The sequence below is a fragment of the Thamnophis sirtalis genome, unplaced genomic scaffold, assembly GCF_051295495.1.
Source record: "Thamnophis sirtalis isolate CommonGarterSnake01/CBP01778 unplaced genomic scaffold, rThaSir2_p1.2 scaffold_4, whole genome shotgun sequence".
Lineage (NCBI taxonomy): Eukaryota > Metazoa > Chordata > Lepidosauria > Squamata > Natricidae > Thamnophis > Thamnophis sirtalis.
Window position 1 is genome coordinate 15299119 of NW_028261384.1, and position 72089 is coordinate 15371207.

Here is a 72089-nt window from a genome sequence, read left to right on the forward strand (position 1 = left end):
CCTGGAGGCCATCTTTTACTTTGGATGTTCAGGGCTGCCACTCTTAGTGGATGGGCATGCTGTGGGAAACTGGAGGGAGGTTTAATGGAGACAGGGTGAAATGTATAGCCATAACAACATTCTTTTACCTGGGAGTCAAGGATGTTCAGTCTGCACATGGAGAGGCATGACTGGAAAGAAACTCAGTTGGGACAGGGATATGAATGGACCATGTGATGGACATGTAGGTACATGGGAAGGAATTTTGATCCTGATCTGGATGGGGAAAACCCAGACACCTTTCATATTTGGGTTTTCCCATATGTACCAATATGAGATCTCTAATAAGATGGAACTTTGAGGAGAATGGCTGCCTTGGAGTTTTACTTCTGCTGGGGCTGTTACTTGGAACCCTGACAATTCCATTGGTTGATTGTAAAACCTTGAGCCCCATCAGGATCAAACTCCAGGCTGTGGGCAGAGTTTGTTTGCAAATACTGCACTTTAACCACTGTTAAAGCCACCAGGGCTCCAGGTAAAACAGAAACTAAGAGAATAGAATGAAAGGAGAATTTACTTTCAGTTGAACAATTTCTGTAAAATTAATCAGCAGGATTCTGCACCACTTATTGGTTAAATTTTCTGAAGACAAAAATTATGGTCTTGCTAAAAGACCAAGACTAACCAAATGAATATAGATGGAAACCTTATTGAAAGGTCAAATATCTTTTAATACTGAGGTGTGGCATTTCAGGTTTCAGGAAGAAATGAAGTTTGGATCAGTAATACCATATTATCAGTCAAAATAATTCAGCAGGTCTTTGGGACTATTTTTGTCACTCAAAAGAGGTTTTTAAGAAGCGATTGGACAACAATTTATCTGAGATGGTATAGAGCGAGGGTGTCAAACTCGATTTCATTGAGGGCCTCATCAGGGTTGTGTTTGACCTTAGGAGGCTGGAGTGGGTGCGGCCAGGATGGGTGTGGCCAGATTGACATCACTTGTGTTGTGGGCACCTATGGTGGCCCAAGTGTTCTGCCAGTGAAAATGGGCTCCGAGCATCGTTTTCAGCTGCAACAGTTTCCTGCACCCCGCTGTCAATGAAAACAAAGCTTGGGGAACTGCACACGGCCCTCCCAAGATCAGTTTTCACTGGCAGAGGCACTGTGGGTGAGTCCTTTGTTGTTTTCATGGTGGCCCTGCAGCTCAGATCTAACCAACCATGAGCCGGATCCAGCCCGGAGGCCTTCAGTTTGACACCCTGCTTGACTTCCAAAGTGCCTTCCAATTCTTTTACTCTTTTCCTTGGTATGAAGTCATGGCTTTTGACAGATACTCTTGTCCCCATGTCTTGCAATAAATAAGTTTTTCTTATTCTGCAATGGAAATTTCCTGAAATGATTAAACAGGAACAGTTTTTCTAAAAGTTACGAGCGCAACAATAATGGTCTTTGTAAAAAAAAGAAACACTGGCCCAAATCAACTTTTTTGTTTTTTTTATCATGGCTTCAAGAATGACACCGACATTTTTCAGACATCTCTTTCAAATTGCTAGGAAGCCACACTTTTGATTGGAGAGGATGGACTGAACTTCTGCTACTCAAAGTTACCTATTGATTAAAATTTAAATATTTTCTTTTGGTTTGGCTCTGGGCCATTGGACAGAAGCTGCTATCAATTGGATTTTGACAAATGTTCACATAATGCTTATATGCAATAAATAGGCTAAATATCTTTTTTTTAAAAATAAAATGCAAATAGAAAAAAGCACCAAGAAAGATAGAAAAGAAAAGGTTCAATGACTTAAAAAGCAGTGACCTCCATTCCCCCCCCCCCAGAATTACAGAATAAAATAAAAGTTACAAGCTCAACTTTTTGTTTTACATTTCTAGTTTAAGTACATGGGACTAGACTGCTTGTCCCATAACAAAACCATTTCAACCATTTTTATAACAACAAAGTCAACCTAAAAGTTTCATTTCTTTTTCTGTTTCAAGGATAAAGACCACAAAGGATTTCCAAATGAAAACATGACTAAATAAATTCTTCTCTTTAAATTAAACAGTCAATATTAACATTTTCGCCAATTCCATCTCCTTCACCATCCATTCTTCCATTGTAGAATTGATGTGTCTTTCCATCTTTGTGCTTATAAAATTCTCATCACTATTAACATATATAAAAGTTCCGTTATATTAACAGTAGCCAAGGACCAGAAGACACTACCCAGGGCTTGTTTTAATACAGGTAATCCTCAATTTACAACAGTTCATTTAGTGACTGAGATTACAGCAGTACTGAAAATGTGATTTACAACCATTTTTCACACTTACAACCATTGCAGCATTCCCATGGCCATGTAATCAAAATTCAGATACTTGGCAACTGACTCATATTTTGATGGTTTAATGTCTTATACATGTTTCATGTATAATCCCTTCCTGCAGCCTTCTGAGATCAAAGTCAATGGGGAAGCCAGATTCACTTAACAACTGTGTTGCTAATTTAATAACTGCAGTGATTCATTTAACAATTGTGGCTAGAAAGATTGATAAGTCGGACAAAACCCACTTGAAAACTGTCTCACTTAGCAACAGGATTTTTTGGCTCAGTTGTAGTTATAAGTTGAGGACTACCTGTGCACAATTGTAAAATGATTGGTCATGTTGTGAGGGGTGGTTGGTGTTTTCTGAGTTTGCTTGTTTTCTTGCAGATGTTTCATTACCCTAACTAAGTAACATCATTGGTGCTAGTAAGAAGTGCTTTTTGCTCTCAGTTTATATTCTGGTGTCTTTCCTGTTTGTGTGGGTGGGGGCGATCATGCTGTCTTTTCTGTGATTTTTTACAGAGAGATACATGGTGAGTTATTTTTCCACTTGACTGCCATTCCTACTTCTTCAGAATTTTTCTTTTCTTTTTGTTATTGGACAAGCAGCCGGATAGCATTTTCACGATATCTAGAATTGTGGGTTACGTTACAAAAACTATGCAGACATTATCATAGATTCGGATTTACAAACCAAATATATGTGCCAAAGCCCCTTTTTATTCATTTTCTATATTTATAATTGTGTTCCTGCTCTGATGCTGAAAGCCAATGGGATTGTATGAAAGGGAATCTTTAATGTAAGCTCTCCTTTGATTCATAATACAGTAATTGCTTTTCTATGCACAAGTTGCTGTTGTATTTAGTCTTAATGACATTATAATAAAAGAGCTAAGGAAAAGGACTTGTGTTTGTAAATAAGCCATGATACATCATCTTAAGTGGAACTTCTATTCTTCTGAAAGATCTGTCATCCAAGAGACAGAATCAAAGATTTTAAGGCTGAGATGTAAGTTTTGTTGACAAATCAAATTGTGCTGTAAACACTTGGGTCACCCAAAATAACTCTGTATTTTGATTTTCACCATAAACTTTATCCTCATTGCTGTAAGTAGGACCAACTGAATCCCAGCTATGTTTTCTCTAACTTCAGTCATTGTTATTGTTACTTATGGCCTTGTTACTTGAAGTTGAATTGTTTGCTACACCCATGCGGTTTGTTTAAAAGATTTTCTGGGTCACATCATTAAATGAGCTTTCATCCTTTAGAACAATTTTTCAATACTCTTTACATGAGGGACTTCCTTGTACAAATCCTCTTTACACAAGACAGATACAACTTGGGAAAAATGATTTCTTCTCTGATCTCTGCAAAATAGGAGAGCCATCCAGAGTTTGCTGGGGACTTTTTCTGAATTAAACTAACCAAGAAGGGATTAATCACCAAGATCTGAACTGTATGATATACAGTCAACTTGAGAATGACAATGGATTTCTCCCAATCAATGGAGACTAGAACAGAATCACAGTCACAATGTTTTGAAGGGAAAAGAACATGTATAGTTTCCTTCACCCCAAACTTGCCAAATAAACTGAGTGATGTCACTCAGGAAAGGAAGGGAGAGTCCAGCTATTGAATACCATGGTTAGATTCAGGGGTGAGTTTCTGCCAATTTTACTAGCGGTTCACTGCATGCACCTGTGCTGTTCAACATTTTTGCGCATGCACAGAACAATTTACAGTGAACTGCGCATACACAGTTACTAAAATTCAAAATGGTGGCAGCCCAATGGCAGCGAGGGAAACGGTTCGGGGGCATGGCAGGCTTAGGTCGCTGCTGGTTCTGCGACCCAAACCTGAATTTCATTACCAGTTCGGCTGAATTGGGCCAAACTGGGAGCAACCCACCTCTGGTAAGATCTGAACATAGTCAGTGCAAGGTGATGTTTCCATGAGTGTCCAGTAAAAAGCAACAGAAGGCAAGACAAGAAACAATGGTTGGAATTAACCAAGGAAAGAAGCAACCTAGAACTAAGGAGAAATTTCCTAATGGTGAGAGCAATCAACCAATGGTATAGTTTGTCTTCAGAAGTTAAGGATGCTCCATCTCCGAAGGTTTCAAAAAAAGACTGGATGGTCATTTGTCTGAAGAGGTATAGGGTCTCCTGCTTGAGCAGAGGTTGGACTGAAAGTCCTTCAAGGCCCCTTCCAACTCTATTATTCTAAAAGTCACAATGACATCAACATTGCAGCACATAGATTATGATTTCGTTTTACAAATGATAAGAACTGCATCCTTGTCTCTTTTTGTGTCATCGTACAAGTACCTACATGATGTTATTTGTGATATGATGTTATGATACAAAATGACACCCTCCGTCCTAATTTGTGGATCAAGAAAAGGAGAACCTAACCTCTTTGGTCACAATCCATACACCTGGACGACTAGGCAATCAAATTTACATTGCTTCCAATGCTCAGTGTTTTCCAAGGAAATTATAGGTAAGAAACTAAATCAAATCAGAAACATATATACTATTTGAGAATAAACTCATGTGTACAACAAGCATTTTGTAAGTATTAGTGACACAAAAATGTTTCTGTTGGAAGGTACTTTGCCAGATATACTTTGGATCACATCAGACTGATGTGGGGATGATTTCTCAATGGCAATTCAACAAATTCTAGAAATAAAAGCCAGTTTTGCCTGCTACTTTTTTATTTACTATAAAAAGGTAAAGGTAAACATTTCCCTATACAGTCATGTATAACTCGAGTGTTCATCTCTTTTTCTTAGCTGACCCGTGTTGTCCAAAGATGCTTCCATAGTCATGTGGCCAGTATGACTATGTGCAGGGAACACTGTTACCTTCCCAATGAAGTGGTACCTATTTATCTACTCACATTTGCATGCTTTAGAAGTGCTGGGTGGGCAGGAGCAGGAGCACGTAATGGAAACTCACTGTCAGCTTTCCAGCTGACAGGCTCAGCATGTCAGCCCTGAAGCTGTGTTGGGAGCATCTTCAGGGCTGCCACAGCAAGGCTGTTTGGGGCTGTGGGAACGTGAGGGGGGAAGATAGAGATAGCTGGGGGATGCGTAGCCAAAATAATATTCTTTCCCATGGAAGCCAAGAACGCTGTACCAGGTGGAGGGGCGTGGACAAAAGCCAGCCTGAGTTGGGACTGAGACCTGATTGGACCATGTAATGGACATGTGACCTGGGGGCAAGAACTTTGGGTTTTGATTTGGGTGAGGAAAACCTTGAGTCTTTCAGAGTCCGGTTTTCATCACTGTGCCAATATGACATTCCTAATAAATTCATGCTTTGAGGAAACTCTAGCCCTCAGAGTTTTGATTGCTTTTGTTCTATTACTTGGAACCCTGACACAGCATCTTTAAACGCTGAGCCATCATACCCCACTTATTATTTACTATAACCGTAGTAAATAAAATTTTACTATCCAGAACTTGTAAGAGACATGGCCTGAATAGAAAAAAAGGCTCCTAACAGAAAGTACAAGTTGACTATTGATTGAACATTAAGTATTCCTGATTCTAGCTGGATGTTTCTTTGAGAATTGTGCTGCAATTGTTCACAAATGAAGAGAGTCAGTCTTCTCTAGTTGCCATGGCAAACGAAGCGATTTTTATATATTTCTGAACCATATATAGCAACAGAAATTCCTGCAAGTCCAAATTCTTGAAGAAGGCATACGCAACTATTGCAACATCACATTTTTTCCTCTCAAGGATAGACATCTGAATATGAAATTTTAGTAAGAGGAAAACACTCAATTACCTCATGAATGGGAGAAATTTTAACTCTATGATTCTAAATAAGTATTTTTTAAAAAACTTTGCAATTGGCCTTAGTTCCAAATTTTTGAAACAGCCTGTTGTGATTTTTCAGCAAAGATGTTGAGACACTCACTCATCTATTGTGTGTGTGTGTGTGTGTGTGTGTGTGTGTGTGTGTGTGTGTGTGTGTGTATGTGTGTGTGTGTGTGTGTGTGTGTGTGTGTGTGTTTATTTGTGCTGATAAATAAATAAAGGGAGACTAGTATAGATCTATTTCAAGCTATTTAGCTCTCATCAGCTAGCCATACCCTTACTGGGATTTGAACCTGGGCTATATTACATCCTAGGCAAACTTCTTAGCCATTAGGCCACAGGCTCTTATCCGTTATCAGCAAAGCCAGGGTGAAAGGTATCTATTAGATTTTTTACAACCCCTGGTAAGCCCCAATTATGGGAGGAAGCTAACTGCTTCCATCATCTGTCTATCGGCTCGTCACAAGAGTCCATCACGACAGAAACCCAATATGTGTGTGTGTGTGTGTGTGTGTGTGTGTGTGTGTGTGTGTGCACGCACATGTATTGTGCTCCCATGAAATGGATTTTACTTGCCTTTTGGTGGTATTTTTTTGTATTGTATCTTTCTAACCATTTTAGCTTTCTATACATTTTTACAGTAAACAATAAAAATAAATGGATTCAAATGCTTGAAAGACATCTTTGGTGAATACAATAAAAAGGACTTCGAGATAATACAGCCAATACTTGACTTACAACCACAGTTGGGATCAGAATTTCTTTTTCTACGCAAGGTGGTTGTTAAATGAGTTGCACCCAAATTTATGTTGTTAAGCGAATCACTCAGTTGTTCAGTGAATCACAAGGTTGTTAATCAAATCTGTCTTATCCCATTGATTTTTTTTTGTTGGAAACTGGCTGGGAAGATTGCAATTGGTGACCACATGACTCAGGTCTTGTGATCAACTTTTGTTAATATATGCTGGTTGTCAACTGCCTGAAACATGATTCTATGTCTATGGAGATGCTACGATGGTCAAAATGTGAGGACTGATTGTAAGTAATTTTTTTCAGTGCTATCGTAACTTTGAATGGTTGCGAAATGAATGGCTGTTTCAAGTAACCATTAAAGGGTTACCTATAATAATTTATGAAAGTTGTATGCCACCCAACACTTATAGGTGGATAACTGGTATGCCCCGGTATGGGCATATGTTGCCTGCTGGGAGCACCAGGTACCGTTCCGGTACACTGCTCCAGAGGGCCCACCCACCTGCCAGCACTCCTTACCTGTATTTGAGCTGTTCGGGGCTTCTGCACACGGAGCGTACAATGCCTGCGCGACACTCCGCCAAGAAGCTGGCACATCACAGAGGTGTTGCGGAGCATCGTGGGCAGTAAATACGCATATGCATGCTCTGTGGGTGTGCACGTGTGCTGCACACATTCATGTTGTGCATGTCTGGCCCCGTTGCACCGTACCAGTTTCACGGGGATCCGGAACCCACCACTGTTGGATAGCAATAACACCTAGACTTATATACCACTTCATAGGGTTTTACAGCCCTCTCTAAGCAGGTTACCCAGTCAGCATATTGCCTCTAACAATCTGGGTCCTTAGTTTATCAAGTTTGGAAAGATGGAAGGCTGAGTCAACCTTCAGCCAGTCACATTCAAACTGCTGGCAGTCAGCAGAATTAACCTGCACTACTGCATTGTAACCATAGGGCCATAGGACACCTCACCACAGAGTCACCTCCCATTTACAGCAGGAGACTTTTTTAAAAAAAATTCTGATGTCTGTTATCACTTCTATAGACCATCCTTGGAGGTTCAGAAATGTTCACCATTGTTAATCTTCCCCATATCTGTGTTTAGACCACAACTGCCAGCATTTCCAACTTTTGGGGCATGCTATATAGGAGTTCTAGATATTATAACCCCAATCAATTTGGATTTTATCAGTATAGGAAAGTTACACTATATTCCATACTATAACCTAAAATTAATCTAGGTCAATATTGTTATCTTCTGTGGTAAATTATGATGATAATCAAAGCTAAGGGATTGTGGCCTAGCTGGATTCCAAAATTCTAACAAAAATAAAACCCACATCCCATAATTTTGCAAATAAATCTGTGGAAAATGTGACCTGGTTTGACCTACGGTGTTCCATATCTCCTAGTTGGCTTAGATTGCAATTACCATATTTTTGCTGTATAAGACGCACCAGAGTATAAGATGCACCAAGGTTTTGAAGAGGCAAATTTTAAAAAATGTTTTTGCACTCTACCAAAAATGGCCCGTTTTTCACATTTTTTCTCAAAAAAAGGCATGAATAGTCTTTAGGGGGCTTGCAGATTGCTCCTGGTGAGTGCCCCCTCCAAAACAAGCAAAAAATGGTCCTTTTTTGTGAAAACAACCCCATTTTTTGTCAAACAAATTGCACGCATAGCCTTAAGGAGGCTTATAGAGTACTCCTGGGGGCTGGGAGAGGCAAAATTGAGGGGGGAAACCCTGTTTTTCATTTATTTCTGCCTCCCCCAGCCCCCAGCAGCTCTCTGAAAGCCTTCTACAGGCTCTGCACAGCCATTTTAGCAATAGAAGTAGCAGCAATAGCAGTTAGACATATACCGCTTCATAGGGCTTTCAGCCCTCTCTAAGCGGTTTACAGAGTCAGCATATTGCCCCCAACAACAATCTGGGTCCTCATTTTACCCACCTCGGAAGGATGGAAGGCTGAGTCAACCCTGAGCCGGTGAGATTTGAACAGCCGAACTGCAGTCAGCTGAAGTAGCCTGCAGTGCTGCATTTAACCACTGCGCCACCTTGGCTCATTTTGGTGAAGGGGCGGGGTTTCAGGAGGCAAAAAATGCTATATTCAGTGTATAAAACACACCCAGATTATAAGCTTCTTTTTTGAGGGAAAAAGGTTTGTCTTATATTCCAAAAAACATGGTACATTTCCTGTCTCACGCTGTTCCTGTTCTATCCAGCATTCCTTAATCACTATTTTTTTCCTTTTTTTGCTCATCAACAAAGACACCAGCCACTGTTGTATATATCCAGATCTTTGGGGCTTGATGGGGGCAACTTAGAGTTTGTCACATTGTCTTGTTTGGGGATAGGAGAAGAATTCATTAGTGGACATAATGATTCAGTGGTGATGTGGAGATCTTCTGCAACAATGAAATTCTTGAGGGAAGAAACAGAAGACGGAGTTTTTGTTAATCTGGAAAAAATAGCAGATAAAGATTGCTTAAGCATCATACTCACATTCATGTAGTCATATACTTGCTTTTCTTCACTAGAAATTGGTCAAGTTTATAAAGACTACAAGGAGAGACAAGATGCAAAAAAAAGTCAATTGGTAATATATTCAAATATTAACCCTTTGCTAGCATATAATCCTTCCTATTTCAACTTTGATGGAACATTACGTCACCTGCTTTCATTCTTGACCTTGTCTGGTTTTGATGCATTGTTTCCCTCTGACCTGTGGCAAGACCTTTTTAAATCTCTGATAGATAGATCAGATCTGGTATAGATCAAGGATCCCCAATTCCTGGTCCCTGGACTGGCATTGGGCCATGGCATTCCAGAAACAAGCCCATGCAAACAAGTGAAACCCTTTCTGTGGGATGCAAACAGCATGTGAAACAACCCTCCAGTCCATGGAAAAAATCTCTCTCCACAGAACCAGTCCCTGGTACCCAAAAGGCTGGATGCCATTGGCATAGATGTTTCTTTTACTTTTCAACCTAGTTTAAAGTTTTAAGTTTCTAAAAGAGGACCTGATCTGAGGCACTTACATTGCAGCACTGATCAAAAGATTATACTACCCGAGACTTCTCAGGAAACAACAACTGAATGAAAAATTGCTGGTGACCTTCTACCACTGCACCATAGAGAGTATTTTAACTAACTGCACCTGTGTATGGTTTGCCAATTGCACAGTGGCAGATAGGACAGCATTCCAGAGAGTTAAAGTCATTGCCCAGAGGACAGCGGTGGGATTCAAATATTTGAGTATTTGAGTATTTGAGTAATTTATTTATATGCCGCCCTTTTCCCTGGGGGGACTCAGGGCGGCTTACAACTCGAAAAGGGAGGGAAACAAACAATTAACACATAAGACATGTACATCATTAAAAGCACAACATTCATACCATTCGGGTGGGTTACAGTCTTTAAAATAATTAAATAATTGTTAAAATAATTTAACAACAGGTTCTCTGCCCTAATGATTTCTTCCAACAACCGGTTCACCAAACTGCTCAGAAAATTAACAACTGGTTCTCCCAAAGTGGTGCAAATTAGCTGAATTCCACCACTGCCAGAGGATCATTGGTTGCCCTCTCCCCTCTTTGGAAGAGCTTTATAGCTCCCATTGCCTTAAGAAAGTTCAAAACATTCTTAAAGATCCATCTCATCCTGGGAACTCTTTTTTTTAACTATTACCATCTGGCAGATGGTACAGAATAATACAAAGAAGGACAAATAGGCTGAAAAACAGCTACTATCCAAGGGCAGGAACTATATTGAATTCTGTGGTATAGTCCAATATTAATTTCAATTTCAATTATATAGTATGTGAAGGATGTGTGTTTATTTTTATAGTTATAATGTACACTAAAGATGGCATTTAATTTCATTGTACAATGTGCAATGATAATAAAGTAAACTAAACTAAAACTCTGCATATCTAGATTGTTCCTAGGATATACGGTAGATCTTATTCATCTATTTTTCTTAAATTATAGGTAGTCCTGAATCTACAACCATTCCTTTAGTTACCATTCAAAGTCACAATGTGACTAAATGAAGTCACTTGCAGCTGGTCTCCTTGCTTAACAACCATTGCAGTAGCTCTATGGTCATATGATCAACATTTGGGTGCCTGTTGAATGTATTGACAACAATTGCAGCATCCTGGATCTTGTGATCACAAGTGTGATCTTCCCAGTTTAAAATAGAATAGAATAACAGTGTTTGAAGGGACCTTGGAGGTCTTTTAGTCCAACCCCCTGACTAGGCAGGGAACCCTATACCATTTCAGACAAATGGCTATTCAACATCTTCTTAAAGAGTTCCAGTGTTGGGGCATTCACAACTTCTGGAGGCAAGCTCTTGTTCTACCCTCAGGTGCCTTGGAGAATAGTTTGACTCCCTCTTCTTTGTGGCAACCCCTGAGATATTGGAACACTACTATCATGTCTCCCCTAGTCCTTCTTTCCATTAAACTAGACATATCTAGTTCCTGCAACCGTTCTTCATATGTTTTAGTCTCCAGCCCCCTAATCATCTTTGATGCTCTTCTCTGCACTCTTTCCAGAGTCTCCACATCTTTTCTACATCATGGCGACCAAAACTGGATGCAGTATTCCAAGTGTGGCCTTGCCAAGGCATTATAAAGTGGTGATCTTGATTCTATCCCTCTGTTTATATAGCCTAGAACTGTGTTGGCTTTTTTACACACTGCTGGCTCATATTTAAATGGTTGTCCAGTAGGATTCCAAGATCCCCCTCACAGTTACTACTATTGAGCAAGGTACCATCTATTCTGTACTTGTGCCTTTTGTTTTTGTTGCCTAAATGTAGAACCTTACATTTTTCACTATTGAATTTCATTTTGTTAGATAACACCCAATGTTCAAGTCTGTCAAGATGCTTCTGTATCTTAAGCCTGTCTTCTGGAATGTTGGCTATTCCTGCCATCTTGGTGTCATCTGCAAATTTGATGAGTTCCCCATTTATCCCCTCATCCAGATCATTGATGAAAATGTTGAAGAGAACTGGAGAATTCTCTTGAAGAGAACTGGTCCTAAAACAGAACCTTGGGGTACTCTATTGCATAGTTCCCTCCATGTAGTTGCAGTTCCATGGAGGACTACACATTGAGTGCAGTTGGTCAGCCAGTTTCAAATCCATCTGGTGGTGGTGCTTCTGCCAACCCATGGCAGGCAAAGTCAATAGTAGAATCTGGATTTGCTTAATTACTTAATTGATTAAGTGAATTACTTAATTCACTTATCAATTGCAATGATTTGCTTAACAATCTGTAGTAAAAAGGTTGTAGATGGTTTGTGACTTCCTCAACGACCTTGCTTAATAATAGAAATTCTGATCTCAATCATGGTCTTAAGTTGAGGATTACCTGCATTTTATTTCTGTTAACATGTACATATCCCTGCTGCTTGGTTGAAAAGCACACCTTTGGTAAATTAACACTTTCTAAAAAATTAATTGAAGTAAGTTTTAGATGCATTTTTAAAGATATGCAGGTCTAAAAGAAAGCAATTAAACCTTGCTCCAATTATAAAAGTTTTCTGTCACATAATTTTGAAATTCACAAGGTTTTTTTTCTCCTCCTGGAGGTAGCAATTATTATTTGAATTCTTCTTCATTTCCTGCTTTATCCTATTGTATCACCCTCTTTAGCTTTCTAAAGTTTGAAAAAGTTTTTTCCCCCTTTGCTGTGGTTTTGTTTAGGTAGCTTTTCATAAGTTAGGGCAACCTTGCTGACTGAGGTCATCACAAAACTTTTTCTATAATGGTAATAAAGCATATTTCCCACAACTGACAGCAGATCAAATCAGGAACATTTAGTATGCCCCATTCTGAATCTGCTGTCGTATTTTCTGGAGTCAAAGGTCCCATTAAAAAAAGGAAAAAATAGAAAAGAAATAACGTGTGATTATCTGAGCATAATATTCCACTGAGTCTGATTCACTGGAGCTGTATATTATTAAAGAGTAGCAGCCAAAACATATAAAAAATAGTGTTGATTAGATCTAATCAACAGAAAAAAATTCTATTTCACTCTTTAATATTAATTTATTTCCATTCTCGTCTTCACTCTCTTACAAGTCTAAACCAAATGATACTAATTTTACTGAGATTTAAGTTTCAGTTCAATATTTCATTCAAAATTGGCTTGATTGAGATTTAATCATATTTAAGGGAAACCTATGAAACCTTTCTCACTGTAACTATGGCCGGTTCCACCAACTTGGTGAAGTCCCTCCCGTCCATCCATCCATCCATCCATCCATCCATCCATCCATCCATCCATCCATCCATCCATCCATCCATCCATCCATCCATCCATCCATCTATCTATCTATCTATCTATCTATCTATCTATCTATCTATCTATCTGTTAGATGCCAGCTTCAGTTATAGTGGTTTCCACCAAGGTCCTCTGTTCCAGCGGGAATAGAGGTTTAATCTCATTGGTCAAAGGGTCTGACAGCTCCCTATAAAAGGGCTGCTGTCAGACTCAACCTTTGCTGGATTGTACATACTTGTTCTGTTACAATAAAGAACTGTTGTTGCCTTTAGCCTTGTGTGCCTCTCCATTACCTGATCTAACACTGTCTGTCTGTCTGTCATCTCTCTCTCTCTCTCTCTCTCTCTCTCTATCTAGATAGATAGATAGATAGATAGATAGATAGATAGATAGATAGATAGATAGATAGATAGATAGATATAGATAGATATAGATAAATATAGATAAATATAGATATATAGATCTCTAGTTGTTCGGGTTTTCTCCCACGTAGAATTGGAGATGTCTTGGCGACGTTTCAACGTTTCGACGAAGTCTCATTCGTCATCTTCAGGCTGCTTCAGACTACTTCAGGCTTGGTGTTTCCAGGAGTAGTGTGAGATCTCGGCTGTTTATTCCTTTTAACTGCCAGTAGGGGATTAAATTTAACTGCCAGTAGGGGATTAAACTGATTGGGTGGGGGTTTGGCTGTGTCTTGATTGGGTGGAGGTGTGTCATTATTTGGTGGAGGAGTGTTCTGTTCTGATTGTTTGGGGGGTTGTGTTTCATGTGAGGGTAGGTTTTTTTTTAAAGAGGCTAATTGTGCTTTTGCAGTCTGGCTTCTTGTTCTGGGTCGTGCCTCCTCATCAGTTTGTGTTTTTGTCTGTTTTCTTTGTGGATGTTTTTGGGTGATATTCTGTGTGGCTATTGTGGGTGTGGGCCTGGTCTCATTCATCATGTTTGGGACTCTTTTGTTAATAAGGGCAGGTTTCCAAAAGGCTGGCAGGCGGGAGGTATCGTCCCGCCTGTTCATGCTGTGTGGGCGTTTTTCTATTTCAATTGCTTCTCTGATTATACGGTTGTTGAAATGTTCGGCCTTGGCGATAGTTCTAGTCTTATTGAAATCAATTTTATGTCCTGTGGCTTTAAGGTGTTGGACCAGGGAAGAAGTTGGTTCCTCTTTTTTGATTGCATTTTTGTGTTCTTCAATGCGTGCACTTATTCTTCTGTTGGTTTGTCCGATGTATGTGGCGGGGCAAGTAGTGCATGGGATTTCATATACTCCTTGATTTTCTAATTCAATTTTGTCTTTGGGGTTTCTTAGGATGGTGGATATTTTCCGGTCTGTGCAGAATGCTGTCTTGATGTTGTGTTTGCGGAGGATTTTGCTGATTCTGTCTGTGGTGCCTTTTATGTATGGGAGGAGGGCTTTTCCATTTTCTTGTTCTCTGTCCTGGACTTTAGTGGGGGTTTCTTTTTGGATTAGGTTGGTGATCTTATTTCTTTGGAATCCATTGGATGTCAGTACGTTAGTGAGAGTGTGTAGTTCGGTTTTTAGGTGTTGTTCATCAGCTAGGCGTTTTGTTCTGGAGATGAGTGTCTTGGCTACGGAATTGATCTGGGCTGGGTGGTGGTGTGAGAGTGTCTGCAGATAGCGGTTAGTGTGTGTTTTCTTTTGGTAGATGGTGTGTCCTAGGGAGCCGTTAGATTTCTTGTAGACTAAGACGTCCAGGAAGGGGAGTTGGTATATATATATATATACCAACTATATAGAGATAAAGGCTCTTATCTGTTATCAGTGAAGCCAGGGTGAAAGGTATCTATTAGATTTTTACAACCCCTGGTAAGCCCTAATTACCGGATAAGAGCCTGTGGCCTAATGGCTAAGATCTCTGTCTAGTGTGCCTAGTATGCCATATAGCCCAGGTTCAAATCCCAGTAAGGGTATGGCTAGCTGATGAGAGCTAAATAGCTTGAAATAGATCTATACTAGTCTCCCTTTATTTATTTATCAGCACAAATTAAAAAAAATACAAATATAACAAAGGCAATAGTAAAAATATTGGGTTTCTCTCGTGATGGATTCTTGTGACGAGCCGAAGGACAGATGATGGAAGCAGTTAGCTTCCTCCCATAATTGGGGCTTACCAGGGGTTGTAAAAATCTAATATATATATATATATATATATATATATATATATATATATATATATATATATATATATGTGTGTGTGTGTGTGTGTGTGTGTGTGTGTGTGTGTGTGTGTGTGTGTGTGTGTGTGTGTGTGTGTGTGTGTGTGTGTGTGTGTGTGTATGTATATGTGTGTGTGTGTGTGTATATATATATATACATACATACATACATACATACATACATACATACATACATACATACATACATACATACATATATATATATATATATATATATATATATATATACTTAAAGTCACAACCGCTGGTATGCCCAAGTGTGGGAGGAAGGTCACACTATCAGCACAAATAAAAAAAAAACATATATATACATATACATACATACACACACACACACACACATACACACCTACCTACCTACCTACCTACCTACCTACCTACCTACCTACCTACCTACCTACCTGGGTAGATATTACTGAACATGTTTTTCAATCAATGCAATTTACATATAGTACTTCTTTTCATATTTTCATAACCATTAAATCTGGAAGTGACTGAGCCCATACATTGATCACTTATCACTTACACTTATCACTTATTAATATTATTATTATTTCACCCTGACTGCTGTTTTTTGTTCAGGTATGTTATTTTATGTATGTATGTATGTATGTATGTATGTATGTATGTATGTATATGAGAGGACAGAAGTCCTCTCCAGAGCAGGCCTGCCATCAGTTCACACCCTGCTGATGAAAGCTCAGGCATGCTGGGCAGGCCATGTTGCAAGGATGCCAGACCATCACATCCCTAAACAGCTCCTCTATGGTGAGCTGTCTCAAGGAAAGCGATCGCATGGGGGACAAAGGAAGCGATACAAAGACATGTTGAAAGCCTCCTTCAAGTCCCTGGATATCGACACTACCTCCTGGGAAACCCTGGTACAAAATCAATCAACATGGTACACACTGATCCAACAAGGCTGCCAGACATCTGAGGACAGAAGAACAAACATAGCAGAAGAGGAGCGAGCACTCCGCAAAGCCAGAGCTGCAAATGCTGCAACAGTGGTGCCCACACATGTCTGCCCATCATGTAGACTTACTAACCACTTACGGATACATGTCAAGGTCCTCTTTGAACATGATGGATGAACATCATGCATGTACAATAGGCTGTCCATTTAACTGGGCTTGAAAAAAAAAGACTTACAATGATGGTCATAACTTTGTCCTCAAAGTTATGACTATCATACTATCCCCAGGATCACATGATCACCATATGGATCCTAGGCAATCACCTCACATTTATGATGGTTCTTCATATTAGGGTCATGTGATCAGAGTTGCAACCTTCCTAGCCAGCTTCTAACAAGCAAAGTTGGAAGCTGGATTTGCTTAATGACTGGCAATTCATTTAACAACTGTGTGATTTGCTTAATGACTATGATAAAAATAGTTATATAATTGGGTCTAGTCATTGATTTGCTTAATGACTGCATTACTTAGTGATTGAAATTCTTGTTCCAGCTGTGGTTATAAATCAAGGACCATTTGTAAACAAAGCTAATTTCTTATTTGAGCAAGGTACTGGTACTGTACACATTAGTCAAATAATTGGTAAGCATATATTTTAGCAGAAAAGAAGTGGATTTCTTTATTCTTGCCTGCCAGGCACTTGATAATCCTCTTATGGTGATTGGTTCTTTTTTTTTACAGGTTTTTTTAAAAAAATCCCATTTCTTTTTTATTAGTTTATAATATAAAATATAAAAATACAAAAACAAATAGTAGGAAAAATAGGAGAGGGAAAAGGGAAGGGAAAAGTGCAGAAAAGAAGAGAGGAAAAGAAAGAAAAAGCATTGACTTCTGACTCTCTTTGGTGCAGTTAAATAAGATACCGGTAGTAGCATCAAACCTCAACTTTTTACTTTTACATAATAGTATAAACTATTCATTTCTATATCAAAAATCTATCTAATCAGTAAAATCCAAAATCAAAGATATATTTTTCCCACCTCAAGCACAAAGTTCAGTAGTTGTTTTCAAGTAAAAAACAGAAGTACTTATATATTTTTGTCTTTTAGAACAGTCTTTTAAAACAGTCAATTTAGCCATCTCTGCTAACTCCATTAACTTGCGGTGAGTGATTCTAAACTACCGCATGATTTCCAAAGACTAATGTATTTTCATTTTTAGTCTTCCCACACCACACCAGTTTTTAAAATCTCAGGATTTAAAGATTTTTAAAAAGTGTACTAAATTGTTGTTGTCTGGATTGTATATTCACCCATCTGCACCAGTCGAATGCTTATGATAACGAGGAGAATGTTGCTTAAGTCTAATGTAAAACAAAAAAGGGAAAAAAAGTACTTCCCAAAAAAATCCAGAATTTTAAATATCTTCAGCACAATATTCAGTTGTACATTATGATGGTGTGAATCATAAACTCCAGCTCTGATCAACCCTAGTTTTATCAAGTTGAACTGAAGTATTTGGGAGAACCAAACACGTACTTACTACAATGCAAGTCAAACTCTTCTGTTATATGTTTGCATTTAGTGCTTGTGTTCGGGTTAAAAGAGCAGAATCCCCTTAACATGGGAAGTGGGAGGGATGATTCCATCCCTGTTTAAATATTCAGGGATTCAAACTCGAATTTTGAAGTCCTAATTGCTCAGGGAATATTCTATTATGCTTCTTCCTATTTTCAATGTTTTAATCTTTCAGTTTCTTTAAATCTTGCTTATCAAGCAGTTCACAAACTTTGTCAGGTTCATTAAAATCAAACCAACAAAAAAATCTGCACAACGTTCCCAGCCATCTTTATGTGCATCTACAGATATTGCCGATGTGTAATAGAAGTGGAATATACATGAGTTCAAGTCCCACCGTAGACCTGAATGATTTAAACCAGGGGCATCAAACTCACAGCCCCTGGGCCAGATGCCAGGTGCTAGCCCCCCCCTCCCCAGCCTGGTTTAGCGGAGGGGGAAAAAGTCCTGATAGGTGACGACACCATGACGATGCAAGTTTGAAACCCGTGATTTAGACCAATTTATCTGTCTCAAAAAAAGATTTGTTTTTATGTGGAAAATAGGAGCCAAGAAATTTTACATCTGTTGCATTTCTGTTGCATTACATCAAAACTAATTGGTCCAACTTCTGCTAATTTCACAAAAAAAATCTAATGCTATAAAATAATTAGTAAATAACAACATAAAAACTTAAACAGTGTTCTTATGCTCAATTTTCCATTTCATAGAATGCAAGTTTGATTTGGCTCTATTTTGGAAAAAGAAATTGCTGCTAGAGTTGTTCAGCACACCAGATTTGAAGGCAAAAGAGGCCTTCAGAGTGCTTTTGGGTAGCTACAACTCTTTAAACCAAACACATCTTTTATTATTTCAGATCCTATAAGCAAAAGACAATGTCAATATAATCTAGACAGAGCTGCCAGTCATCAGTGACCTTCATTTAAAAAAAGAAAAGAAAAAAGAATGGCAATGAGCATCCATAGAGACTGGAAGACTTGCATTCAATTTCTCATTTCCTGTTTTTCAGGCTAGTATATGATCATGCAGGGTATCGAGTTCATCTCAAGGCTAACACTACAGCTTTGCTGAGTTACCCAGGGAAACATATGGCCAATTGCCCTTAATACCAGACATTTCAAAGGATGCTGAATGCACATTTGTGTAGCACAGTCCATTCCAATGATCTTTACAAAGTGATTTCCACATTGGAAAAGGACATTGGTCATAGTGAAACAGTGGCAGTGGGACTAAGGAGACCAGAAAGCAAATAATTTTAGCTACAGAGGTAGCTAAAATATCTTGTAGGGTAAAAGGAATTGTATCCCAAAAGCACAGTATGGAATTTAATCAAGCCCAATTGTCTTAATTTACCCCAGCAATAGTTTGATAGTATCAAACTGCTATATGGCTATTGGTTAATCTCATCCTCTGCAGATATCTATAAAATCTTTTTTTTATATAACTCTTCCTTTAAAATGGATGCTTATTTAGAGATGCACAATTCAATACTAGTTTTTTTCACTTGCTGGATGTATATGCCTGCATGACTTTCACATGTCCAATGCATGTTTAAAATTAATATATCACATTAAATGCTAGAGGAAGCCTCAGTGTGTCTTTCATGACTTCATACAAAAAGCTGAGATTAAAAAAAAAGATGAAAACGACAACCATCAGGAAATTATTGAAAGCTTTGATTTCCCTGCCTCCTCTACCCCAAAATGCTGTAATTTCCAAATAGCTAATGTTGCTCGACACTCTGGAAGTGAACCTTGCTTTCAATGGCAAGGGAATTAGAGCTCTGTAGTTCATCTGTACTGTATAAACTACTGGAAGGATATTAGTAGTCCTTGACTTACAGCCATTCATTTAAAGATGTTTCAAAGCTATGACAGTATTGGGGGAAAAAGTGATCACGTGATCACAATCACGGTCCAGTTTCCAACAATGAAAGTGTCAGGCACTCCTAACAAAACAAAAAAAGACCTGTAATAGTTTCAGGAATCCAAAGTGGCCTGCTAGCTTAGAGTCATGGGTGTGTTATAACACTTCCAGTCTCAAGCTTGCCGGGACTAAGGGTGGGTTGCTGCCGGCATTACTGTCGGTTCGGTACACGCACAATTTTGCAGATGTGCCAGATGCATGTTCCACACACATATGCACTTGCCCAAAAATAAAGGTGGAGGGGAAACCTTGCCTCCCCGACCAGACAACTGGTTTGGAGGTATGGCAGGCCTGGGTTGCTGCTGGTTCCAGCAACCCAGGCCAGAAAACCACTACTGGTTTGGCAAAACCGGGCCGAACTGGTAGGAACCCAACTCTGTCTGGGACATATAGTTTGGACCCCTTTCATGCTAGCCCATCCCTGATGGTCAGGACATTCTTTAACAACCATGGTAAAAATGATTGTAAAATTGGGTCCAGTCAAAGTGATGATTTACTCAACAAGCACATCATTTAGTAACCAAAATTCTAGTCCAAAATGTGGTCATAAGTTGAGGACTATCAGTACTATATGCTTCCTACTGGAAAGGCAGTTTTATCTCTTCAGTGAACAATGCCTAACCGTTGCAGCTCTTATTTGGTATCTACGTTGTATGCCCAGGTATATAGACTAATTTCATATCATAAATGGAAATCTGACACCAATTAAAAATAGACATTATTCTTAAATTAATACTTTTGTACCACATTCACATTTGAGGATTATTTGTGTAAAGACTATGCTTCAATTTTATAAGGTACTTAAATCAGAAATTAAGAATATGAACTGTACTTGCTATAGTGTGTAATTCCATTTGGCAATTTATGTAGTGATGAAGACAGTTTTTGATATTCAGTTTTAGCTTAATTTTAATAGTGTTTTTAGTCTTTTAACATAATACAATACTATATCTAACTATTTACAATTGAGTCAGTTTGGTTTAATAGTGTCGGCATCAGCATAGAAACTAGAAGCCTATGAATTCTAGTCCTGCCTTGGGCATAAAATCAATTGGGTGACATTTATTTATTTTATTAGAAAATTAATTTACAAAAAAAATTACACCAACTTATAACTTGAAGGAAAATTGGGTACAAAATATCTTTTACACAACATCATCAGTATTATCTAAGACATACAGCCAATACATGTTAGAAAAGGAATGTTTTATCACATATGGTGGCATGCAAAAAATAGAAGTAAAATGGAAAGAAAAAAAGAAAGAAAAAAGTACAAAGACCTGCATAGTGTAATGCAGAATTTCTTGGAATTTTAATGTGAAATGAACTACAACTTCTCCTATTAGATATGATTTCAAAAATAATTTCAAAGAACATGAGCAAAATGTTGACTCCAAACTTGATTGCAGAAAATATGAGTTCAGTTACAGAGTTATCAATGCCTTGAATACTCTACCTGACAATGTGGTTTCTTCCCCAAACCCCCCAAACTTTAACTTACTGTCAATCTCACACCATTCCTAAGAGGTCTTTAAGGGGCGTGCATAAGTGCACCAGAATGCCTACCATCCCTGTCCTAATATTCCCTTGTATTTGTATATAGGAATATATTTCATATATTCATAATCATGTTTACACATATATCTGTTATCTAATTCATGCTTGATGAAATAAATAAATAAAAAATTCTTCTGTATTCTTAATTTGAAGAATTAATTTGAAACTTAATTTGAAGAATTCAGCAATAACTAAACTTAATTTGAAAAACGAAGCAATAGCTAAACTATGCACAATTGAATTTTAAGTAAATTTAAAGAAGAATGAAGGAATAAAGGACAATAATTGCAGCTCAGGTTGAAATGATGGGTCCCTGATGCCCTCTGAGCTTGATTGTTTTCTTACAGACATTTCATTACCAGTGACTAGCACTGATGATGTTACCTAGTTTTGGCAATGAAATGTTAGTTACTAACACGAATGATGTTACCTAGTTAGGATAATGAAAAATCTGCAAGGAAACAACCAAGCTCAGATAGCACCAAGGGCCCCTAATTTCAATCTTGAGCTACAAATATTCTCTTTTATAGGAACTTGTTGTGGTCCGGCAGGAGCCGTTGGAGCTGCCACCAGACTCCAACAGCGAGGGGCCTTATGAGTCAGCCCTGGAGGATGTGGAGGATCCTGGACAGGGTTCCGACTCTAAGCAGGGTGCAGAGAGACTGGTTGGATACCAGGTGGCGCCTGAGCCTTGGATCAGTGGGGAGGAGACAAGAGAGAGTGATCCAGAAACCACCTGTGAGTTGTACTGGGATGCACGCCGTCAAAGGGCTACTCAGCGTCAAGAACAACTACGTAATTACAGGAGGTAATTACACTCAGCTGATGTTCATTAAGCTCCTCTCCCGATTATAAAAGAGACTGCTTGTGCCACGCCCTTCTTGCAGAAGTCAACGTTAGGGACTAACGAGAAACAAATTTGGCAGAGTTTGTTTGCATTGCTGCCAAGGTTTGTAGGACTTGCTGCCAAAGTGCTTATCTGTCTGTTGATTTGGCTTTTAGACACTGACAGTCTGGACTTATTAAAAAACATTCTCATTTAACTTTGTCTCAGCTTTCATTCCTGGATGGAGGAGTGGGTCAGAACAGGAACCCATCCTTGTTTAAATTTAGTTAAAAATCCATTGTGCACAGTTTAGCTATTCCTGTATTCTTCAAATTAAGTTTCAAATCAGATATTTTTCAAATGTCTTTCTTCCAGTGTTGAACTTGGTTGTTTTGTTGCAGATATTTCATTACCCAAACTAGGTAACATCATCACCGCTGGTCACTAGAACTGATGATGTTATCTAAAATGGGTAATGGAATGCTAGTCACTAGCTCTGATTATATTACCTAGATTACCTAGATTGTGTAATGATGCATCTGCAAGAAAACAGCCAAGCTGAGAGAGCACTAAGGACCTCTCAATGAGTCCTAAACATGCAATAATAACCTCTGTGGTGGCGTAAAGGTGGAGCTCTTGCCTCACAATCAGGAGGTTGTGAGTTCAATTGTAGCAGATGCTTGGGCAGGGGGGATGGACTAGATGACCTACAAGGTCCCTTTCAACTCTGTTAATATGTTACACAACATCCAGGTGCTCTCTGAGCTCACTTCTTTTCAGAGAGCATCAAACACCTCTCATTTCAGCCCTAAGGTACAAATATTCTTTTTTATTTAGACATCACACAAAATGGCAAATGTATAATCATTATAGTTGGGCTTCTAAACTCAACAAATATTATCCTTAAATTAGCAGATGTATAAGAAAAGGGGAGTCAGAAACTCCTCTTTTTAGTTATTTTTTTTTAATTTTCCTACTTTTTGGTATTTAATTATTCTTACATTTGTTCTGTTCATCTTTTTTAGTAAAATGTATACACACACCAGTGGTGGGATTCAGCCAGTTCACACCTATTCGGAAGAACCGGTTCTTAACTTTCTAAGAGATTCAGAGAACCGGTTATTGGAAGAAATCTCCTTTTGGTTTTTTTCCGCTTTACGGGGCTAATCCTCTAAGGAAGGCAGAAAGGAAACATTTTGTTGTTGTTTCTAGCTTAATCTTTATTGCCCTGTTTACAGAAACTGCCTCTCTGGTTAACCCTTATTACATTGTCACAGCTAAGGCAAAGCGCCCATTGACCTGAGTAATGTTGAGTTGGCCATGCCCACATGGTCACATGACCACTAAGCCCCGCCTACCCACCTGGCCATTAAGTCGGAGAACCGGTTGTTAAATTATTTGAATCCCACCACTGACACACACACACACACACACACACACACACACAATGTAACAATACAAGGGCCACTCAAATTAAGTAATCGCTTTAAAATTGTATATAACAAATATTTTGATATGAATTGTAGTGGGTTTTTTCAAATTTTATACTCAATTTTGGATGAAAAAGACCAAGTGATTTTAGGCTTCTAATATTGACACTTAAATTGTAATTAACATCAATAGAATGTTTTTTCTTTCTCTTCCCTACACTTAATACTCTAAGCTATCTATAAAACAGAATGTTAATAAAATTCAGTCATATTATACAAATATCAATGTATTGAAACAACACAGATTTAATAAAAATGTAATAAATAATAACATAATAAAAAGGGGAAAAAATAAAACCTAACTGCTATGTTCACATAGAAGAAGTGTTTGCCTCTGAATTTTTAAAAAAGTCCATTTCAGCAGGCTTAAGTCAAAGTAACATAAGAAGTTTGAGACGTTCTCAAGAAATAAGGTACTGGAAGTACAATTTTCTATTATTATCATTACTACTTGTCAGTGAAAAATTGATGAAGTGTATATCCAATCATTGGTTGCGCATAGGAAGCCTTTGAATGATTTTAGAGTTTAAAGGAACATGCATTGGAAAATAAAATGGGGATATTACGCAGCAGGCGTCTACTAGCAAATAGCTAATATTACCAGGAAGAAAATCAGGAAAACTTTCATGCAGAGGGACCTTATAAACCTTGGGTTCATAAGGTGGAAGATAAAAATATAAGAAGTGTTAAGACTACTTTATAATGTCTTGGTAAGATCCCACTTGGAATACTGCACACAGTTTTTGTTGCTATGATGTAAAAAAGATGTTGAGACTCTAGAAAAAGTGCAGAGAAGAGCAACAAATATGATTAGGGAACTGGAGGCTAAAACATATAAAGAATAGTTGCTGGAACTGGGTATGTCTAGTCTGATGAAAAGAAGGACCAGGGGTGACATGATAGCAGTGTTCCAATATTTCAGGGGCTGCCACAAAGCACCTGAGAGCAGGACAAAAAGCAATGGGTGGAAACTAATCAAGGAGAGAACAACCTAGTACTAAGGAGAAATATCCTGACAGTTAGAACAATTAATCAGTGGAACGACTTGCCTCAGAAGTTGTGAATGCTCCAACACTGGAAATTTTTAAGAAGATGTTGGATAACTATTTGTTTGAAGCGGTGTAGGGTTTCCTGCCTAAGCAAGGGGTTGAACTAGAAGACATCCAAGGTCCCTTCCGTTATTCTATTCTGTTTTGTTCTGTTCAATTCTATTCATAATAAAAAGGGGGTTGCGGGCTATGGTACTCATAAGAGTATTCATATTTAGCAGTCTCTTGGCAAGCTGGAACAATAGACAAAACCCAATCCAGTTGAGCCAGTGAGGAATTAGATGTCTTTAATTTAGATAGGTAAGATCAAAGCCTTGAATATAGGATGGAGGAGACTATCATGGATAACCATACATTCAATAAATATCTGAGGTTCTTGGTGGATCACTACCTGAAAATGTGTCAATAGTATTATATGGTTGCAAAACACTTTGGATCAAATGCCAAGCTGCTTCAGAAAATGTCAAGAAAACATGATGGACTGATCAAGGCAACTGGCAAGAATCAAGGGTGACTCAAAGGTGTGTGTATGTGTGTGTGTGTGTATATATATATATATATATATATATATATATATATATATATATATATATATATATATATATATATATATATATATATATATATATATATATATATATATATATATATATATATATATATATATATATATATATATATATATATATATATATATATATATATATATATATATATATATATATATATATATATATATATATATATATATATATATATATATATATATATGATTTTTACAACCCCTGGTAAGCCCCAATTATGGGAGGAAGCTAACTGCTTCCATCATCTGTCCTTTGGCTCGTCACAAGAGTCCATCACGACAGAAACCCAATATTTTTACTGTTGCCTTTGTTATATTTGTGTTTTTTTATTTGTGCTGATAAATAAATAAAGGGAGACTAGTATAGATCTATTTCAAGCTATTTAGCTCTCATCAGCTAGCCATACCCTTACTGGGATTTGAACCTGGGCTATATGGCATACTAGGCACACTAGGCACACACATACATACATACATACATACATACATACATATGTGTGTGTATGTACATGTATTTTCATTTATTTATCAGCACAAATACAACACACACACATGTATATGTATGTGTATGTGTATGTGTATGTGTATGTGTATGTGTATGTGTATGTATATGTATATGTATATGTATATGTATATGTATATGTATATGTATATGTATATGTATATGTATATGTATATGTATATGTATATGTGTATATATGCATATGCACCCACACCCACACAATATTTTTTATTAGACATAGGAATTTCTTAAGAACTGTTCAACAGTGGAAGAGAAGAAGGAAGAGAAAAGTGGTAGGCTTTCATTCACTGGATGTATTTTAGTTAAAGTTAGATAACCATTTATTAGGAATGCTGTTGTAATTGATTCTTAATTTGGGCATGGAGTTGAGCTAGTCAATCTTCAAGGTTACTTAGAAACTTAGATTTTATAAGCCCTTGAAATAAACTGTTTTCATCATAATGTCATTGCCATTAAATAGTTTCAGGAGAAATTTGTATGTGCTTTCAATATGAATTTCTCTCTCTCTGTCTCTCTCTCCCTCTCTCTCCCTCTCTCTCCCTCCCTCCCTCTCTCTCTCTCTCTCTCTCTCTCATCTCCTCCCTTCTCCCTTTCTCCCTCCCTCCCACACTCCCTCTTGAATGGTAGTAGCAGAGCTACAGATGGAAGAATGATATCTCTCAATTATCTGGGAGACTATCAGATCCTATAGTTTGGTATTATCATGGCCATGCTGTAGTTTCCTCTTTGGGTGATTGCTAGAGATTGGAAAAATAAGTAATAAATGTTCATATAAATAAATACATGCAATTGGCCACCCCTTTCCATGATATCACTGAACATTATTTGAAAGGGAGATTTGAGCTGTTGTTTTCTATGGAAGCTGTGTATCTTCCACAACATCTATGTTCTGCAGTGTTGGGCTCATTATTTTTCTCTAAACAAGTGCAGAGATTTGCATTTGAATGCCATTTTAGAAATTATTTAATGGTACTTTACAGAGCGACAGTTTTAGGGATGTTGAGATTTTTTTGCAAATTAATATTGTAAATTAGCTGTTCTACTTCTCGCAGGCAATTGTGCAAATCAAAATTTAGCTATCAAACATTTTCATTTGTTTAATCGTTGCAATATAGTTTCCAGAAGTCTGAAGAGAAAATGTATATTTAACACTATATTTGAAAACATTTTCTTCAAAACAGACATGCATTAAAGCTGGAGTGCAACTGAATTGTTGAGCAGATGAGCAGAAATGATAGATTTGTACATCTATTTGCAGTTTAAGAACTCTGATCTAAGACCATAATAAACTCTTAACTTCAATAACTTTAAGATGTCTGTCTGTCTAGGGATGGACTTCAAAAATTGTAGCACAGGTTCTCTGCCCAGTTGCTGGGTGGCCTTAGCCATGGTGGGCGCGTCCTAGTCAGCCTCCTGCACCACGGTGGGGGCATTTTTTGCTCTTCAGGCTCCAGAGGCTTCCCTTGAGCCTCTGGGAGGGCGAAAACTGCCTCCCCAGGCTCTGGAGGCCCTCTGGAGGCCAGAAATATGCCCGTTTCCAGCCTTCCCAAACTTCCAGTAGGCCTGTTTTTTTGCCCTCCCCAAGCTTTCATGCACGCACTGCACTTACGTACATCCAAAACGACAGATGAGGACTCCTGGGAAGGGAGGGGAGGTATGGGCAGGGCCAGCCAGGAGTGGGATTTCGGGGTTCTCCAAAGTGCACAAAATCTTAGCTCTGAAACCCCAGCAACCCACCCCTGTATGTACCTACCTACCTACCTTCCTACCTACCTACCTACCTACCTATCTACCTACCCATATACAATAGTTGCTGAGGTTGAGAAACATTGATCTAAGGAACTGTCATCACCCTGAAACAATACTAGCATCCTTGAGAGATACAGTGTACATGGCATGAGCTATTCTGAGACAGGCTGATTGAAGCTATGAAGTATATAAAAAGAGGATGGAGCTTTCAGCTATGGAGTTTACCAAAATCAACTACAGTGCTATCCTTTTGACAGGAAAAAGAAGAGAGGGAGGAGGCAAAACACTAGTTAATATATGCAAATAGTATGCTGTGTATGAACGTAAAAAAAAATCCCTGCAGTGATTCATTATTATCACTTGGTGAAATATTAACACCCCACATACGCTTTCACATAGCCTGTTTTCCTCCTATATTAGGAGAATAAATCAATACCTTATGTTATTACACCCAGATGGCAGGAAGCCTACAGTGAGTTTTGACTGAACAATATCAATATTTTTTTAAAAAAACACACTGCTGAAGTGCCTATAGGAGAGAAATGAAAATGGTGGCTCTTGACTTCAGCAACTTCTTTCCTAGACTTAAGCTAAACAATAAGTAGATGAAAAATGCCATAATAATAATTATTATTATAAAAAAAAACTTCCTGAGTCTGGATGTTTTTTTTTAAAGAGACTGCCCTCAGTGAGGGTTTATTGTCTTTCAAGAACTGCACACATCACAACATAGCAAATAACTACCATTGGCTGTTGCTCTGAGTTAGCCCTCCTACGCCTTGCAAATTAATGATGCCATGTAAATATGTCTTTAATAGTCATTAAAGGTAAAGATAAATGTTTCCTTATATATAAGTGCTAGTCGTTCCTGATTCTAGGGGGCAGTGCTCACCTCTGTTTCAAAGCCAAAGAGCTAGCACTTTCTGAAGATATCTCTGTGGTCATGAGGCCAACATGACTCAACACCGAAGGCACAGGGAATGCTGTTACCTTCCCACCAAAGGTGGTTCCTATTTTTCTAATTGCATTTTTTCATACTTTCAAATTGCTACGTTGGCAGCAGCTGGGGCTAACTCTATTATGCAGTGCTAGGGATTTGAACCGCTGAACTGCTGACCTTTCTCATCAACAAACTCAGCATCTTAGCCACTGAGCCACTGTGTCTCTTTAAAATAACCCTAAGTTTCAAAAGTTTGTGAAGTGGCATACAACCTTTGATTACTGTCCAAAGTTCCTGCATTGTTTGAGTTTACAGTATATGCTGCTTCAACATAGTTACTCTTTTTTTGGTTGCTACTGAGCAACAGCGCAAGCTCTAAGCCAAGCTCCAGGCTTGAAGCATACCATTATGGATTGCTGACCATAGATTGTGGTTCTGTCAGTTGACTCCTAGCCTTTTTGCTTGCCCGTAGTAGCCATACATTCCAGATGTCTCTTTCTGCTTCCTTATCTATTTCTTGCCTACATACCCATCAGTGACGTGCGGTGAGGTTTATGGCTGGTGAGGCAGCAATTTTTTTAGACTTGTGGACTTCAACTCCCAGAATTCCACAGCCAGGCATGCTCAGTTCTGATTTAAAGCGACAGCATTTGTTTTTCTCCTTTGCTACATAAGTTTCCTTCTTTCTTTTTCTTCTTCCTTCACCACCTTCCTCCCTCCCTCCCTCCCTCCCCCTCTCTCAAACACACACACACACACACACACACACACACTTGCACCAGGATTCAGAAAATTTAGGTTTTCCTCCTCAGCCCATGCTAGCAATACCACTAGCAGCATTTTGGCTGGCAGGTGTAAGTAGAGTGGAAATTCATTCTATTGAAAACATTGTTTTGGCTTATGATTGGATAATTAAAATTTCAGAAGACCCAAAGGCATAGTATTAGTCTTACATAGTGCATAAACTAAAGAACTGCCTCAATATGCTCCCTCCCCCCTCTCTCAAACACACACACAGACACAGACACACACACACACAAAGTTGCACCAGGAGGATGAAGTTTGAATTCCTCCCCCTCCCTCTGACCCACACACGTACCTTTTCCAGCTGTTTCAGAGAGGATTTCAACTCTGCTCTTGAATGTAAAAGGAAAAGAATGTAAAAGGAAAAAGGCAAGAGCTGAGGTCAGGCTGAGCTAGTTGCTGCCAGAGTCACCATGGATGACTCGGCTTAACTGTTTAAAACTGTTAACTGTTTAAAAAGCCTCTAAAAATGTCCTCTACAGGAGACAGGGGAACAACATGCCTCATTACATCAGGAATTTTTCGGCTTTTAACCCTTGCTTAACTCTGCTCGAGTGATCATAAAACGCCAGACTAGATGAGGCACATCATTCTCCCGCCTCCTCCTGTAGAGGGCACTTTTTAGAGGCTTTTTTTAAACAGTTAAGCACCAAGCAGAGTCATACATGGTGACTCTAGCAGCAACTAGCTCAGCCTGACCTCAGCTCTTGCCTTTTTCCTTTTATATTCTTTCTTCTTTTCATGATGACAGTGGTGAGGCTCAGCGTCTCCTGCCTCCCCTGACTGCATGTCCCTAATACCCATAGTCTTCTGACTAAAGGCCTGGGTGGTATGAGACTGCCTATCAATGTCAGCACATCAGCACATTCCTAAAAATGACAGGTGGCATTAAGCAGAAACACCAGTATATATGTTTGTGAGTAAACCATGTAGTGGGGGAATGAATGTATTAAATACATGAACACATAAATGATTAAATGAATGAATTGATTAATTCTGCAAGTTCATTTATACATTCTTAAAGTTACTGAGGTTCAGAAACACTATCTTAGAGAAATGTAGATAAATTGTTTGCCCAATTTTCTATCCTCTAAATTTAGTGCAAGCCTTCAAAATGTCATTAGACAGAAATCACTGCCTTTTTAAAAGGGTTTTATTTATTTTTGTTACATAACAAAAATTCTTTTGTGAACAGAGTGTTGTCCGAATTCCCCTTTTAACATTCCCACCAAGACATAATTCATTTAACATTATATTTTCATTATTTCCAATTTTAGACGTATTACTTTTCTTTTCCTATTTTCCAGTTTCTAGTTTTTTAACATGTACAAACAATATAATTTTTCTTTCTCTTTAAAAATAAACAATTTATCATTTCTTTTCCACCTATTTTCTATTAACAATATGAATTTTCAAGTTTTATATAATCAACATAACATAATTATTTAACAGTTTTAAGGTTCTTAATATAATTAAGAAATCACTTGATGATAACCTTGTGCATGACTTTCAAAGTTTTTGTCAATAGCTTAACCATACTTAAACCACGAGCTGTGGTGGTGCAGTGGTCAGAATTCAGCAGGGGTGGGGAACAATTGCTCTTTTATGACTTGTGAAATTTAACTCTCAGAATTCCTGAGCCAGCAAGTGAGGTTGATTCAGTCTTCCAAGGTTGGTAAAATGAGAACTGAGATTGTTGGGGAAAATATGCTGACTCTGTGAACCACTAAGCAAGGACTGTAAGGCATTATGAAGCAGTATATGTCCAAGTACTACTGATATTGTTTTATTATCTTAAACCTACTCCAAGTGTTACAATAGACAAAGCTATCTAAGATATGAAAAAAACATTAATGAAGTACCACATCCCCAAAGTTCCTTTTTTGCTTATCATCAACTTCATTCATTCATTCATTCATTCATTCATTCATTCATTCATTCATTCATTCATTCACTCACTCACTCACTCACTCACTCACTCACTCACTCACTCATTTATTCATTCAATTTTCATGGCTACCAACTCAATAAACATTAATGAAGTACCACATACCCAAAGTTCCTCCTCCTCCTCCTCCTCCTCCTCCTCCTCCTCCTCCTCCTCCTCCTCCTCCTCCTCCTCCTCTTCCTCCTTCTTCTTCTTCTTTGCTTATAATCAACTTCATTCATTCATTCATTTATTTTCCATGGCTACTCACTCAACATACAGTGAACTGAAACAATAAAAACACATGAAATACATCCTACCTGGGAAAGAAAGCTTTAATGCCTTATAAAAAAGAACATAGGAGTTATTCAGTATTTAAATCTTGGAAGATATACCATTCTAGAAGACAGATACAGCAACAGAGGAAGAATGTTACATAGTTCCCATCAATTACATTATTCAATCAAAGGATACCAAAGCATGGGAAACATCCTTATTGAATGAGCAAGAAAAAAATGAAAGGCAAGTGGTCTTGCCAATGATTTACAAGTGGTTTACACTGCTCTCCATATGAAAAAAGTTGGGATATGACAGTAATGAATAAAAACAACAACAATGTACTAGCAGTAGGGATGATGACAATAAAAAGAAAGATGACCCGGCTGAGCACAAGGGTGGAGTCTAATGCATCATTAGTTTGGAATACCTACACCCTCATAAGAGATCCAGATCCAGCCCCATTTGAAGTCTACTGCCTCTTATCTGGCACCAATTTTGCCTTGGTCATTGGTAGATCGGATTATTGGGTTTAGGTTGCATGGAATAAACTCATAGGGCTTTTGAACTCTATCATGGCTCCTGATTTCCTATGCCTGACAGAATGCTCACATAATGCCTTTCAAGATTGAGTAGGCCTGTATAAAAGAAATAGAAGATCAGATCAGAACTATTTCTTTTTCACAGATGCTTTATGGAATGTTTTCCCCCCAATGTATTGGGCTATAGCATTCTCAGATATTTGCAATACAAATCTAGTTCACCATATTTATAAAAAAATAATGCTTCTTAACAAATGAATTTTGGATGATCCATCACAGAGGTCCATTTGCACTTCTCTTTCCATATTACTGGGCTTCTATAACGATTGCTATTTCTAACTATAGGGACCATTGTAGACAATCACACTTACATGCTTATGCCATAATTGCAAACGATAGATGAATGAAGAACAGGATGCTGGAGAGGACTGGAAAATTACAATGTAAAGTTTACAAATTTAGTAATCCAGAGTAATAATGTTCTTGAAAAGCAAATAAATTTTCCAATGAGAACCAACAAATTATCTGAAGCAAGCATCCACAGATATTGTCTCCAGTAAAGAGGATGAATCCATGGACAAACAAGGATCTAAAAAATGGAAAACGGCTTTGTCTGTAAAAGCAGCATGGGACTTGTATCCTGTTTTCCCAAAAATAAGAGAGTCTTATTTTCTTTCCAACCCCCGAAATAAGCACTTGGCCTTATTTTCGAGGAGGTCTTATTATTTTTGAGGTGCAGAAGGCCTCTTAACCTTGGCCTGTAGCCTGCGGATCAGCTGATCCAGAGAGGGGCAGAGGTTCTGTCTCTGTTTCTGGCAAACCCTTGCCAGCCCTAGTGTCTTTGGGCCTGCCACCCTTTTTGCGGCCGCCATTAAGAGAAGGGGCATGGTAGCTTGTATTTGTGGAAGCGGCCTCCATGAGGCTATTCCTCAAGGATGACAGGTGCATGTGGGGCACGTTCTCTCCTTCCCCCAGGAAATGGCAGGGAGTGATTGCACATGTTTTTTAAATATTTTAGAAGACAGCTTAATTTCAGGAGAGGGCTTATTTTAGCACATGCACTCAAAAGCCCGATTGGGCTTATTATCCGGGGAGGGCTTATTTTTGGGAAAGCAGGGTATCATTGTCTCTGCCTTCTTGATCCTTTTCACCCTAACTGGGAATATCCAAGTGTGGACTGATGGGAAAATGGGTACCATTATATTTAAAATCTGTTATAATGACAAGGTCCACAATTGGGAGTTTGATTTAATGTTCTTTCATTTGCAATTTTAGTCCCATGGTGGTGATGGTGTTGGTTTTTTTCCTGGAGATTTTGTGACTTTACAAAGATTGTGTATGCTGGAATAGCTGTTGGGATTTGTAAAATAGTAGCAGCGCACCTGAGCTATTTTCTTGACATCAGAATTGTTATACATTATTTTTGTTGTTGTTATTGAGAAGCTGTTAATTTATTGGCCCTTATATAACCATAACAAAGCTCATCAATCCGATTCAACAGCCAAGCCCTACAGGCTTATGCTAACCAGTGTGAAATGTTTAGCATAGCAGGATGTTTCCTTGGGGACTACACAAAGATGTCAATATTACAAAGATGAATTAAAATGTATCCCAGTATTCCTTTCCCTTAATGCATTCATCAGTTAAGCCAACAGGTTAGCCTAGTGAAATGATCATAAAGGAGATTTATGCCATACCAAATGAGAAATTTACCAAGCAACAAACAGCTGGACTTAGATTTTAAATTCTTCATGACATTGGGAGGATTCTACATTTCTGCCAGGTTCTCTCATTGGCAAGAAATAAATCTGTAGGGATTATTCAAGATGAGATATGGCAGCCTGCAGGGATATGCAGTCAGGGGAGGCAGAGCCTCCCCACTGTCATCATGAAAAGAAAAAAAAATGTAAAAGGAAAAAGGCTGAGCTAGTTGCTGCCAGAGTCACAGTGGATGACTCTGCTTAGTGCTTAATTGTTTAAAAAAGCCTCTAAAAAGTGCCCTCTACAGGAGGAGACAGGAGAACGAGGTGCCTCATCTAGTCTGATGAGAGCAGAGCTAAGCAAGGGTTAAAAGCCGAAAAATTCCTGACGCACGTTGTTCCCCTGCCTCCTGTAGAGGGCGTTTTTTTAGAGGTTTTTTTAAACAGTTAAGCCGAGTCATCCACACGGTGACTCTGGCAGCAACTAGCTCAGCCTGATCTCAGCTCTTGCCTTTTTCCTTTTACATTTTTTTTCTTTTCATGATGGCAGGCGAGAGCAGAGTTGAAATCCTCTCTGAAACTGCTGCAAAAGGTACTTTTGTGGGTCGGAGGGAGGGGGAGGAATTCAAACTTCATCCTCAAGTGTAGATCCCTCTCCAAGTGTAGTTTGATTGCATGCAGAGCTACGTTGCCTTTACACACACACATACACACACACACACACACACAGAGAGAGAGAGAGAGAGAGAGAGAGAGAGAGAGAGAGGGAGGGATCTTCTCCAAGATCATCTTCCTTCTATAAAAGGGATGTTAAACTCAAGGCTTCCGTGCTGGATCCAGTGCTTAGATCTGGCCATGCGGCTGCCTGTAAACAGCGAAGGACAAGCTGTGGTGCTTCTACCAGTGAAAATGGAGCTCGGGATTGCAGGAGGCCATCTCAGCTGAAAACAGAGATAGGGAGCCCGTTTTCACCAGCAGAGCTCTCGGGCCACCACAAGCCCCCTCAACACAAGTGATGTCAAGCTGGCCACGCCCCATTGCTACAGCCACCCTGTCCCCCCCGAGGTCAAACACAACCCTGAGGCAACCCTCCATGAAATCAAGTTTGACACTCCTAATCTATAATGTCTGAGGTAACTTTTCAGGTAATGGGACACACAACAAGCCGCCTCCTGATTACTTGATAGATGGGAAGATTCCATTTCAATGGGACATTATCTGTTGCATCCTGATGCTCCACCACTGAGGGCTTCAAAGATGATAACCAGTGCTCTAAATTGAGCCTTGAAACTGGTTAACCATGTAGTGACTTCAGGAAAATGCTACTTTAAACTAGTGTTCCTTAACTTTGGCAACTTTGAGACCCATGGTCTTCAACTCACAGAATTGCTCAGACAGCATGCTTGATATATAGTTCTCCAGCATGTTGGCTATGGAATAAAAAGTAAAGATAAAGGTTCCCCTCACACATATTTGCTAGTCGTTCCCAGCTCTATGGGTGGTGCTCATCTCCGTTTCAAAGCTGAAGACCCAGCACTGTATGAAGATGTCTCTGTAGTTATGTGACCAGTATGACTAAATGCCAAAGGCACACAGGATGCTGTTACCTTCTCACCAAAGGTGGTCCCTATTTTTCTGCTTGCATTTTTACTTGCTTTTGAACTGCTAGGTTGGCAGAAGTAACAGGTAAGAGGAAATCACTCCATTACACGGCACTAGGGATTCGAACTGCCAAACTGCTGACCTTTCTGATCGACAAGCTCAGCATCTTAGCCATTGAGCCACTGTGTCCCTACTTCTCCAAATAGCTTATCTTCTCCAAAGAGAGCCATAAATAGACCAGAGTGTAGTAGCTCACTTAAGTGATCATTCAGACATAAGTTGGTATTGCTTGAGTATCTTGATATAGGAAATGCAGTGACTGCTGTGTTTTGATAGTGAAACCAAGCCAAAAAGTATTTGCGGAAACTATTTGCAACAGAAGCATTGTTTCCTGTGTTGCAACACAGTGGTGCAATTACAGCCAAATAAGACCTTCACTAAAGAGTTGTCCAAATTATCATTGGAATGCAAGAATAAATCCGTGCCTACGGCTTTGATAGATGTGATGGTCAGAATATTGCAGAAGAACTCATTCAGCAAATGCTTTGGTGCTTATAAAATTGTTTCATCGGGTATGCTGATTGTCAATAACAGTCATACATTATTAATATCCCACCACACCATTCCAGAATTCATATCAAGAAACGTATATGGTAGTTTAAAGCAATATATTTCAGCCGCACCACTATGGAAATGCACTATTTTTCTCCTATCTTTTGCCGTGTAAAAAGAAACATCATATTTGCAGGTTATTGCAGTATTACAGAAGTTTGTAAAATCTGTTTTGCAGATGCAGCTTCTCGCCATGGTGCCAATTTCAATTCTTTGCAAAGGGGAAAAAAATAAGTGTTACAGCACAGACTATTGAAATCCCTTTGTTGCAAGTGGACTGTTTAATTTCTGTAACATTTGCCTGTAGTTCAAGCAATTCCAGATTAATAAAAGATGCTTCAAATTGGACATAAGGCTCAATGTCAGCATTAAGAAGGGTACAAGCCCATTTTTTTCTGCAAAAGTCACTTAATCACAGACTATTTTTGTAGATGTGTTAATTTAATAAGGTCTTCAGTGATCCAAAACATGTTGTAAAGTAGTAATAAATGCTTTGCTTAGGCCAATTATTATGTGTAGAGACCAATAAAACTGAACCAAGAGGAAAAGAGCTTGGAATAATTACGCCAGCACCAATTTTGCTTATGGAATGGGCTAGTTTCACTCTTTGTTTATGAGGAAAAACAAATTGTGCTGAAGCAATATTGGCTTGAACTATCATGCCATGTACTGCAGATAGAAGAAAGTTCCAAGTTTGGGGTCAGAATGTGGGTTAGACACAGAGGGGCTGGGATTGTATGATCGGACTTCTCCCTCCTCATGCACTTCTCAGTTAAAATTGTACACAGGTCTGCAACTAAAAAGCTGTTTGATTATTTTCATCTAATTTCCATGTATTTTTGTGGGTTGAAAACAAATAAAACATTGAAAAAACTCCTAGACGTCATGATTTGCCACAACGTGCAAAATTGTCTTCAAATTTATCATTTTTTTTAAAAAATGGTATTTTTTATATTATAGGTTTTTAACCAAATTTAAAGTCCAAATTACTATTAATTAATTCACATAAGTGCATTTAAGATATAAAATGCCAAAAAAACCTTAAAGGGTTTGTCCGAGTTATGTAAAAAAAAAATAGCACTGTAAATCTGATGGTCAGCAATATATACATAAGCTAAGCAAATTGTAAGTCTGTGCTTCTAATGATAGAAGGGGTTAATCTTTCCTGAAGAATCCAGACACAGGGCAGATAGCAACATCTCCTGTCAGTGCAGGGGGTGTGGCCAGTACTGTGACATTTTGTGTACAGACACAGAGCTGCTCTCTCCTGCATGCCACACTTGTGCACTAATCATCATCAGGTTCTTGGTTCTAGGCAATTCACACTTTTTTATTGCAATTCATGTTAGCTCATCATTCTTCAACCATTATGTTATAGCTCTGCGAAAGTGTATTAATTCGCCAGACAGTCTCTGTTCATCTGTGGTGAATATACAGTGTTGAAGCAACAGCAGAATATTACAGACTTTGTGAAAAAGTATACTTTGCATACTTTGGACTAAAAATTGGAGATCAAGTTTGGGTGCCTCATAAAGTGTGCAAACGGTGTGTTGACAACCTCTGAAACTGGTTCAAGGGTAAGAAATCTTTCCATTATGAGATTCCTATGGTATAGCGAGAGCAAAAGAACCATAGTGATAACTGTTACGTTTGTTCATGCGATGTGAAAGGGTTTAATTCCAAATGGGAGCATTCCATTTCATACCCCAATCTTTACTCAGCAATTAATCCCATCCGCCATGGCAAAGATATACCAGTACCCAAGCCCCCTGCTACCTTGGAAAAGATACCTATCTCCGATGAAGGTGAAGTCATACCTGAACCAGATGACGAATCAAATTCTGACTTTGAAGATGATACAAGACCAAAATTGTTTTCTCAAGAGGAGATGAATGATTTGGTAAGAGACTTGAATCTTCCCAAAGTTGCCACTGAGTTACTCAGATCAAGGCTGAAAAGCAGGAATTTATTGTTGCCAGGAGTGTTATCTTCATGGTTCAAACATCGTGAAAAGGAATTCATTCCTTACTTCACCCAGGAAGACAAGTTGGTTTATTGAATCAATGTCAAAGGTCTGATGGGTCAATTTAAAATCTAATATGATTCAGAGCAATGGCATCTTTTTATAGACTCTTCAAAAAGAAGTCTCAAAGTAGTTTTACTCCACAACAGTTTTTATGCTTCCATACCTGTAGGTCATTCCGTACACTTGAAGGAAACCTACGAGAACTTGGAATTGGTTCTTTGTAAACTTAAATATGAAGACCATGGTTGGCAAGTGTGTTGGGACTTGAAGGTCTTGTGCATGCTACTTGGGCAACAAGCTGGGTATACCAAATACCCTTGTTTTCTGTGTCTATGGGACAGTTGAGACCGACAAAATCACTGGACCAAGAAGAGTTGGCAGCCAAGGGTGCTAACAGTCAGTGAAAAAAATGTCCTCCAAGAAACTTTGGTACCTTCCCATAAAGTTCTTCTACCACTTCTCCACATAAAATTGGGATTGATGAAGCAATTCGTAAAATCACTTCCAAGAGATGGAGAATGCTTCAAATACTTGGTCACCAAGTTTCTATGCCTATCGGAGGCAAAATTGAAGGAAGGTGTGTTCGTCAGACCAGACATTAGAAGGCTTATGGTTGATCAAGAGTTTGTCAATACCATGATGGATTCTCAAAAAGAAAGGTGGATTGCATTTAAAGAAGTTGTACAGAAATTTTTAGGCAATAACAAAGATCCTCACTACAAAAAGAATGTTGAAAGCATTTCAAGCTTTTGGTTGCCTGATGAGTTTGAAAGTGCATTTCTTCCAGTCCCACCTTGACTACTTTCCTGAAAATTTGGGAGCTGTGAGTGAGGAACAAGGTGAACAATTCCACCAAGACATTAAAGAGATGGAAAGGAGATACCAGGGAAAATGGAGCATTACAATGATGGCAGACTACTGTTGGATGCTTCAGAGAGACATTCCAGATGCTACTCACAAGCGTAAATGCACCAAGAGGAGCCTCACAAGGAAGAAGAATTGAGTTTAGTGTGTGTAGGTGAGCTCATTTCAGTTCAAAAAAGGATTTTCATGAAAATATTGTAATAAAACTTTAATTTTATAAGTCTATTTCCATTTATTTTGAGGTATTGTCTTATTTAACATAGCTACCAAAATTGTCAGTGATGTCCTATGACAAAATGGGGGTCATTTTCGGATTCAGTGCACCAAAAAACATAAAGATTACGTGGAATAATCAAAACAGCTCTCGAAAATTTTTTTTTTGCAGACCTGTGATAATTGGAACCAGGACTCTGTCACTAAATGACAGTCATAAAGTGGAAAATCACCTGACCCTGCTAATTCAGCAGTTCTGGTTGCAGTCCTTAAGTGAATCATACACGGTCATTAAGTGCACTATCACGTGTTATGACTTGAGACTTTCTGCCAGCTTCTCCATTGACTTTGCTTGCAGACACATGATCGAGGACATTGTGATCATCATAAATGGGTGATAGTAGTGTAGTCAAACACCCCAAATCATAATAATGTGGCCACAGGGATATTGGAATGGTTGCAACCTGAAGGACCAATTGTAAGTCTTTTAGTTCAGTGACATTAAAACTTTGAATACTAGCTGATGAAGTACCACTACAGCTTGCAAGCACCACTTAACTCTAGCAGCTTATGAAAATGAGTATCACCTATAGTCTTCAAATGGAGAGAGAGAGAAACAGAGAGAGACAGTGACAGAGAGACAGAATGAGAGACAGAGAGGGAGAGAGGGAGAGACAGACAGAGATAGAGAGGCAGAGACACACTCAGAGACACAGAGAGAGAGACAGACAGACAGACATAGAGAGAGACAGACAGACAAACAAATACAGAGAGATAGAGAGAAACACACAACAGAGAGACAGGCAGACAGACAGACAGGCAGGCAGAAGGGTAATGATACTTAAAGCTCAGGAAGCGCTTGTTAATTTTAATATAAATAATATGTACAGAGCAGTTCTTCATGCTTGGGATAACAGATGCTCAGAAAACAACAACAACAACAACAACAAAAATCCCACGATCTAGTATCAATACAATTCAGGATTTGCATTCAAAAGCTGTAGGTATTCCTTTCCTGGGCACGTAAGCAAATAGAGATGTGATTTGAGAGGGGTAATGACAGTCTTGTGCTTCTAATGCATTTGCCCAAAGGTGCACTTACGCATATGCTTCCTATTCATTTCTGTTCCGTAATGCACACCCCTCCCCTTTAATTATTCCATTGATTGTAATTAAGCCCCCTCTAAGCTGGTGAGTGTGGTGTGCATTTTTAAAATGAATTCGAAGGAGGCATTTACACCTCTCAAGCATCGCTCAACTCTAGCAGCTTACAAAAGGCACTTTGCTGGGCAAAACAAACATAATTTTGCTTTTGTGCTCTTTGCCCAGGATTTGGGCAAGAGGGAGGCGTGGTTGTGGTTTTTTCTTTTTTCCCCCCAGAAGGAAGGAAGCCAAATGCTTAATTGCAAGTTAAAATTGTAATGATGTTCACAGTAGACTTTGTGTACCTATAGTCATTTTTAAAATTATTTTTTTATCCTACTTTTATCACTTTGATGAATAACTTAAGGCAGCAAACATAACTAACACAGCTAGTCCTCAACTTATGATCACAACTGAGCCTAAAATTTATGTTGCTCAGTGAGAAATTTGTTAAATGAATTTTGCCCCTTTTTACGACTTTCCTTGTCACATTTATTAAGTGAATCATCTTAGGTTAATAATCCAGTTGTTAAGTGGATCTGGCTTCCCTGTTGACTTTGCTTGTCAGAAGTTCTCAAAAGATGATCCCATGACCCTGGGACACTGCGACTGTCATAAATATGAAACAGCTGTCAATCAGCCAAATGTAAATTATGTAAATCATGGGAATGCCGCAACAGTCATAAGTGTGAAAAAGTCAGTGTTGTTCTAACTTCAAATGGTCACTAAATGAACTGTTGGAGTCAAAGACTACCTGTCTATGGAGATTCTGTCCACCAGGTCATGGTTGTCCCAAAGGTAATTTTTTCAAGAGGAAACTGGGCTTTCTGGTTTTGCTTTGAATCCAGGAAGCTTCTTCAGCTCTGATCAGATGGTGGGGAATAGAAGGATTTAGGCTCCTTGCAGACAGCTGGTCAATTGCATTCTTTTAGCTGGTCATTAAGGTCATGTGGAGGTTTATCTGTGTCATCAAGGTCACTGTTGGGTCAAAGACTACATGTATTCCTTCATCCGTCTGTTTTTTCCCCAAAGCAACAATTCTGTGAGTTGAGTTTTGGAGGGCTGAGACAGGTCCAAAGTCATTCACCCCTTCATTCCTAAGGTTGGATTAGAATTCACTTCCAGTCAAATGGCTTAATTACTAGACCAAACTATATTCAACAAAATCCAAAGGGTGACTCTGATAATTTGATCAAAACTGCATTTGTTTTTTTGTTGCAGCATGCAAAGATTTGATAACACTGTCATAGCATGGTTCATTGACCACTTCTTTTGACCACATTCTGAATATATTTTTTTGGGGTTTTTAGAATAATGGAAGGGACCTTGGAGGTCTTCTAGTCCACTCCCCTGCATAGGCAGGAAACCCTACACCACTTCAGACAACTGGTTATCCAACATCTTCTTAAAAACTTCCAGTGTTGGAGCATTCACAACTTCTGGAGGCAAGCTGTTCCACTGGTTAATTGTTCTAACTGTCAGGAAATTTCTCCTTAGTTCTAGGTTGCTTCTCTCCTTGATTAGTCTCCACCCATTGCTTCTTGTCCTACCCTCAGGTGCTTTGGAGAATAGCTTGACTGCTTCTTCTTTGTGGCAGCACCTGAGATACTGTCACTCCAGTCCTTCTTTCCATTAAACTAGACATACCCAGTTCCTGCAAACATTCTTCATATCCCCTAATCATCTTTGTTGCTCTTCTCTGCACTCTTTCTAGAGTCTCCACATTTTTTTTACATCATGGCAACCAAAACTGGATGCAGTATTGCAAGTGTGGCCTTACCAAGCTATTATAAAGTGGTATTAACACTTCACGTGATCTTGATTCTATCCCTCTGTTTATGGAGCCTGGAACTGTGTTGGCTCTTTTTAGCAGTTGCTGCATACTGCTGACTCATATTTAAATGGTTGTCCACTAGGACTTCAAGATCCCTCTCACAGATACTACTATTGAGCGAGGTACCACATATATTGTACCCGTGCATTTTATTTTTCTTGCCTAAATATAGAACCTTACATTTTTCACCATTGAATTTCATTTTGTTAGATAGTGCCCAATATTCAAGTCTGTCAAGATCCTTCTGTATCTTAAGCCTATCTTCTGGAGTTTTAGCTATTATTGCCAGCTTGGTGTTATCTGCATATTTGATGAGTTTCCCATCTATCCTTTCGTCCAAATTATTTATGAAAATGTTGGAGAGTACTGGGCCTAAACAGAACCTTAGGGTACTCCACTGCATACTTCCCTCCATGTAGTTCCTCAGTTCCATTGAGGACTACAAGTTGAGTGCAGTTGGTCAGCCAGTTACAAATCCATCTGGTGGTGATGCTGCCTAACCCACATTTTTCTATTTTATCTAGTAGTAGGTTATGGTCTACTTTATCAAATGCCTTACTGAAATCAAAGTAAATTATATCAACAGCATTCCTCTGGTCTACTAATTTTGTCACTTTGTTAAAGAATGCTGGCAGATTAGACTGGCATGATCTGTTTTTGACAAAACCATGTTGGCTTTTGGTTATTACTTTGTTTGCTTCTAGGTGTTCACTGATTTGCTGCTTGATTATATTTTCCAGAATCTTCCCTGATATTGAGATCAGGCTGACAGATCTGTGGTTTCCTGGATCTATTTTTTCCTTTTTTTCCAGATACTGCAAAGTTTTTCATTATAAATTCTGCAGAATATCTGGACTGGATATCTGGAATATTTGAACTGAAATATTTCTGAGCTCTACTCTGAAAGCGCTATTTTGCATATTAGTATAAAAACAACTCTTCTTTTTTAAAAAGTCTTTTTTTTTTTTTGCTACACAGCATGCACTCAGTGTGTATAACATTGTGGAGCTACAAAATGGGCTTCTAATACACCACTTCTCTTTACCACTTTGTGCCATAATTATCCTTGCATTTAAATTTCCACCTTTGTAAATGCTCTCGGTGGGTATTAAAATATTCCCCTGAATTTCGTTGCAATACATGTTATTAAGTCTCATTCCAGCCATTTTAAATATTAGTGGCATAAGAGTTTCAGGTGAGCAGCTGCCCGGGGTTGTAGTAGTGCTTTTATGCTGCATGCCAAGTTGAGGGATTCTTTTGCATGCAACATTAATGGGAATGTTTGTTTAAGTGAAACAACTTCACTGTACTAGGTAATGGAGCTGTTTGTCTTCTTGCTATGATTTTATAATAGCATTATTATCGCTTAGAGAAAATTAATTAAAGCAAATTGGTGCGTGTGAGTGCTGAAAGCAGAACATCAGGTCATTTAATCTGACACTGAAGTTATAACTTGGAATGAGTTGGACGGCAGTCAAAATACAGACAGTGGTTCCTACATAGGGTAGACATTCTATTTTAACCTATCTGATGAAGTCAAGGGATCTGTGTTGTATTGGAAAAATAATGTGAAGGCTGGAACTTTGCCTGCATTCTGTTCCTATTAAATTTTACAAGGCATTTCTTAGATTTATTTCCTTTCTCCTTCCTTTCCCCCTGTCTTTCCCATCCTTTTCCTCTTATAGGGAATTCAGGTGGTCTTTGATTTATAACCATTTATTTAGTGACCATTTTAAATTATAAAACATTATAATTATAAATATAATTATAAATACGTTCATATTTATGACTCTTGTCCCAGGGTCACTTGGTCATCTTTTGTGATCTCTCCAAAATCAATGGGGGAGCCAGATTAACTTAACAACTGCAATGATTCACTTAACAACAGTGCCAGGAGGGGTCATTAAAAACTAAACTCTCTCTTAACAATTTGCTTAGCAATGGAAAGTTTGAGCTCTCTTGTGGTTGTAAGTCAAGGAGTACCTGTAGCAAAAATGAGCTACCAGGAAGCATTCATTGACTTATTGATTAGATGCCAGTCACCTCTTAGTGATCCTATAGATCCATGATGGGAAACCTATGGCAAGTATACCAGAGGTGGAAAGTGAAGCCATCTCTGAGGCCCCGCAAGCCATTGCCCTAGGTGAGCTTCAGCGCACATGTGCATGCCGGCCAGCTGATTTTCAGCCTTCAAAGAGCCTCCAAAGGGCCAAGGGAGGCTGTTTTTGCCCTCTCCAGGTTCAGGAAATCCTCCAAAACCTGGGGAGGGCAAAAAATGGGCCTACCTGGAAGTTTGGAAATGGGTCATTTCCGGCTTACAAGGGGCCTCCGGGTGTGAGTGTGAGGATGTTTTCACCCTCCGCAGGCTTCAGGAGGGCAGGGGTTCATGCATGTATGCATAGGGACTGGAGCAGTGTGGGGGGTCATGCATGCATGCATGCATGGGGACTGGGGCAGTGGGGGATCATGCGTGCATGTGCATGGGGCGTGCGGGGGATTGAATTATGGGTATGGGCACATGCGTGCTATCGCACTCATGCGTACGCTTTCAGCTTCCGAGCCAAGAAAGGTTAGCCATCACTGCCATAGATAAACCTTCTCCAGAATGTTCTCAGTCCTCAGACTGGCTTTTCAGCTCTTCCAACAGATGCATCCATCACCATTGTAATCAAGTCCTTCCCTCTCCAGGTTCACACTGCTAATAGTCATTCTCTTCTATTCTTTCCTTCCATTTTTTAACAGCAAAACTATAGATTTATCCAGAGAGATAGCTCTTTCCATGTTGTGTCTGGCTATCTATGACATTCTCCAACATGTGAGTGTTCGAAGACTTCAGCTAGTCCAGAATGCAGCCGTGCAAGTGATTGTGGGTGCACCTAGGTACACCCACGTTACACCTATCCTCCGCGAGCTGCACTGGCTGCCCATTGGTCTCCGGACTCGCTTCAAGGTGCTAGTTATTACTTATAAAGCCCTGCATGGCATCGGACCTGGGTACCTGAGAGACCGCCTCCTGCCAATTACCTCCCAAAGACTGATTCACTCTCACAGGCTCGGCCTTCTCTGGGTCCCATCTGTCAGCCAATGTTGGCTGGTGACCCCCCCGGGGGAGAGCCTTCTCTGTTGCTGCTCCAGCCCTCTGGAATGAGCTTCCCATGGATATCTGGACCCTTATTACCCTCCCGGCATTCCGTAAAGCTACCAAGTCCTGGCTGTTCCAGCAGGCTGGGGGCTGTTGAAGTATCCAGCCCCGCTTCATTTGTGACTGTTGTGTATTTTAATATCATTTGTATTGTCTTATTTATCCCATCCCCCATTTCATTGTGAGCTGCCCAGAGTCCTTTGGGAGTGGGCGGCATACAAAATTAATAAACGAACGAAATGAAATGAAACATGTTTTCAATATATTCCAAAGCATCAATATCCTTTCTGTTGTGGCGCAGCAGGAGCCATTGGAGCTGCCACCCGGCTCCGACAGCGAAGGGCCCTCTGAGTCAGCTCTGGAGGATGTGGAGGACCCTGAACAGGGTTCCAACTCTGAGCAGGGCACAGAGAGACTGGTAGGCCACCAGAAGGCACCTGAGCCTTGGACCAGTGGGGAGGAGACAAGGGCGAGTGAGCCGGAAGCCAGTAGTGAGTTGTTCCTGGATGCATGCCATCGAAGAGCTAATAGGTGTCAGGAACAATTACGGAATTACAGGAGGTGATTGCACTCAGCTGGTGGTCATGAGGCTCCTCTCCAGACTATAAAAAGGCTACTTGTGCACATGCCCCTCTTTGCAGAAGTCAACACAGAATTGATTGTCAGAGAACTTTGTATGAGCTTGGCAGGCTGGATTGCTGCCAAGTTTTATCTGTGTTTGGGTTGCTGCCAAGGACCTGTTTGTCTGTTAATTAAATGCCATAATTTATCTCTGGCTCTGAGTGTGGAACGAGGGGGGGGGGTCAGAACACTTTCTATCTTTTTTTTTCTGAGCACAACTTTAGTTTCCATAGAACGTCACAGAGAACACATAATTCTGATTTTTAAAGATAAAGATACATCATGACATCTGAATATTTTTTCAGATAAAGAAAAGAAGTTCCTAAAGGTGTTTTTTCAAGAGGTAACTGGACTGTCTGTTTTTTCTTTGATGATGGTTCATGTCTCATCGAAGAAGCAAAACGTCTTCAAAGAAAAACCAGAAAGTCCAGTTACCTCTTGAAAAAGAAAAGAAAAGCACCTTTGGGACAACCATGACCTGGATGACTGAGAATCTTTGTGGCATGACAAAACCACGAAGCCCTTATCCACGGAGACATAAGTGCGTCACTAAAGCTGCGATGTCATCACCGCGCGTCATCACCGCTGCGACAACAGCGCGGCAACAGAAAGGCGCTTTAAAACGGCGCCGCGGCAGAAAGCCGATTTCAATTAAGGTAAGGGTTAGGATTAGGTTTAGGGGTTTGTTTTAGGGTTAGGTTTAGGTTTAGGGTTAGGGTTAGGGTTAGGGTTAGGGTTAGGTTAAGGGTTAGGTTTAGGGTTAGGTTTAGGGTTAGGGTTAGGTTTAGGGTTAGGTTTAGGGTTAGGTTTAGGGTTAGGTTTAGGGTACTGTGCTTGGGAATGCGTGGATTTGCCCTCCGCGATTATGTCATCGCGGTAGGGTCGCATTTTTCCTTAGCGCCTCGAATGGTGCGAATTAGTCTTCGCGCTTATGTCTCCACGGATAAGGGCTTCGCAGATTTGTGGTGGAACCGAGAATCTTCATAGACAAAGAAGTTCCTATTTAACTGCACACCTGAGAGATAGTATGTATTGATGATCTTATGACATCTACTGTGTGCTATTGAAGAGGGCGGGGGCTATTTGTCAGCCTGTATTTTGCTGCTTGCTTTTGGCTGCCATTGAAACGGGGAGGGGAAGGCATGGTATTTGGGTGGGGAAGTGTTCAGTGCAGGAGTGACTGTAAAAAGGGAGTTGTTCTCACCATCTACTATGCATGCTGCAGATAGAGGATTTGCCGCCAAAGCCAACTGTCCAGCATACCAACCTGATGATGTTTTTTGAAGATGTATCCCACATGACACCTGTGAGGTGTATGGATTGGACTATGGGATGGGGTTACCAAGGGGAGGGGGTTGGGTCACATAGTGATATCTATGATTATGCATGCTTTTGCCTCAGATCTTGCTTTGCCTTTCTGCTATCTACTCATGACCAGTAAAAGTACTCTTAATTCTACAAAAATGGAGTTGAGTGGTTTCTTTCTTGGTTACTGAGGGAGGCTGCCGTGACACTATTATTTTTATGCTTCTTGCCTAAAAAAACATGTTTCTCCATTTATCATCCAGGAAATATAATATTCTGACTTTTTAATATTTCCTAGAATATTTCATTTTCCTAGGAGAGGGGTGGGTGCTAGCTTCCTACATGTATTTCTTTATTCGTGTTATATTTTTCTTCTTGGTAATGATTTTAAAAAAGTAAAAATGTAATTTAAAAAATGACAACTAGATGGTACCAAAGAGCCAGTGAAATCTCCAACTCCTTGCTGCCATCTGGTGGTTAAATATCATAGTTTTAGACACAGGGTTTATGCACCATAGTGCACAGCCAGCTGCCCTGTGTAACTTCAGACAACACATTGTTTTAATCCTTCACCCTCTGAGCATTCCTTCATAAGATATGATTAAATCCTTTGCTTTTGGTGGGTTTACATTTTTCAGGTTTCAGAGAAGATATCATAAAAATGGAAATGACAACTGTACAATTGGGTAAGCGATACAGGGGTCTGAGTTCTACTTGATGAGGGCTATTCAAAAGAGGCTGTCATAGGGAAAGACGTGAAATGTCACTGCCACTTTGCAATTCCACAACTTTCATCACCACCATTTTGACATTTTTCAAGGATTAGTGCATGGCAAACTCTACTTTTTTTTGTTCAAGACAAATGTCATTTTTCTCTTTAAGAAACCACTCTTGAAAATCTGTGTTGAATATGTTTGCTGCCTTGAATTATTTGCAAAAATAATAAAGGTGGAAGATGATAGATGATAGATAGATGATAGATAGATGATAGATAGATAGATAGTTAGATAGATAGATAGATAGATAGATAGATAGATAGATAGGTAGGTAGGTAGGTAGGTAGGTAGGTAGGTAGGTAGGTAGGTAGGTAGGTAGGTAGATAGATAGATAGATAGATAGATAGATAGATAGATAGATAGATAGATAGATAGATAGATAGATAGATAGATAGATAGATAGATATTCTACAGATAGTGTAAGTTAGTTAAAACTAGAGGTGAGCTGCTGGGGGTTCACAGGAGTTTGGGAGAATCTTCAGTTAAGATTCTATGCAATTTGGAGGACCTCCAAATCCCACTCTTGGCCCTCCCCTCCCAGGAATCCACACATGGCCTATTTTAGATGCAGGTAAGTGCAGGGCACGCATGGAAGCTCAGGGAGGGCAAAAAACGGGCCCAATAAAAGTTCAGGAAGGCTGAAAATGGGCCTGTTTCTAGCCTCCAGAGGGCACCCGAAGCCTGGGAAAGCAGTTTTCACCTCCTGGGGGCTCAAGAAAAGTCTCTGGAGCCCAAGGAGGGCAAAAACTCCCCCCCTGCTGGCTGTGGTGCAGGAGGCTGACATGGCCCACCAAGGCCATGCCCACCCAACAACTGGGCAGAGAACCTCTTGCTAAAAATTTTGAAGCCCAACCCTAGTTAAAACATAGAACATGGAATAATAAGCTTTAAAAATCCCTTGGAGCTCTTCTAGTCCAATCCTCTGCCTATATCATTCCAGACAAATGGCTGTCCAATCAGATCTTAAACCCCGAGCACCCACAGCTTCTGGAGGCCATCCATTCCTTTCATAAATTGATTTCACTATCAGGAATTTGTCCTTTGTTCTAAGTTGGATCTCTCTTAAATGAACTTTCATCCTTTATTTCTTTTCCTGCCCCCAGGTGCTTTGGAGATTAAATTGACCCCTTCTTTTCTGTGACTGACCCTCAGGTAACTAGGAACCAAGTACATGAGTGGTATGGAGGTGGGATCTTGTTTTTTCCTCCACCAGCAACCTCCAGAAAAAAGTGCGCCCACAGAAGTCCAATGTCAGGGTTCCAAATAGCATCCAAAAGTAAATCAGAGTCAAAAGGCAAAGTATTGCTCAAAGTTCCAATTTATTAAGAGAGTCATGTTGGCACATCTGGGAAAACCTGAATCTGAAAGCTTCCTGGTTTTCTCCACCTAGTTGAAAGTTGAAGATCTGGCCCCCACACCCACAAGTCCATCACATGGTCCAATCTCCCACTGCCATGCTGGCAAGTCCACCCATTCAGTTCTGGTCCGGTGCAGAGGTGCAAAGACAAAGGATGACCTTAGCTTTGTAGAAAGAATTTTGTTATGGCTACATAGAATCTCACTCCTTACAATTCCCCCTCCCATTTTCCCACAATAGAAAATGCATAGTAGAATAATAGAAAGTGTGGCAGGCCAAAGATCCAAAAGAAAAGATGTCTGCAGGCCTGACATCTCCAAGACAAAACCAGGGTTTGAGGCTCTTCTAGAAGACCAAGAAGGTGGGGGAATTACCTCCAGAGCCAAGAAATTTCAATGCATGAAGGTCATAACTGAAAAGATTCCTCTCTTACACCTGCCAACTGACTCCTCAGCCAATGAGATGTATAGCTTCTTCTTCCAGAGTGAGAGAGTACCAATCCTCTCAGGGTTTCTCAGGTGCATCTAATTCCAGATGTTTGTTCCTCCTTCACTTCCTTGTCTCCAATAATTCTTAAGAGAAGATATTATCAACTTAGTCCTCCACCTGGAGAAGCACATCGACACTGACCCGGCATTTGTTTTATGACACAACTATTACAATTTATCTCATGGGCGTCACTGGGATGGAAAATGTCATGGTACAAATGGTGCTATGACTTCAGTGAGATGGCCAGAGTTAAAAAGAGAGAGCATCCTCTATGTTTCTTCTTGTCAGCTTCAAAAGCAAAGATGTTTTGGAGATCACAGACTAATTGGAGGATTGGGTATGAGGACAAATAAATAACCACAGCATTTTCCTCTACCTTCTTGTCATAATAAAATAAATCCTAAAGCACCATCATTAATTAGTCTGCTGGCCTTAGGACTAGATCAGAGGTCCCCAACTTCTAGGCCACAACCCGGTATTGGGTTGCAACCTGCTTGGAACCAGGCCATGGAAGCCATGGGAAAATGGAGTTGTGTTATGGCCTGGCAGGAGCCGTTGGAGCTGCCGCCAGACTCCGACAGTGAGGGATCTTATAAGTTGGCCTTGGAGGAGGTGGAGGATCCTGGACAGCGTGTTGACTCCGAGCAGGGCGAGGAGAGACTGGTTGGCCACCAGGTTGTGGCAGAGCATTGGATCAAACGGAATGTTCCTGAAAGCATCTGGGAGTTGTATCAGGATGCATGCAGGATTAGGTCTACTCAGCATAAAGGACAAAGGAGTAAATACAGGAGATGATTGCGAGCAGCTGTTGCTCATTGGGATCTTCGCCTGAGTATATAGAGACTGCTGGTGCCACGCCCTGGTTGCAGAAGTCAATGTTCCATTCCGTTCCGTTTCGTTCCCTGTTCGCGTGCAAACATTGAGAAAAGCCCACTTGGATAAGTGACTTGATTTATATAACCCTGTTTTGTAGCAGTTTATGAGTTAGGACTTTTGCCAGAGCAATTATCTGTGTTTATTTTGGGCTCACAGCCAGCAAGAGCCGGGACTGATAAAAAACATTCCTTTGAACATTCTGTTTGGCTTTCATTTCTGGACGTACAAGAGGGGGTCAGAACAGAGTTGCATTTCCTAGTCCTGGCATGGAGTATCCCCTCCCCCTACTCGGTGTTGCCGCTGCTGCTGTCAATCCACAAAGCTGGAAAAGTTGGGGCCCACTGGACTTAACCATCAAAGGACTTAATCACAAAAAATACAAAGTTGCATTTTTTCTTCTTTATTCAGTTGAATTATGGCTTAGGCCAGTGGTTCTCAACCTGTGGGTCGGGAACCCTTTGGGGGGGAAATGACCCCTTCACAAGAGTTGCCTAAGTCCATCGGAAAATACGTATTTTTGATGGTATTAGGAACTGAGACACCAATTTAATGGTTGGGGGATCACCACAACATGAGGAACTGTATTAAAAGGTCGCGACATTGGGAAGGTTGAGAACCACTGGCTTAGGCCATCTGCATGGGTTGAGAAGTTTTAATAGTTTCCTATATCAGGAACCCCAACAATATAAACCTATGGCCTTTATTTATGATTTGCAATAAAACACGGTTTACAATTAAGGTTAGAAAACATGGTTAAATCTACTCTAGGTTTTGGTTTTGTGAAACAGTCGTAATGAACCATCCACAAACAAACAAATGACTACATCAGGGACATCCACAGGAAGGCCAAAATGCAATCATAAGAGTGGTGGGATTCAGCCAGTTCGCACTTATTCAGGAGAACCGATTGTTAACTTTCTAAGCAGTTCAGAGAACTGGTTGTTGGAAGAAATCTCCTTTTGTTTTTTTCCACTTTACAGGGCTAATCCTGTAAGGAAGGCAGGAAGGAAACATTCTGATCATGTTCCTAGCCTAATCTGTATTGCCCTGCTTACAGAAACTGCCTCTCTGTTAACCCTTATTACATTGCATCAGCCAAGGCGAAGTGCCCATCGATGTGAGTGATGTTATTAGCCACACCCACCTGGTCACATGACCACTGAGCCCCACCTACTCAGCTGGTTATTAGGGCAGAGAACCGATTGTTAAATTATTTGAATCCCACCCCTGAACCATAACCACTTATGGAAAGAACTTTGTTTAAATAATTGTGACTGCCATTTTGACTTTTCAAAAACTCCACTGTCTCAAAGAAGCCATACAATAATCTAGAAGATAGTTACAAACATACCAAGGGAAACTTTCTTGGATTAGATTTGGAAAGTTTTTTTAAGCCGTCTTATCACACTTGTTTTAAATTTGGAATCCTTATCTCTTGGCACACCTGGTGATCCCAAACTCCTATAATAATAATAAACCCAGTGGACAGGTTTTTTTTTTTAAGTAGAATAATATTTTTCTTAGATTTTGGTGATCACTGATATGGTGACCCCTTCACTTTTTTAAGGTTAAAATTAGATTTAAATCTTGATTCTATCTACAAAGTTAAAATACCTGTATATGATGGATATGAATGGCATGTGTTCTATGTTATTAACTGAGGGTTTTAAAAATGCATTGTAATTGTGAATAGGTAGAACATTCAGGAACATTTGTTTCCATTATTACTTGCAGATTATATAAAATACAGCTTTAGCATCAGATTAGCCTTTACAGTCAAGATAAACTTATCTTAATGTATATGAATGTGTGGTTTACAAACCTGATAGAAATTTGATCTACAAGTTATATAAAAACTACACTAGATAATTTACAGCTATAATTGGGAAAGCATGAGCCTCCTTTTATAGCACAGAATGTGTGAGTGATATAAAGTAGATTAAGGAATGTGATGAATGTGATTTTAATGGCATTTAAAACAATCTGATGATTTTATTTAAAATTGTAAAAAAAAAGTTAACAGAATAATGCAAATCTTAATCTGTAGTTAACTTCCAAAAATGGTTTAATCATCTTATGGTTTTGACATCTTCAGGGGGAACACAATCCTATCAATTTTGGGTAATGTCAGAAATATGGAAATTATTGTGGTTATTGTCTGAATGGGAACATTGACTAAGGCGTGTGTTACTCAATGAATAAGCCAGTGGAATATATTTTCCAAAAGAATAACTTCTTGAACTGGTTATGATCAGAATATCACTCAAGTAATGCAAAATACTGTTTGCTACTTTTTGACTCAGAACTATTTTGGAAAAGTTGGGGATTGTAAAGATATTTTGGTTACTTTAATATAATTTAGATGTGCTTGATAAATAACTACCAGTATATAAATAGCATAACTTTTTTAATTTGTTTGTTTGTTTTATATACTATGTCAGATAAATGGCTGTCCAGTCTCTTTTTAAAAGCCTCCAGTAATGGATCGCCCATAACATTTGAAGGCAAGCTGTTCCATTGATTGATTGCTCTAACTGTTAGGAATTTTCTCCTTAGTTCTATATTGCTTTTCTCAGTAAGCTCAGAGGGTTTTAACATATTTAACAGATTAAAAGAGTTGGAAGGGACCTTGTAGGTCATCTAGTCCAACCCACTGCGCAAGCAGGAAACCCTACACCAATTTTGACAAATGTCAGTCCAATCTCTTCTTCAAAGTCAAAAGTGATGAAACTCCTACAATTTCCGAAGGCAAGCTGTTCCATTGGTTGATTGTTCTCACTGTCACAAAGTTCCTCCTTATTTCTAGTTTGAAAATCTCCTTAGTTGGTTTCCATCCATTATTCCTTGTCTGGTCTTCGGAAAATAGCTTGATCCCCTCGTCTTTGTGACAGGTCCCCAAATATTGGAACACTGCTATCATGGCTCTCCTGGTCCTTCTCTTCACTAGACTAGCCATGCCCAGTTTCTACAACCGTTCTTCATATGTTTTAGTCTCCAGTCCCCTAATCATCTTTGTTGCTCTTCTCTGCACTCTTTCTAGAGTCTCCACATCTTTTTTTATATTGTGGAGACCAGTATTCTAAGTATGGTCTTACTAAAGTTTTGTAAAACAGAAGTAGACCTTTATGTGATGTTGATTCTATCCCTCTATTAATGCAGTCTAGGGTTGCATTGATTTTTTTTGGCTCCAGGGCTGTGCAAGGTTAGTGCTCTTTTGCCAAGCCAAGCAAGTTTTATCAGATGGATATAAAGATCAGACTGGTCTATCTGCATGCATTTCTTAATTTTGAAAACTAGAGCCCACACTCAGGTCGGAGGTATGCTGTTCTCCCTCTCAGAAGTTAGGAAAAAAGATGTAGGTCTGTGCCTTTAAAAACAGCAAGCATCCTCCATAATTCTTGAGAAATAGTGCTGTGTATTTCTTGCAACTGCTAATAATAAAATAACCTGATTACCTTGTTCTAGCATACTGAATGTGTGCAGTATTATTTGGGAACTCTACATCATTTTTATCATGCTGCTACTGCTCTTTTCATTCTCCTATAAACATCTCAGCAGCCGTTTAAATTTCAGCTGCAATTGCTTTTATTCAGAATATTATTTTCCATAAATTTATGAAAAATAAAGTAAGCAAATGCTATTCTGATGTCATCGCTCTCCCTTGGAGAAAGATATGACACTCACAGTCTCATGTGAGATAGGTAAAACTAATATTTCATTCACATCCAACCAAAATTGAGAATCAGGAAGTATAAAAATTTAATTTAAATAAAAAAAATGAGGGGGGCACCAGGAGAAGCAAATTATTTGGACTGCTATCCAGCTTCAGACAAAGACACAGTATTGATATTTGTTGTGCTTGTTGATGATTTATGGCTGGTTTGGGATGGACAAGTATCCCAGGCATGAAATGCTCTTATTTTTGCTACTGGTTCAGAACTGGGAATGTGCACCCTGGGCACTTCTGCACATGCGCAGAACCTTCTGCACATGTACAGAGCATCCATGATGATGTCTAGGCAATTGGGTGAAGCCTCCTGCCACCACCACTACCAGTTCGCAAAATATCACCTCTGAAGTATACCCATTTTAACTTTCCCTGAATTTTCAATTCTTTTGATATTGAACGATCCTTGGTGCTCTCTGAGCTTGACTGTTTTCTTGCAGAATTTTCTTTTTAAAAAGTTTTTATTTTTATAAAAACATAAACAAAACAAAAAACATAAAGCCATCTTCAATTATAAACAGTAGGTCGGTTGGTTACGGGGTTTCTGTGCATCCCTTCCATCGTCATCACTTACATTTCATATATAATCACACATTATCAAATCAAAAATATTTATATACATCATCATCATTATTATTATTATACAATTGTATCACAGCGGCCAGTTGTTTCGCCGGATTTGGCATTGGTTACTAGTCGGGCCCCACCCAGGGGCCTAGGACGTCGTAACGTATTTTCGTAATATGCGTGCAGATCCAAGCAGTGCGGCTTTTTGCATTTGACTGATGGTGATTTTGTCAATTTTTAACTGTTTTAAATGTAATTCCAGTGCTTTTGGAATAGCACCCAGTGTGCCAATTACCACTGGAATTACCACTGCTGGTTTGTGTCATAGTCGTTGAATTTCAATTTTTAAGTCCTGGTATTTTACGATTTTTTCATGTTCCTTCTCAGCGACGCTGCTATCACCTTCTATTGCGATGTCTATGATTGTGACCTTATTTTTCTCAACCAGTGTGATGTCTGGTGTATTATGCGCTAGTATTTTGTCCGTTTGTATACAGAAATCCCACAAGATCTTGACCATCTGATTTTCGGTGACTTTTTTAGGCTGATCTTCCCACCAGTTTGTTGCTGTTTTAATATTATAATTTTTGCACAAATTCCAATGGATCATTTGTGCTACTGAATTGTGCCGCAATTTATAATCAGTCTGTGCGATTTTTTTACAGCAGCTGAGTATGTGATCAACAGTTTCATCAGCTTCTTTGCAAAGTCTGCATTTGGCATCGTCAGAGAATTTTTCGATTTTGGCCTTAATGGCATTTGTGTGGATAGCTTGTTCTTGCGCAGCCAGGATTAGTGACTCTGTTTCTTTCTTTAATGTACCTGTTGTTAACCATAACCAAGTTTGTTCACTGTCCACTTAATCTATTATTATTATACAATTGTATCACAGCGGGCGAGTTATTTCGCCGGATTTGGCATTGGTACTAGTCGGGTCCCACCCAGGGGCCTAGGACGTCATAACGTATTTTCGTAATATGTGTGCAGATCCAAGTAGTGCGGCTTTTTGCATTTGACTGATGGTGATTTTGTCAATTTTTAACTGTTTTAAATGTAATTCCAGTGCTTTTGGAATAGCACCCAGTGTGCCAATTACCACTGGAATTACCACTGCTGGTTTGTGCCATAGTCGTTGAATTTCGATTTTTAAGTCCTGGTATCTTGCGATTTTTTCATGTTCCTTCTCGGCGACCCTGCTATCACCTGGTATTGCGATGTCTATGATTGTGACCTTATTTTTCTCAACCAGTGTGATGTCTGGTGTATTATGCGCCAGTATTTTGTCGATTTGTATACGGAAATCCCACAAGATCTTGACCATCTGATTTTCGGTGACTTTTTTAGGCTGATCTTCCCACCAGTTTGTTGCTGTTTTAATATTATAATTTTTGCACAAATTCCAATGGATCATTTGTGCTACTGAATTGTGCCGCAATTTATAATCAGTCTGTGCGATTTTTTTACAGCAGCTGAGTATGTGATCAACAGTTTCATCAGCTTCTTTGCAAAGTCTGCATTTGGCATCGTCAGAGGATTTTTCGATTTTGGCCTTAATGGCATTTGTGTGGATAGCTTGTTCTTGCGCAGCCAGGATTAGTGACTCTGTTTCTTTCTTTAATGTACCTGTTGTTAACCATAACCAAGTTTGTTCACTGTCCACTTAATCTATTATTATTATACAATTGTATCACAGCGGGCGAGTTATTTCGCCGGATTTGGCATTGGTACTAGTCGGGTCCCACCCAGGGGCCTAGGACGTCATAACGTATTTTCGTAATATGTGTGCAGATCCAAGTAGTGCGGCTTTTTGCATTTGACTGATGGTGATTTTGTCAATTTTTAACTGTTTTAAATGTAATTCCAGTGCTTTTGGAATAGCACCCAGTGTGCCAATTACCACTGGAATTACCACTGCTGGTTTGTGTCATAGTCGTTGAATTTCAATTTTTAAGTCCTGGTATTTTACGATTTTTTCATGTTCCTTCTCAGCGACGCTGCTATCACCTTCTATTGCGATGTCTATGATTGTGACCTTATTTTTCTCAACCAGTGTGATGTCTGGTGTATTATGCGCTAGTATTTTGTCCGTTTGTATACAGAAATCCCACAAGATCTTGACCATCTGATTTTCGGTGACTTTTTTAGGCTGATCTTCCCACCAGTTTGTTGCTGTTTTAATATTATAATTTTTGCACAAATTCCAATGGATCATTTGTGCTACTGAATTGTGCCGCAATTTATAATCAGTCTGTGCGATTTTTTTACAGCAGCTGAGTATGTGATCAACAGTTTCATCAGCTTCTTTGCAAAGTCTGCATTTGGCATCGTCAGAGAATTTTTCGATTTTGGCCTTAATGGCATTTGTGCGGATAGCTTGTTTTTGCGCAGCCAGCATTAGTGACTCTGTTTCTTTCTTTAATGTACCTGTTGTTAACCATAACCAAATTTGTTCACTATCCACTTTATCTTTTATTTTTTCCAGAAATTGGCCATGCAGTGCTTTGTTCTGCCAACTCTCCATTCTTGATTTTATTGCATCTTTTCTGTATTCTTGTTTCGTCTGTTGGGCCTTCAGTAGATTTTTGTTCTTTACTTCGATTAATAGATGTTCTTGACTTTCTTTTAAATAATCAGCCAGTGCATGTTTTTCTTCTTCAACTGTTTGCTTCACTTGTAATAATCCTCTGCCACCTGATTTTCGGGGCAGGTACAGTCTATCAGTATCACCACTGATAGTAAACTGTAATGTATTGTAAACTGTATTGCATTGTCATTAGTTTCCTGGTTTTTCGGTCAAAAAGGTCCAAATCAGCTTGTGTCCAGTTAACTATACCAGCTGTGTATCTTATAGCTGGTATTGCCCAGGTATTTATGGCCTTGATTGTATTTCCACCATTCAATTTAGATTTCAAAATTTTCCTAACTCTGTTGGTGTACTCTTGCCTGACAATAGTTTTTACTTCTCCATGCTTGATGTTATCCAACTGCAGAATGCCTAAGTATTTGTAGGCTTCATTTTCTTTGCATTTAATTAATTGGCCATTGGGCATTTCAATTCCCTCACATGCAGTGATTTTGCCCCTTTTTATGGATACAGTGGCACATTTTTCCATGCCAAACTGCATTGAAATATCGGTGCTGAATACTCGGACTGTGTTTGTCAATGATTGGATTTCTATTTCTGACTTTCCATAGAGTTTCAAATCATCCCTATATAGTAAATGCGAAATTTTTTCAGCTTCTTTGGCTGTTTGGTGTTGTTCCTTTAGTCGCATCTTTCTGAATCAAGTATGTTTTTCCAGTTGTCAACCATTCATCAATTTGGCCCTTTTGTAAAATTTCATTCAGTTGCCTGGCCAATATTGCATGTAAACTGGTCAGATATTTGAGCCAGAAACCATGTAATTGGTCCTTTCCAGGTGATGTCCAATTCTTTACCTTTTTAACTCGATTTTTGACCATCTCAGTTGTTATTTCTAATACTTGCATTTGTTTGTTGCCAATGCTTTTCTCAAAGTCATGTATCCACTTTGCTTCCTTGTTGTAGTCCTTTGCATTTTCCCACAATTTTTTCCAGAATTCAACTGTGGCCTGTTTTTCTGGTTTTTCACTTTTGGTGTCAGCATTCACATTAAGACTTTGATAAAAACGCCGTTGGTCTGATCGAAATTGCTGATTTTGTTTATATTGGATGATTCATGCCCCATATCTTTCAATTTTCCTAGCTGTTGCTGTTATCTGCTGTTTTACAATCTCTACAGCTTCATTGATGTTTCTTGTATCCAATCTATATCTTCTGATTAGCCAATCTATGATTTTTTTTGTTTTTGAGCCATTGCTCATGTATGTTCTTTAAGTTACTAGCATCTGCCCTTAATTTTTTGACTTTTTGTTCTAATCGGATTTTCCACTTTGGCTTTGATGCTTTTTCTATTGTGTGACTAGGTACTTTGATTTTAATGCCTAGTTCATTAGTGACTATTACAGCTGCACTGTACATTAACTGGTTTGTTTCCAAGATGGATCCCGGTTCAATTGTTGAAAACACTGCATTAATCATTTTCATGATAGGGGCCAAAATTTTCTTAGGCACAGTTTTTAGTGATGGTAAACGTTGCCTTTCCTCATTAAGCAGAAAATACTCCATGATCTTATCCTTCAATTCTTTTTGTTTTTGAGTTAGTTCATCAGTTGGTTCAGTGATAACTGGTTCTAGTGGTGGTGATGTTATTTCCTCCCTGAGAGCTTCTTCTGGGAGTTCTACTATAATGTCTTTAGTTGTGTCTTGAATCTCAGTTATTTCCGCTTGTGATATTGTTTTTTGGGTTTTGCAATTTACCTGAATTTCCTCATGTTCAACTTCACTAAACACTTTATTCCGTATAATAAATCGCCTTTGATCTGCTAGTCGTTGTTCACTAACATTTGAATCTGGATATTGTTGTTTCCATAATTCATACATTTGCTCTTTGTGTGTGCAAGTATGCCATAAACCAGAAGACCAGGTGACCGGTACTTATGCATGCACCAGAAATCACAAGAGCAACCACCTGGTGTGTGCATGTGCATCAGGTGGCTGCTCTTCCAGTTTCCAGCACATTCACAGGTGCACACGTACTCCTGTTTCAGCACACGGTGCCGAAAAAAATTGCCAACACTGAATTAGTGTATTGTTGTATTAGTCACTTCTACCTGTCCTGAACAAGGAAGCTTGTGTATGGCTACTCATGCCTTCTGGCTCCTCCAATTGGATTACAATAATGAAGTTTATATGGAGTTTCTAAAAGATTATCTGGAAGCTGGTATTGGCCTTGAATGCAGTATCTATGTAATGCCATCAGTTCTCAAGCAGCTCTTTTTCTCAATGGGCTTCTGGCTGCAAATTTGGACTGCTGATTAGTCCATGTAGCTCCAGACTAGATACCAGGAGACTGTGAGTTCTAGTTTCCCAATCTTGGCATAAAAACTTGCTAAGTGACTTTGGACCAGTGGTGGGTTCCGGATCCTGTTGCAACTGGTACCATGCAATGGGGGCGGCCGGCCATCACATGAACGCGTGCAGCTCCAGCTGCTCCAGTTGCTCAGCGGAGCGGAACGCAGACATGTGCAGAAGAAAAAACAAGATGGCAATGCCTACAGTGCCACCAAGAGAACTGGCTTGGAGGCATGGCAGGCCAAGTTACTACCTATTTGGCCAAACCAGTCTGAACTGGTAGGAGCCCACCTCTGTTCCAGTGGCCCTCTTGAGTTCCATTTTCACTGGCAGAGGGTTGCAGGAGGCCATCACAGCCAGAAATGGAGCTTGGGAGCTTGTTTTCACTGGCAGAGCTCTTGGGCCACCACAGGAGCCCCCAACACAAGAGATTTTGAGCTGGTCTTGCCCACCCTGGCCCCCTGAGGTCAAACATTGATGTGGCCCTGAATGAATTTGAGTTTGACACCACTACATCTAAAACTAGCTGCTTCTTAATAATCATGCTACAGTTTTGTTTTCTATGCTAAACCAATTCTATTTTGCCAAGAGTGCTTCATTTTTATTTTGGCCTGCCTGCCTGCCCCCCTCTCCCTCCCTCCCTCCCTCCCTCCCTCCCTTTCTCTGTATCTGTCTCTCTCTCTCACTCACTGTATATATATCTCTCCCCACCTCTCTCTCCCCCCTCCCCCTCCGTACCTAAATCCCATCACCATAAAGCTTAGTTGGCCACATTTTGTCCTTTCTGCAGCTCTAATTTGTCTGCATATTCTGTTTGTGAAGTTTTAATTAAGTCTTTTCATCTTTCTGCTAAGCCTGTTTCACTATCCCATGTATCATAAGCAATTCTAAATAATTCTAACATACAGCCTTTCCTGATATACCTAAGTGGCTTTTTTATATGCTGCCAATAAGCTACATATTGATACAAGTGTTTTTCTTGAAAGAAGTGAAATGGAGCTTTTATGGCATTGAGGTTTCAAACCTCGAAGGATGCAGTTTTCCAGCAACTAAGCCCAATTACAATAGGAGTTGCTCAGATCTTTCCAGTGCATGGGGGTCACTGCAGAAGTGCAGAGGCCAGATTGACCAACTCAACTGCATGAATTTATTCATGATGTTACTTATCTTTCAGTGAATGCTGTGCAAAACCCAGCAAAGCAGATCAGCTATTCCAATGTAAGGAAACATCTTTTTTTTTGAAAAAAAAAGTAGAAACAATAAAGGTAAATAACTGAATAATTAAAACCAAGTCTAGTCTCTCCTGAAGTACACCACAAAAATCTGGAATACATTCATGTAGTGCCACTGAACACAGCCAAGCCTGAAAGTGTATCTAATCTATATATACAAAAAATGACTCTGTGTGTAGGTATGTATGTGTTCCAGCATGACTCTGGAATGCCTCAAGCAATTTCAACCAAATTTGGTACTCAGATGACTTACTCTCTGGAAACAAATACTGTGGGGGTAAGACACCCTTAAAGCCCCTCTCTGTGTGTATTCTCTTAAGATACAACCTGTTGTGTCTTAAAATGGATTCACTGTACTTCCGTAAAATGGATTCTACTGTACAGCACAGTGGAGTTGCCATGGTAACAGTTTCACAGTACTCCACCAGGGGGAGTACTGATACGGGGGGAAAATCCAGCGTTAGAAATTATGTTTGGTCTGGACATTTTTCCCTTATAAATAAATACCTGAGCAACACTGGATTATTGGCTAGTATATCACATATTGTTGCCAGAAACAGGATACTACATTTGTTTACTTTTAAGATTTATATCCTACTTTTTGTTCAAAAACTCACTGTGATAAAGCACTTCTCCCACTTCCATCCACACTAGAGCATGTCAAATTTTTCAACTTTCCATTTCCAAACATTAGGAGGTGCTCAAAAATTGTGACATGTGTTGGGGATTGTAAATATATTTTCTTACATTAATATAATTTAGACGTGCCTGGTAAGTAACTACATAAATATCACAACTTTTTAATATTTTGTTTGCTTCATTTGACCACTACACAACCCTGGGAAGAATGTTGTGTTGGGAGATAGCAGCCACCTAAGACACATAATGAAGTTCATGGTTGTCCCAATGAGGTTGTCCCAATGCCAGCCCAACACTTTCATCATTAGCCTAATGGTTCTTAAAAGTTGTTGAAATGTCTGCAAAAAAACTACCAACCTCAGAGAGCACCAACAACAGCTCATTTCAACACCGAGCTACAAATATTCTCTACAAATATTCTCTACAAATATTCTCTACAAATATTCTCTACAAATATTCTCTACAAATATTCTCTACAAATATTCTCTACAAATATTCTCTACAAATATTCTCTACAAATATTCTCTACAAATATTCTCTACAAATATTCTCTACAAATATTCTCTACAAATATTCTCTACAAATATCAAAAGCTGACAGAGGTCAGCTTTTGATTCAGTCAACTATTGTATCATGGAACATCTTGTCTATTGTATACATATTGAATCCTTGAACATCCTAGAGCCCTGGTGTGTCAGTGGTTAGAATCCAGTATTGCAGGCAAACTCTGTCCATAGCCTGGAGTTTGATCCTGATGGGGCCCAAGGTTGACTCAGCCTTCTATCTTTCCAAGGTCAGTAAAATGAGGACCCAGACTGTAAAGCACTATGGAATGGAATGTAAATCTAAGTTCTATTGCTCTTGCTATTGATCCAATTAACCCTTTTCTAAATCTCAAAATTCATTACACCCACAAATATATATCAGATTGTTGTTTTACACTTGTGTCTTGGAAACAGCAATCCCAAACTGGATCCTTGATTCACAAATAAGCAGTTACCAATTGCTCCATTACCCCAGGATATGCCTCAATGACTCCTTTTGGGATAATTAACCACAGCTTAAGAATTATGGATCTGGACCATGTGGGCTTCTATACTAAAAGTTTCCTCTGGGATGCTTTCAAATGGTTATTTCTCCCCTCCCAGCATGTCATATACATATACATATACATATACATATACATATACATATACATATACATATACATATACATATACATATACACACACACACACACACACACACACACACACACACACACACACACACACACACACACACACACACACACACACACACATATATATATATATATATATATATATATATATATATATAAATATATAAATCATCACATAGATATAAACAATATTTCATATATCATTTTTAAAGCTATGTTATTCATTTCAGAGATGGAGTAGGATTTTCCAAAATGTTGGAAGCACTTCTCTCTGATTAGCTTCCTCCCCTTGATCTTAGCTCTCCAGCCCATGAAATGTCTTGAACTGGCAGGAATCAGAGTAAATGGTATATTTTATTTGGTCAGAATGTGTTGGACAAGGTCAAGCCCCATTGCTGATTCTGTGTTATTCTTCCCAACTTCAGCAGTATATGTTTAAAATATTTATATATCACATTTGACTAGGTAGTGGAGGATCAGATGAAACATTAGATGAGTATTTCACTTGTTTAGGCTCAAACCATATAACTTCTCGTTGCACTAAATTGAGAGGCTTTGCCACTGAATATCCATTGAATCAATCAAGAGATGTCATGCCACAGAGTGGGATACATTTGTTTTGATGTATGGGGCCAAACAAGTTCCTGGGAAAACACCCAAAGGAACCAATCACTGGGAGTTGGTTGTAAATCACACTGTGATTTGGCCCTTGGACTATGGTAGTAAAGCCAGGTATCTGCTGTAAAATACATGCCAGACACCGCTATAAATTTAGACAAAACCAGTATGAATTTTCTTTTAATCAGCATGTGCCACCTACATTGATGCAGGCCAGAAGTCCTTGCAAGTCAGATGGATAACTCTGTAGTATGAGAAAAACTGCCAGGGACAATAAATGGCATGCATGTATTAATGCATTTGTCTGAGAATGCAATTTAAATGCTAATTGATGCTAATTTGGCTCAGCCCTAATGCAAATGGAACAGCACATTCCTGCAGACACTGGAAGATCTGGTGATTGGAAATTATGTGTAGCCTAATGAACCTGTGTCTTGTGAGCAATTTGGTTTATAATACCATTTTTGTTGGCCTTCTTTGATAATTACACTTCCTTGTTAATTAGGAGTAGGTATAATCAGGTAAAAAAAAGGTGGTAAACAGACGTTCCCAAGAGTAAAATGAATGCTAGGTTAAATGCTACTTTCTTAGACATTCAGGTCCAGAATCAGTCAATTTAAGGCTATGAAAACTGTTTGGCAGAGGCCACAAATCAATAGGCCCGGCAATGCCAAGGATCTAAACTCTAAAAAAGTTAACTCATGTTTGAAAAGGCTGGATAATGTCAAGAAAATATCATTAATTGGTGAGATGCAAAAAATATTGACTATTGGGTATAAAAAGAAGCTCAACACCTGTATTAGGCTTAGAACAGCTATGTCAAGAAACCCTGTACTAATTTAGAAGCAAGTTGACAGAGATGATCAGAAGTAAAAGCAGTAGGACCATGGAGAACTCCACATGAGCACGCATGTTGTTTTAAGCAACTGCTGAGCTCAGCTTCACCAGACAGGTTTATCCCAACATAGATCTGGATGATAGCCCAGTTTTCACTGCTCAGTTATTAGTAGAAGAGATGTAATGAAGCATAAGCATGCTTGGATTATTTTGTTTCCCTGTACACCTATTCCACTTAAAAATTTATCCAGGGAAGTTTCAGATAGTTTGAAAAAGGACAATAGATTAACAAGTAGTATGGTTGTGTTAAGCTTGAAAGAGGAGTTTGGTTCAACTGAGTCTTCAAATAAGTACTTCATCAGATCTGCACTGAGATAAACCCATTGAGCTGGATGTTTTGGTGGCTTTCAACAGTCTCCTGCAAAGGCACTTGCAGAAGACATTTTCATCAAAGTGGAAGGCCACCTCAACTTTTGATTGGAGGTGTGAGTAGCAGAATAATTCACTTTTCCACCAGGGCATTTCCTTAAAGCAGATTGTCCCATCATTCTTCCCCAATAATAGGAGAAAATGGGATATTGTAGAGGAAAGCAGGAAGAAAGCAGACCAACTGTAGGCTTACTGTATATAAAGAATTAAGAGTTGCATTTTGTTATGAAACCTCACTGCTTCGCAAAACAGTAGACTAAGCCCAGAAGCCTAGAGGACCTGTAATTAAGACTAAGATCACGAGTCAACTGTTTGATTGACTTTATTATGGCAGCCTTTTTCAACTTGGGTATCACTCCGATGAGTGGATTTATAATTTTTCAAAGACCTCAAGAATTCTTCAGACAGGATAGTCTTCTGGAGGACAATATGGTAGGGGATATTTGGTGATCTAGGACTAGTGATATTGCTTGGCTTTCTGAAAGCCATTGCAGCCTTTCCTCCCTTGCTTAATATCACATCTAGAAGAAACTATTATAAATTTCAAAAAAAGGCTGTGAATTAATTTTAAAAAGGTGAAAGAAGTGGTTTCTCACTCGGAATAGAAAAGCTATTAGAGTTGTAGCAAAGTTTGACTCCCAGCAATGAGAGCTTAGATTCTTCTGTTCTATTTTAGTCAATCGTTGATATGTAGTTTTGATTCCCGTGGATATGCAGATACGAGGAGAGCATGCTAACCATGAATACTGAAGTTCACAGCGTTGGGATTAAGAAGTTCAGTTTATTTATGACCACAAATGATTTGACAGAGAGCAAGCACATAGAAGAGTCACAGTCTGTTCCTAGATAAAGAAGACTACATATTGATCTGATAATCTCCTCACTGTGTGAAAGTTGGCCAGCAACACTTCAATAACATTTTGTACTGCCTTTGCCCTATAATGCTGCTATTTGACTGAGGAGGTCCGAGGGCAACATTAGCTCACAATGTGGGGGAATATCATCTCTGTGTTCTATGAAACAGCAGGGTCTAAATCATTTGGGCCTCAAGTCAATGTGTTGCTCCTAGTTACCACTGTAGGGATGCTGTTGAAACATTAAAGAGCAAGAAAAGAAAAGACTGGGTCTCCTGAGATCTCTGGGAAATGAAGAAAAGATTTAAACCACATTGATTGTCCCAGTTGGGGAAGTAGAAGGGATGTGAAGAAGCAGTGGCTTCTTGTTTTGTTTAAACTAATGGCTAGAATGTCTCTAGTTATGGCATGATTCTATTGATCACGTGAATTGTTAATACCACTTTATAATGCCACACTTGGAATACTGCATTCAGTTTTGGTCGCTACGATGTAGAAAAGATGTGGAGACTCTACAAAGAGTGCAGAGCAGAGCAAGAAAGATGATTAGGGGACTGGAAGCTAAAACATATGAGGAACGGTTGCAGGAACTGGGTATGCCTAGTTTAATGAAAAGAAGGAGTAAGGGAGAAGGATATCAGTGTTCCAATATCTCAGGGGTTGCCTCAAAGAAGAGAGAGTCAAACTATTCTCCAAGGACCTGAGGGCAGAACAAGAAGCAATGGGTGGAAACTAATCAAGGAGAAAAGCAACTTAGAACTGAGGAGAAATTTCCTGACAGTTAGAACAATTAATCAGTGGAACAACTTGCCTCCAGAAGTTGTGAATGCTCCAACACTGGAGGTTTTCAAGAAGATGTGGTTTAGGGTTTCCTGCCTAAGCAGGGGGTTGGACTAGAAGGTCTCCAAGATCCTTTCAAACTCTGTTATTCTATTCTAATTATCATATGATGCAAAACCATTCACGGAATTGACTTACATTTGTATTTACAATCTCTGTGTCAGAGTAAAAGTAAATCCCAAAAGGTTAACTATTATCAACATAAAGCCACCCACCTCTGATATTGCTTACCATTTATCATTAAAATAGTGTATTTAACATTGAAATTACCACTATATGGAAAAGTGTCATTCAGTGCCCTAAATATTTTTCTTCTTCAAGCCAAGCTTCCTCCTCTTCTTTTTCTCTTTTTTTCTTCCCATCGGGGATTTTTTTGCTTGCTTGCTCATTTTGGATAGTACCCCATTTCATGTTTTTGTAATCATTTCTAATTCTACAAAACAGCCATAGAAGCGCTTATCTGACAAGAGTGCAGGGTTACATTCCAAGGGGTGGAAGCCACAATTTGGCCTCCAGGTATTTTAGAGCCAGAGAAGGACATCGTGGAAGATGGGTGAGATCTGGAAGAGAAGCAGGATTGAATATTTGGGGTCCATTTTTCCCCCAATGTGAAAACAGGAGAGATATGTGTTGGTAAGGACTTCTGCTTCCATTCCTATTTCACATTCCTTTTTCCATTCTTATTTTAGAACAACGGTACTTCTTTTAAAAAGTGGGCTCAGTTTTCTTAAATCCCAGTTTGATCCACTGAAATGGATCAATGATGATCTGAGGAAGGTAAAAAGGTAAAGGTAAAAGTTCCCTCACACATGCATGCTAGTCATTTCGGCTCTAGGTGGCGGTGCTCATCTTTGTTTCTAAGCTGAAGAGCCAGCGCTGTCTGAAGACATCGCTGTGGTCATGTGGCCAACATGACTAAATGCCGAAGACACACAGAGCACTATTACCGGTCCACCAAAGTGGTTCCTATTTTTATACTTGCATTTTTTACATGCTTTCGAACTGCTAGGTTGGCAGAAGCTGGGACATGTAACAGGAACCATTACGTGGCACTAGGGATTCGAACCACTGAACTGGCGATCTTCTGATCAACAAGTCTTAGCCACTGAGCCACCTAGTACTGTGGTTCAAATTGCTCTCTGCTTTAGGAAGTTCCTCCTGGTTTACAGTAAGTGAAACATGGGAAGCAGGTAAAGCGACAATTATCAGTGGACTGTATTGCTTCTAGAAGTTGTGGGTGCTCCATCACTGGAGGTTTTTAGAAAGAGGTTGGACAATCTATTGTCTGAAATAGTATGGGGTTTCCGGGGGTTGGAGTATAAGACGTCAAAGTCCCTTAAAGCTCTGTCCTTCTGAGTGAATCTGTGATTAACCTTCAGCTTCTCCGAACTTTGTCTCATTCTGCAACAATCCAGCATTTTAGCTCCACCAACTATTTGTCTTTGATCGATTAGTTCCTGATCTATCATGACAGATGTTTTTTTTTAATTCTTGTCAGAAGCATCACAATTAAAATAAGGCATATTATATGACATAAAATTTAAAATACAAAATTAAAATACGTTCAAATTTAACAGATTTTGCCAAGAAACTAGCAACATTAATTGCATTCTGTCATGTTGCCATGAGGTCCTGAAGTGTACCCTGATCAGGGCACAAAGGGCAGATCTACATATGTGTAGTCACCACCTGTCACCACCTGTCATCTACCTGTCACCACAATCACAAAGAGCAGAAGCCACTGGATAGCCCCATTTGTACCCATGAGCAATCTGCTCAACAATTTCCATACTTCCCAGCTTTCATCAGACCCAAGTGGTCAGCTCCTCCATTGGTGCCATCTAGTGTTGGTTCCTTTTAGCTTTCCATAGATCATGGAATGGGGAGCATGAAAGGAGCTTCCATGTGTGCTGTTAACATATTTCAGTATCCTCTGGACAACAGTGTATAGCAATAACACACTTATATACAGCTTCACAGTGCTTCACAGCCCTTTCTAAGCAGTTTGCAGAGTCAGCATATTGCCTCCAACAATCTGGGTCCTCATTTTACCCACCTAGGAAGGATGGAAGGCTGAGTCAATCTTGAGCCTGGTGAGATTTGAACTGCCAAATTACAGGCAGCCAGTAGGCAGCAGAAATAGCCTGCAAACCTGCACTCTAACCATTGCCCCACTGTTGCTTATAGCTGGCTAAACCTTTCCATTCAAAAGCAAGTGCTCTTTTCCACCAGTGACACTATGGAGATATGATGGAACAATAAAACAGAAAGCACTCAAAACTTATTTTGCCCCCATCAATAATTAATAAGGTGCAAGGACCCAGCCATCTACCTAGGAGAATTTCACCAACATTTTCTACTATGTTAAAGAAAAAATAGCTGGTTGAAATCACTTCGTAGCAACTTTGAATCTGCCATGAAAAGCAGCCACAGCTTCCTGCATCTTACTTAGCCTTCTATTAGTCTCCTAATGATTTAATTATCTAAGACAAATCATGTGTTCGCTGTGTGAGCTCTGTACATCACTGTGGGTCTGTGAATTACCCCAGCCAGATTTGCATTATCGGTTCAAATTGAAATGTTGGATCATTTTGAATCAAATGACATGAAATGGTGAAAAGCTTTGATTCAAAGCATCAATTTGAATCATTAAAATTAAAATCGATTCAATTAAAGTATTTTGATTCAGAGGAAAGCACCTTTTATGCATATGCAATACAATTGGATAGATGAATTGCATCAGTATAGATGAACAGTTCTAACCATCCTGACTATTCAGTTAAAAAAAAATCAGTTCAGTTCTGAGATTCAACTAAATTGCTTTTCAATTAAATCAGCCAATTCTTTCTTTGCATTATTTTAGGCATGATATTTCCTTGCTCTTCTCCAGAATTAGGCTTAGTGTTGTTAACTTCAGCAGTTCTTCTATACTCTCTCCCGCTCTGGGTTCTAATTAATAACTTCTACATAAAATAACCTCAAATCTGTGAACCAACATTTTAGAAAGACTCCAGCTCTGATGATAGTATTCTCATGCCCAAGAGGACAATCTTTAGACATCTCTCCTAACCAAAATGAAAATAAAGCAATAAATGTAAAAATAAACTATTATCTAAAGAGGTTTAGTTTTGAAGATGATTATCACTCCCTTGACTGGAGAAATTTATTATGTTCAATCCTTCATGTATTGTAAACTATACTTTCTTGTTTTGTGTTGTGGTGGTGTAAATGGGTAGGAGCAGATTAAAATCTAGCAGCACAAACCTAATGGATGAGGAAAGTACAGGTAGTCCTCATCAATGGCCACAATTGGGTCTGGCAATCACCAAAACAGTCAATAAGTGAAACCACAGCTGTGCTTTGATCTTACTTCAGCTTTTATTTGCTTTACAGACCTGTGAGGATTGGTTTTAAAGTTACTTTTTCATCATTATTATAATTGTACATGTACATAAACAGGGGAGTTTCCAAATGAAAACTATCTGTTTGCTGGAAGTTAAATATACTAAGGGTTATTGATGGTCACAGAGTCCAAGAGGCCACAGTTTTCTCCATCCTCTTCAAGCAAAAGCATGCCATCCAACCTGGATGTCAGCTAAGGATATAGCTATTTCTATTAAAGGAATGAAAGTGGTCCAGATATTCTTCTTATATGAGAAGAATTAATCAGGGTTTTGCAAGCTGCTAGCCTGCTTTTTTCTCTTAGAAGGTCTCAGAAGTAGGAGGGGGGAGAAAAACAATGGTTGAATACAAGATCTTTTTCTCAGAATCAGTCCATCAAATTTTGAGATAGGACTGGAGATAGTATTCCAGTTTGAAAACCTGGAAAATGTGTTCCTCTTTCTACTGACAGAAATGATGAATTGGTAGTCTAATTTCATAAAAGAAATTGGTTCTTGAAATGGCATACATTTTTCACATTTAACAACCAGTTTCTTAAGGGCTTTGCAAAATACAGGTGAAAAGTAGACACCAGGCTCACTAGCCAAAGAAACATATGTCAGGACAATGTTTCTAAACTTTGGCCAATTCAACTACTAAGGTTCCCAAGACTGCATGCGGGGTCAGAAATTCTGATAGTTGAAGTCCACTCATATTACAGTTGCCAAGGTTGAAAAATATTTTGCTTGGAAAACTGAACAAAAACATGGGGCAAAAGTGTCCATCAAATGGATTTTATGAAGGTGTTTTCTTTGAACTTTTCCCGAATGTATTATGCAAGGATATAGACTTTGTCTGACAGGTTGGGAGACTGAAATCTAGATGCAATTAAGTCTCAAGACTTGTCCTCCCCAAGTCTCTCATTGCTTCTGAGATGATTGTCTTAAAGCCATGATGGAGAACCTACAACGCATGCCACAGGTAGCACATGGAGCATTTCTGAGAGCACGTGAGGTCAAGAACATGTCAGGTCAAGGGTGCATACGCATGCTGACCAGATTATTGTCAGCCTTGATTTTTGGCCATTTTTTGGGAATGGATTTCCAGTTTGTGTGTTGGGTTGTTTTTGCCCTCCCCAGGCTCCTAGAAAGCCTCTGGAACTCAGGGAGGGCAAAAAAATGGACCAACTGGGGCACAGAATTCAAGAAATGAGATGTTTCTGGCATCTGGAGGGCCTCGGGGGGAGGTGGGGGAGGCTGTTTTTGTCCTCTCCAGGCTCCTAGAAACCCTTTGGCGTCCAAGGAGGGTGAAAAACGGACCTACTGGACCCACCAGAAGTCAGAAAATGGGCCGTTTCCAGACTCCAGGGGTGCCATTTTTGCCTACCCAGGCTCCTAGGAAGCTGTATGTGCATGCACGGGGCAGCTGGGAGGTCACACATATATGCACAGGGCCCCCAGCATGGGGGGCATTAAATTATGGGGGAACGCACATGATAGTACATGTGTCCTTGGCACCCAAGGCAAAAAAGGTTTGACATCACTGTCTTAAAGTAACTTTTTCCATTATATTTCTTTTTCCCCCCATCTTTTAATGACTGTGTAATCATTTGTATTGGGGTGGAATTGGAGCAAATGAATGGAGCTGAGCGTTTACTGGCCGAATGCCCTTCTTTTTGCTAATGCAGTTCACAGCAGATATACTCTCATTGTGCCGAGAAAGAGAGAGAGAGAGAGAGAGAGAGAGAGAGAGAGAGAGAGAGAGAGAGAGAGAGAGACAGAGAGAGAGAGAGAGACAGAGAGACAGAGAGAGACAGAGAGAGAGAGAGAGAGAGAGAGAGAGAGAGAGAGAGAGAGAGAGAGAGAGAGAGATCTGCCTCTACCTAGGATTGAGCTCATAGCCTCCAGATTGTGAGGTGAAAGCTCCACCTTTAGGCCACTGCACCATCATATTTCTTTAATCCAGGAATTATTCACAATAAGATAATAAAATAACTATTGAAGACTGGACTAATTGAAGAGACGTGGAATGGCTGAGGTAAGTAGAACAGCTTTTATTGCAATGGAACAGCAACTAGAATAACTATGTACAGAGTTCAGCACCTCGACCTGCTTGACAGCTATTTATATGTGAGTTGTCAAGCAGGATGACCAATAGGAAAGGTACAAACAGCCACCCGCGCCTTAGCCAATCAAGCGCAGCTGAGCAGTTGTCAGC

At 39.3% G+C, this 72089-nt stretch overlaps 1 pseudogene; it reads left to right on the forward strand.

Moving 5' to 3' along the window:
• The first annotated feature begins 3230 nt into the window (after window positions 1-3230).
• Window positions 3231-42502, forward strand: LOC148045773 (uncharacterized; annotated as a pseudogene).
• The last annotated feature ends 29587 nt before the right edge of the window (window positions 42503-72089 follow it).